This window comes from Nelumbo nucifera, chromosome 8 (assembly GCF_055504915.1).
Source record: "Nelumbo nucifera cultivar China Antique chromosome 8, China Antique-T2T, whole genome shotgun sequence".
Classification (NCBI taxonomy): domain Eukaryota; kingdom Viridiplantae; phylum Streptophyta; class Magnoliopsida; order Proteales; family Nelumbonaceae; genus Nelumbo; species Nelumbo nucifera.
In genome coordinates this window covers 42,264,103-42,336,191 of record NC_142656.1, presented here as the reverse complement: position 1 = coordinate 42,336,191, position 72,089 = coordinate 42,264,103, and the positions used below count along the sequence as shown (strand labels likewise).

At 40.8% G+C, this 72,089-nt stretch overlaps 2 protein-coding genes across 3 annotated transcripts; one reads left to right on the top strand and one right to left on the bottom strand.

Annotated features, from left to right (window-relative positions):
* The first annotated feature begins 33,633 nt into the window (after positions 1-33,633).
* Positions 33,634-37,514, top strand: LOC104590723 (uncharacterized). 2 transcript variants are annotated; one of them, XM_010249461.3, is made up of 2 exons: positions 33,634-33,966; positions 36,755-37,514. In XM_010249461.3, exons 1-2 carry the CDS (start codon positions 33,754-33,756, stop codon positions 37,178-37,180), a joined length of 639 nt encoding a protein of 212 aa, XP_010247763.2. In that variant the 5' UTR covers positions 33,634-33,753; the 3' UTR covers positions 37,181-37,514. The 2 variants fall into 2 exon arrangements, 1 of the variants encoding a protein (XP_010247763.2); XR_016079135.1 differs by lacking the exon at positions 33,634-33,966 and adding an exon at positions 34,822-35,844 and having other exon boundaries at positions 36,755-36,894.
* A 14,222-nt stretch (positions 37,515-51,736) lies between these two features.
* Positions 51,737-52,885, bottom strand: LOC104590724 (uncharacterized). The gene is made up of 3 exons (XM_088893821.1): positions 52,001-52,885; positions 51,889-51,903; positions 51,737-51,826 (listed from the first exon to the last, which is right to left on the bottom strand). Exons 1-3 carry the CDS (start codon positions 52,883-52,885, stop codon positions 51,737-51,739), a joined length of 990 nt encoding a protein of 329 aa, XP_088749947.1.
* Positions 52,886-72,089: the final 19,204 nt, after the last annotated feature.

Sequence of the window (72,089 nt, the reverse complement as noted above, 5' to 3'; positions counted from 1 at the left end):
GACAAAGGGGCTGATCCTGTCACTATGATCACCCACTCAGATGAATTCTCAGACTACCCCAACATACCCAGATTTTGACCCGCACTAAGGATCTCACTGATTGGTACATTAAAGACAGCCCAATCCGACACCTAGTGAAGTATCATAATCGAGTCTAGGGGTCAGGTGTAACTTTCCAGTTTTGCCCATTAATCTCCAAAGTCCAGGGCAATACTGGAAATCTGTACCGGTTCAAAGATTCAATTGATCCTACACTGCATGTGCCTTGGGTCTCACCCTGGTGGCTGAGACAGGCCACCCCAACCGACTTGGTGGCACATCAGTGTCAGCCTTATCAGGATAGGTCTCCCCAGACCGACCCACTGGCTGTGAACATTCTAAACTAACATGAGTCTCATTAAGTGTCCAGTTTAAGGGTATTAAACAGAAACACACCAAAGGAACATGAATCAAATATGTACTTTATTCATTTACAATAAACTCATAATGTACATCATTCTGATTGAAGCTAAGGGCAAACAAAAACTGTCTAACACAGTGAACCCTCTGAAGCCATCACATGGACTCCTAACGGGCCCAACACTTACACTAAGTGGTCTCTGGGCCAAGCCACCTTATAAAAACCCAGGGACTGTGGGTAGATGCAAGATTAGCCCATCAGGTATTACCCTCAATGGTCTTACACTTAACCTCTCAGCCCATAATGATCAAATACTGCCCGACAATAGAGGACCTCTCCCTCGGCTGCAAGGAATAGTGTTGCACTCTCTACTCACATGGATCCCAGGAATTAAAACATTTTGCAAACAATTTGAAACCATAATATATATATTTATATCCGTATATAAATCATATTTTGCAAAACAAATTTCAATGATTGAAATCGGCTGTCGGTAGTCTTCATTTCCATCAGAGAGAGTGCATCCCTGATCATTACCTTTGTCCGACAAAGGGGCTGATCCTGTCACAATGATCACCCACTCAGATGAATTCTTAGACTGTCCCAACATACCCAAGTTTTGACACCCTCTAAGAATCTCACAGATTGGCACATCAAAGACAGCCCAATCTGACACCTAGTGTAGTATCATAATCGAGTCTAGGGGTCAGGTGTAACATTCCAGTTTTGCCCATTTATCACCAAGGTCCAGGGCAACACTGGAATTCTGCTCCGGTTCAATGTCTCAAGTTAAACCAACACTACATGTACCTTGGGTCTCAGCCTGGCGGCTGAGACAGGCCACCCCAACCAACTTGGTGGCACATCAGTGTCAGCCTTAGCAGGATAAATCTCTTTACACTTATCCAACAATTGTGAACATTCTAAACTAACACAAGTCTCATAAGTGTCCAGTTTAAGGGTATTACAAAGAAACACACCACTATAACATGAATCAAATATGTAATTTATTCATTTACAATAAATGTCATAATGTACATCAATCTGATTGGAGCTAAGGGCATACATTGTCTCACAATTACATCAGAATCAAATTCCTATACATTCCATCTAGAAAAACAAAAAAAAATAATTATTTACAGACCCAGAATGAATAGAATAAAGAAGCAGATGCGCAGATTCACAGCGCCTAAAGAAATTTGATCTCCGTCGTACAAACAACCTAGATTTCAAGAAATATAAATAAAACAGTTCTAAATGTATTGCAGAAAATAAATAATTTAATTTCAGATCAATCGTCCATAGCTAAGAATCAAATTCTTGGAAAAAAAACTTAATCTACGCAAATCGAGTAGAAATGATTTTGCCTATTTGCATAGGTTCAGATTAGATCTGATTTTGGTTAAAGAATGTGAACCTGGCTCTGATACCACTGCTGGTATGAGAGATCAATCATATGGATGGCCGAACCCTGTAAGAAGGTTGGGAAAATTTTCAAAAGTTTCTCTCTCTCCCATCTGGAAATTGCATTCCCTATTTTAGAAAACTGCATTTTCAAGGATCATTCTTGAATCCAAAACAGGACCAGATCTAAAACCAAAAGGGAGGAAAGGGATATACCTGATACGAAGTAATAATAACTCGCAATGAAGGTATTAACACCCAAGGAGAAGTCCAAAACCCACCTCCACTGAACATGACATAGTCTGTGGAGAAGCAGGATCAACAGGACGGCTCTTCAGTAAGAATGAAACAAGGGCTGGTGAGCACGACTTCAGATTGTTTCTTCAACCAAGAAATAATATCAAGAACCTTTCTTGATCAGATCCACAAGTGGAGATCGAACTGGGGAGGGATGGCAAGAACAGGAGAGAACTCTACAGATTGTTGTGGGTAAAACTGAGGAATTCGCCCCCTATTTATAGTCTTCTTTGGATCAACCTCCTAATCTAATTAGGAGAGAGTTTTTTATTCAAAATCTGATATTTGGATCTGGAATCTTAAATGGATAAGACTTATCTTATCCTTCAGCTAATCCTAATTAGATTATAAGTTAGATCTTGCCCCTTTTAACTAACAAACTTAAGCCTAGTTCGAATTGGGCTTTAGGCTCATTAAGCTTATGTGATCACCTACTCTTTAACCTACTGCCCAATTGGCTCTCTTTGTATGTCGTGGGACCCTTAACATTGATCTACACATCAGCCACATGGGTTCAACTCTGCCTTTGTTACAAGGCCGAGCCAAATTCATTGTAAGAGACTGTGAACCCTTGAGTCCATCACCATGGGCTCTTAATGGGCCCAACATTTACACAAAATGGTTCGTGGATCCAACCACCTTATGAAAACCCAAGAACTGTGGGTAGATGCAAGATTAGCCCATTAGGGATTACCCTCAATGGTCTTACACTTAACCTCTCAGCCCATAATGATCAAGCACTGCCCGACAAGAAAGGACCTCTCCTTTGGCTGCAAGGTACAGTGCTGCACTCTCTACTCACATGGATCCCGGGAATTAAAATTCTTTTGCAAGCATTTTGTGAAAACATAATATATAAGTATATCTCTATATAAATATATTTTGCAAAACCAAATTTCAAACATATTTGAAATCCATTGTCGGCAGTTTAGGCTTCCATCCGAGAGAGTGCACTTCCCCAATCATTCACTTTGTCCGACAAAGGGGCTGATCCTGTCACTATGATCACCCACTCAGATGAATTCTCGAACTGTCCCAACAATCCCAGATTTTGACCCCCTCTAAGGATCTTACTGATTGGCACATCAAAGACAGCCCAATCCGACACCTAGTGTAGTATCATAATCGAGTCTAAAGGTCAGGTGTAACATTCCAGTTTTGCTCATCTATCTCCAAGGTCTAGGGCAATACTGGAATTTGGTCTGGTTCAGGGTTTCAAGAAAACTCACACTGCATGTACCTCAGGTCTTACCCTAGCAGCTAAGACAAGCCACCCCAACTAACTTGGTGGTACATCAGTGTCAGCCTTGGTAGGATAAATTTCCCTAGATCTATCCAACTGCTGTGAAGATTCTAAACTAACACTAGTCTCATATGTGTCCAGTTTAAGGGTATTATATAGAAACACACCACAATAACATGAATCAGTATAATGTACATCATGCTGATTTTTCCTTTTGATTCAAGAATCTTTGGAAAGTTATGGATTTTTTCAAAGAAAGGTTTAGATGAAAGGCTCAAATGGGCTAACTATCGTTCGAATGAATGATAAGGGACCAAAGGGACCGAGGGAAATGATCGATTGAAAATGGCCTTCAGTACTTTCTTTGATCATTGAGCAATTGACAATGGTTTTGATGCCTTGGTTTATGCTAACTCAGGAGTATTTACAGCAAAGTCGATTTAACACCCTATTGCCTTTAGTGCTTGTGATGCCTAGGGTTGCCCCCTTCTCCGAAAATTTCCTTTTATTTAATTTCCATTCAACAATCAACTTTTCTCAAGAATATATCGATGAGACTTGTTACAAGTTTTAAATCAGGACACTTGGGTACAATAAAAGGATAAGTTGGGCTCAATTCAATTCGTTGTTTTGTCAAGATTAAGCATTGGGACACAAACATAGTGAAGGGATGAGAGATCCATCCCATTGACGCCCAAAGATTGCGGAATAAGGGGCAAATTTCAAAAATTTTTCTCTCCCTTCAACTGGGAATCACATTCCCTATTTAGAAAATCATATTTTCAATGATCATTCTTGAACCATAAACTGAATCAGATCTGAACCAAAAGAAGTAGGAGGGAGGATATACCTGATACAGAGAATCAATATCTCCCAAAGGAGGTGTTCACGCCTAAGGAAGGATCCAAAATCTGCTCCCACTGAAGATGGCGTAGTGAAGGATGTAGCAGAATCAGCAACGTTCTTCAAAATAACTTGACCCTTCGCAAGAATCAACTGGATGGCTTGTGGGTACAGCTCCAACCAATCTTTTCCCAAAAGATTGGGATCAAGATCAAATCTTGATTTCTCCTAAGAACTGGAGATCGAACTGAAGGGAATGGCAATGACAGGAAGGAGGCGGCAGGAGAGAATTCGCAGTATGCAGGAAATCTCTCTTTCTCTCTTTTTTTGCTCTTAAGAGAAAATATGTTGTGTGTGTTCGTAAAGGCTGCTGCCCCCTTCTTCTTTTATAATCTTAAAGGGATCAGCTCCTAATCAGATTAGGAATTGCTAATCCAAATCATATTTGGGTTAGAAGTCCCTTTAAGTGATAAGGGATAATCCCTATCTTATCTGCAGATCAGATCAGCCATCACCTAATCTAATTAGGAGGTTTCCAAATCTAAATCACATTTAGATCTTGGACTCTCTAAGTGGATAGGGTCTAAGCCCAATCCTATTAGCTCATCCACTTCAGAATTCGCCCCCTTTAATTGACTGATCAAATCAGCCCAGTTCGAAATGGGCTTAAGGCCCATTTAAGGTTATGTACTCAAAAAGCCTTCCAAACTGCTGCCCAGTTGGGCTTCCTTGTATGGCGTGGGACCCAAGCATTGATCTACACATCAGCCACATGGGTTCAGCCCAGCCTTTGTTACAAGGCCTGGCCGAATACACTGTTAAAGACAGTGCACCCCCTGAAACCCATCAAATGGGCTCTATGGCCCAACACTTACCTTAAGTGGTCCCTGGGCCAAGCCACCTTGTAACACCCAGGGACTGTGGGCAGATGCAAGATTATCCCATCAGGTATTATCCTCAATGGTCTTACACTTAACCTCTCAGCCCTTAATGATCATACACTGCCCGACAAGAGAGGACCTCTCCCTTGGCTGCAAGGAACAGTGTTGCACTCTCCACTTATATGGATCCCGAGAATTAAAACCTTTTGCAAACATTTTAGAAACCATAATATATATACTTTTATATCTCATATAAAATATACTTTGCAAAACAAATCTCAACGGTTGAAATCGGCTGCTGGCAGTCTTGGTTTCCATCAGTGAGAGTGCATCCCCGATCATTACCTTTATCCGACAAAGGGGCTGATCCTTTCACTATGGTCACCCACTCAGATGAATTTTCGGATTGTCCCAACATACCCAGGTTTTGACCCTTGCTAAGGATCTCACTGATTGGTATATCAAAGACAACCCAATCCGACACCTAGTGCAGTATCATAATTGAGTCTAGGGGTCGGGTGTAACTTTCCAGTTTTGCCCATCAATCTCCAAGGTCCAGGGCAATACTGGAAATCTGGTCCAGTTCATAGATTCAATTAATCCTACACTGTATGTGCTAGGGTCTCACCCAGGCAGCTGAGACAGATCACCCCAACCGACTTGGTGGCACCACAGTGTTAGCCTTGTTAGGATAGGTCTCCCCAGACCGACCCACTGGCTGTGAACATTCTAAACTAACACGAGTCTCATTAAGTGTCCAGTTTAAGGGTATTACACAGAAACATACCAAGGGAACATGAATTAAATATGCACCTTTATTCATTTACAATAAACTCATAAAGTACATCATTCTGATTGAAGCTAAGGGCATACAAAACTGTCTAACAGCTCCCACTTGCACTTAGGTCCAATCAGGTACTAGCCGGAGTCCCATGCTTTCCACCTGTTTCTCAAACACTTTCTGTGATAGTGGTTTTGTCAATGGGTCTGCTACATTTTCCGCTAACGCTACCTTCTGAATCAGGACGTCCCCTCTACCAACAATCTCCCGCAGTACGTGGTACTTCCTCTCGATGTGCTTCGACTTCGAGTGGGCTCGTGGCTCCTTAGCCTGAGCAATGGCTCCATTGTTGTCACACAACAATGGGATGGGTGATGTGCTAGACGGAACTACTCCCAACTCGTGAACGAACTTCTTCATCCACACGGCTTCTTTGGCAGCCTCACTTGCGGCAATGTACTCGGCCTCGGTCGTGGAATCTGTAGTGGACCCCTGTTTGCTGCTTTTCCAGCAAACTGCACACGATCCTATCGTGAAAACATATCCAGATGTAGACTTTCTATCATCTGGGTCTGATTGGAAATCAGCATCTGTATACCCTTGGATCTGTAGTGAGCTACTGTCAAATACTAGACAAAACTCTTTTGTCCTTCGAAGGTACTTAAGTATGTTTTTCATAGCAGTCCAATGCTCTTGCCCTAGGTTGGCCTGAAATCTGCTTACTACACTCATTGCCTGAGCTATGTCAGGACGAGTGCACAGCATGGCATACATGATGCTCCCTACGGCTGAGGCATAAGGAACGTCTTTCATGTCATCAATCTCCTCAGAAGTCTTGGGAGATATCTTCTTGGAGAGAGTGACTCCGTGCCTGAAAAGGAACATTTCCTTTCTTGGAGTTTTCCATACTGTATCTCTTGACTATTTTATCAATGTAAGCAGATTGGGATAATCCTATTATCCGCTTCGATCTATCTCTATAGAGTCGAAGACCCAGTATATAGGAGGCTTCTACAAGATCTTTCATGGAGAATTGCTGTGAAAGCCATACTTTCACCGTAGTTAACATTCCTACATCATTCCCAATGAGTAGAATGTCATCTACATACAGAACCAAGAAGGTAACACTATCCCCACTGTACTTCCTGTAGACACAGGGTTCATTCGGATTCTGCTCGAAGTCAAATGATTTGACAGCAGAGTTAAAACGGATGTTTCAACTTCTAGAAGCTTGCTTAAGTCCATAAATGGATCTGTTAAGTTTACATACCATGTTTTTTTTATCTGTAGCAATGAAGCCTTGCGGCTGCTGCATATAGATATCTTCAGTAAGATCTCCATTTAGGAATGCAGTTTTGACATCTATCTGCCAAATCCCATAATCATGGTCTGCTGCTACAGCTAGCAGGATCCTAATGGATTTAAGCATGGCCACAGGCGAAAAGGTCTCCTCATAATCGATGCCCTCTTTCTAAGTGTACCCTTTCGCCACCAAACGAGCCTTGAAGGTCTCAACCTTACCATCGGGGCCCTTCTTCCTCTTGTAAATCCATTTGCAACCGATTGCTTTTACCCTGGAGGGCGGATCTACTAGAGTCCAGACTCCATTGGTCTCTATTGAGTCCATCTCTGCTCTCATGGCCTCCACCCACTTCTGGGAATCTATGTCCAACATAGCTTCCGTGTAAGTCACGGGATCTTCCTCACTAGTCAAGGTTTCCACCAGGTAACTATCCTGGTCATAACCATAACGGACTGGTGGCCTGGATACCCGAGTGGATCTTCTAGGTTGGTCACTACCTGGAACTTGTGGGACATCTCCCACTGCTCCTGAGCTCTCCTCATCAAGAACAACTTCCTGACGATGGGTGTCCAGGATATAATCGGTTTCAAAGAAATGTGCATTTCGATTGCAGAACACTTTGTGCTCACTTGGGTCATAGAATAGATAACCTACAGAGCCTTTTGGATAGCCTACAAATAGGCAACGACTGGTCTTGGATTGCAACTTGTCTACACTCGTTCTTTTAACGTGTGCTGGACAACCCCAAATCTTCAAGTGTCTGACACTTGGTTTCTTTCCGGTCCAAAGTTCATATGGAGTATTCGGAACCGATTTGGTCGGAACCCGATTCAGCACATAAATCGCAGTCTCTAATGCATAACCCCAAAAGGATGTGGGTAACTCTAAGTGTATGAGAAGCGACCGGACCATATCCAATAAGGTCCTATTCCTCCTCTCTGAAACATCGTTAAGTTGTGGTGTAGCAGGAGAAGCTAATTGTGATACTATCCCATTGTCCTTTAAGTAGTCCCTGAATTCGTTAGAGAGATACTCGCCACCTCGATCTGATCAAATGGCTTTAATTTCTCTCCCTAACTGTTTCTTGACCTCTTGTCTAAATTCTTTGAACTTTTCAAAAGATTCAGACTTGTGTCTCATTAGATACACATAACCATATCGTGAAAAATCATCTGTGAAGGTGATGAAATACACGTGTTGATTTCGTGTCCTAACACTCAGGGGACCACATACATCAGTATGTATTAGGTCAAGTGTGCATGTACATCTTTCAGGCATACCGTTAAATGGCCGTTTCGTCATCTTGCCTTGTAGGCAAGGCTCACAAGTGGGAAGATCTTCTACAGTTAGAAAATCCAAAGGACCATCCTTTACCAATCTTGTGATTCGATCAACACCGATGTGGCCAAGTCGGTAATGCCACAGACACGTGGGATTAACTGTATCACGGGCTCTCTTCTTGGGGATTTCAGCCGACGTAGTTTCGATTATGTTAGTTTCTAGAGAAGGATGTAGAACATAGAGACCGTTCTCCAGTTCCCCGTATGCGATGAATCTGTTGTTCCTTTTAATAGTAATCGTAATACTAAAGAAGACAGAATAACCATCTACACACAGTTTTGAGACAGAAATCAAATTTGTCCTTAAATTTTGTACATAAAGACAATCTTTTAGTACAATTATTCCTTCTCTAAAAATTAATTCCATGGTTCCTATGGCCGCGGCTGCAACAGTTGCAGTAGTCCCCAAGTAGAGTGTGACTTCTTCTTCACTCAGTCTTCTGCTTACCTTGAACCCCTGCAGTGAGTTACACGCATGAGTTGAAGCCCCGGAATCAATACACCAGGACGCAGAAGCTACAAACAAATTGGTTTCTATAACACAAGTTTCGAAGTTACCTTCCTTGGATTCTAGGTAGGCAGGACAATTCCTTTTCTAGTGGCCGGTCTTCTTGCAGAAGTGACAGGCATCCGATGCTTTGTCTTTCTTCTGCTTCTTGCTCTTAGTGGCTTTCTTCTGAGGCTTCTTTGCCTTCCTCTTTCTCTTGCCTGTCTTGCCAGCTTCAACAAGCATGGCTACAGGCTCATCCTTTCTAATCAGTTCTTCAGCTCTTTGCAACATATTGCTGAGCTCTTGCAAATTGACATTCAGCTTGTTCATGTTATAGTTCATGATGAACGGATTAAAGGAAGGAGGCAAAGAGTTAAGGATAGCATCTATCTGGGTTGCAAGGTCCAGCCCGGATCCAAGAGCCTCCAGTTCGTTGATGTATCCCATCATCCGAAGACAATGGTCGTGAACTTGTTGACCCTTGGACATTTGTGCGGTCATGAACTATTTCAAGACCTTTTGTCGAGTAGAACGATTCTGCTCTTCATACATTGTCCTGAGACTATCCAATATGTCTTTGGCAAGTTCGATCTGATCGAACTGCCTCTCTATCGGGTTGTCCAGGGAGCCAATGATGTAACACCGGGCAAGGGAGTTTTTCTCCTCCCATTCTTGATAGTCTCTCCTTCGGGCCTCAAAAGCCTTATCACCCGGACACTCCAGGGCAGGATTCTTTGCCACTTTGTCCAGCTTTTCAGAAGCTAGGACCAGCATAAGGTTCCTGTACCAGTCAGCACAGTTTGGGCCCTTCAACTTGTTGTCATCAAGCAGTTTTGCAAATGATTCGTTTGTCATTTTCTGATAAAAGAGCAAACATGAGTCCACAACCTAATTTGATTCATGTTCATTTCATAGATATGGATTTTAATCTACGATCCATTTCCATTTATTCGTCTCTGAGATTTCCCTCCTTTCTCAGTGACGGAGACTATGGGTTGTCTCTGGAAATGTGGGAAATCACATAGGGTGCATGGAACCAACTGTTTCAGCTGCATAACTCCACCACCTTTCTGTGAAGGATCATATCCACTCATCATATGAGTTTCCCTTTTGGCCTCTGTCAGACAAGGTTCAGAGCCATTTTCAGGTAAACCTTTCTGTCCAGTGAGTGTTTACCCATCATATTCGTGAACGCCAAGGTACCGTGAGAGAGTTCCCATTTTCTGGTGAAGCCCCTCCCACATCGGTCTATGACGCCCCTATCAACTTATGAAACACTCAAACAAGCCCTACAGCAAATGGATAGCCCATTTTCTGGTGCATTTCCTCATTACTGAAGGACCCATCCTCATGCTAATGATGGAAGGCCTTTAGAGAGTTCATCATATGAATCTCCCTATCACATGCATTCATATTAGCCGGAGGGAACAGACAATTACGCCCTAGTTCTTATTTTTGGTCAAACCAAAGTGGCTACCACTGACTTTCATAAAGCCAGATTTTGGTGGGCCTAAATCGGCTAGGGTTCCATACGTATCCTCTTGATGAGGTGTGGGGCCCACCACTGAGGGAGGTCATCCAATGACCAAAAGGGACACCATGGCAATGATGTGCATTCAGCCATGGTGTGCGCAAGAGCCACTGTCGATTGAGCATGGGCCAAGTACTTATGGCCCATGTACGTAGCACATTACACATCCACACATCACATGCAGGGATAAATTGATTCAATCAATTAATCATCTGTAAGGCCCATTTGAAGTCCTTCTTAAATCCATAATATTAACCATTAATATTATCTAGGTATATGGGTCGAATGGTTCAACCCATATTGCTTTAAATGTTAAGTTGGCTTTTAGCAGTTTTCACCTTTTAAAACTGAGCCTTTACAGGTTGGGCCGAATTAACCATTTAATTAAACACCAATCCTTAGGCCCATTAGTGGGAAAATTAGGGCTGACTTTCAGACTTGATTAAACCCTAGATTCGGTTCAAACTATTTGAACCAATCTTGGTTCGAGTGGGTCTAGGGTTTGATCTTTAATTAAATCTTTAATTCAAGAAAATAATCTAAAATTAAATACTGATAAAAGAAAAACAAGAATCAGTCAATCAGGGCTGTTCGCACAATCCATCCTGCAAAATAGAGGTTAGATCATAGAATGGAGTTTCATAAACTGCAAATCGCAGATAGCGATTCTCCCATTTGCGAAATCTTCTTCTCTGCACCGCCATCTCCGATCCAAAATTAAAAATAAATAGAAATCCTATTTCTATTAATAATTACATTAGATAGAATACCTATACATTGAGTCTAGAAAATAAAAAAAAAATTATTTACAAACCAAGAACAATTCAAGAACTGCAAAAACGCAGGTTCCCTGCGCAAATCAAGATTTCGATCTCCCTTTGTACGAACAACACATAAATCAAGAAAATCACAAAGAACAATTCTAAATAATAATCAGATTTATGTAAAATTAATTTCAGATTATTCACATTAATTTTGGGAACAAATTTCCCGAAACCCATATCTGCGCAAATAGGGTAGAACACCTTCTGCCTATTTGCAGAGGTTCAGATCTGAAACAAGATGGTTCAATATTTGAACCATGGCTTTGATACCACTGAAGGGATGAGAGATCCATCCCATGGATGCCCAAAGATTGCGGAATAAGGGGCGAATTTCAAAAATTTTTCTCTCCCTTCAACTGGGAATCACATTCCCTATTTAGAAAATCATATTTTCAATGATCATTCTTGAACCTTAAACTGAATCAGATCTGAACCAAAAGAAGTAGGAGGGAGGATATACCTGATACAGAGAATCAATATCTCCCAATGGAGGTGTTCACGCCCAAGGAAGGATCCAAAATCTGCTCCCACTGAAGAAGGCGCAGTGAAGGATGTAGCAGAATCAGCAACGTTCTTCAAAAGAACATGACCCTTCGCAAGAATCAACTGGATGGCTTGTGAGTACAGCTCCAACCAATCTTTTCCCAAAAGATTGAGATCAAGATCAAATCTTGATTTCTTCCAAGAACTGGAGATTGAACTGAAGGGAATGGCAATGACAGGAAGGAAGCAGCAGGAGAGAATTCGCAGTATGCAGGAAATCTCTCTTTCTCTCTTTTTTTCCTCTTAAGAGAAAATATGTTGTGTGTGTTCTTAAAGGCTGCCGCCCCCTTCTTCTTTTATAATCTTAAAGGGATCAGCTCCTAATCAGATTAGGAGTTGCTAATCCAAATCATATTTGGGTTAGAAGTCCCTTTAAGTGATAAGGGATAATCCTTATCTTATCTACAGATCAGATCAGCCATCTCCTAATCTAATTAGGAGGTTTCCAGATCTAAATTTCATTTAGATCTTGGACTCTCTAAGTGGATAGAGTCTAAGCCCAATCCTATTAGCTGATCCACTTCAGAATTCACCCCCTTTAATTGACTGATCAAATCAGCCCAGTTCAAAATGGGCTTAAGGCCCATTTAAGGTTATGTACTCAAAAAGCCTTCCAAACTGCTGCCCAGTTGGGCTTCCTTGTATGGCATGGGACCCAACCATTGATCTACACATCAGCCACATGGGTTCAGCCCAGCCTTTGTTACAAGGCCTGGCCGAATACATTGTTAAAGACAGTGCACCCCCTGAAACCCATCAAATGGGCTCTATGGGCCCAACACTTACCTTAAGTGGTCCCTGGGCCAAGCCACCTTGTAACACCCAGGGACTGTGGGCAGATGCAAGATTAGCCCATCAGGTATTATCCTCAATGGTCTTACACTTAACCTCTCAGCCCTTAATGATCATACACTGCCCGACAAGAGAGGACATCTCCCTCGGCTGCAAGGAACAGTGTTGCACTCTCCACTTATATGGATCCCGGGAATTAAAACCTTTTGCAGACATTTTAGAAACCATAATATATATACTTTTATATCTCATATAAAATATACCTTGCAAAACAAATCTCAACGGTTGAAATCGGCTGCCGGCAGTCTTGGTTTCCATCAGTGAGAGTGCATCCCCAATCATTACCTTTGTCCGACAAAGGGGCTGATCCTTTCACTATGATCACCCACTCAGATGAATTTTTGGATTGTCCCAACATACCCAGGTTTTGACCCTTGCTAAGGATCTCATTGATTGGTATATCAAAGACAGCCCAATCCGACACCTAGTGCAGTATCATAATCGAGTCTTGGGGTCGGGTGTAACTTTCCAGTTTTGCCCATCAATCTCCAAGGTCCAGGGCAATACTGAAAATCTGGTCCAGTTCATAGATTCAATTAATCCTACACAGTATGTGCCTAGGGTCTCACCCTGGCAGCTGAGACAGGCCACCCCAACCGACTTGGTGGCACCACAATGCCAGCCTTGTCAGGATAGGTCTCCCCAGACCGACCCACTGGCTGTGAACATTCTAAACTAACACGAGTCTCATTAAGTGTCCAGTTTAAGGGTATTACACAGAAACATACCAAGGGAACATGAATCAAATATGCACCTTTGTTCATTTACAATAAACTCATAAAGTACATCATTCTGATTGAAGCTAAGGGCATACAAAACTGTCTAACACATAGATTGATAAAAGACATAGAGCAAGATTTCATTAAGTAAAAAAAATGAGTACATTGTGCTTTAAGGCATAAAGAAAAACAACGTTTAATGCAAATGTGCTTTAGGTGGCAGCATGTCCATAAGCTTGAGCTCAGGGTTGTATTGGCCATCATCAATGAGGCGTTGGATAGCATACTTCAATTGCCAGCATTCATTGGTCCCATGTCCTGGTCCTTGATGGTAGGCATAGTAAGCCTTTTGGTTAAAATTCTTTGGATTTGTAGGAGGCTTCTAAGGCAATAAATGATGATATCCTTTCTTGACCAAGATGGGCAAAAGTTGGGAAGGTTGGAAAGGTAAGACTGAACTGCTTCACTTCTTTTTTGGATGGTTGAGGCAGTGGTATAGGATTTGAAACAAAAACTAGTGGTGTTGCCCCTGTGCGGAAGATTAGCCGATCAACTTTCAAAATTAACAGGTTCACTACTTTTCGAAGTTCTTTGATCTCTTGTTGGATATTAACTTGATCTCCTGTGGTGTGGTCATCTTTCCCATTGGAAGCATTAGACTTTAGATGAAATGCACCATGCATGGAATGAATGCAAAATATGTGTGCATGTGATACAGAGATGATGCAAGCAATGCCTAGACTATAAGGGTTAGTACCTAGAGGGTGTCTGTGTAGAAATCCTAGGGTTTTATGAGAAAAAGTTGTTTATTAGAGAATCATAAGGTTTTATTTTTATTTGATTATCCGAGTCGCACCCAAGCGCCACTACCCAGGTTGCCTATGTACTCCTTGTGAGAGATCAAACTAGTCATAGTTTTTGAAAATGTTACAAATTTGATTACACGTTTTAGTTAGGTTTTAAGGGATATTGTTTGGCACTGATTAGATCTTGGATGTTGACTTTGAGAACTATGTGATTATTTGTGGATTACCTTGGTCCTAGGTGATAAGCACAATACTTGGCCAACTTGAAGCTCTTAGGTAGGGGATTTGGGAATTGGTTTAGGTGACAAAGGTGTTAGATATCTGCTCTCGATCAGGTAAGGAAGCAGTTGAGACTATGGAGGGAGGGAAGTGAAGCATCTCTTGACTCTTCTTTTAAAATGATTAGTCAAAGTTTGATGTTTCTGTGTTGAAGAGGAGGGTTGATGTGTGGTGGCAACTACAGTAGGTTCTTTGATCTCAACTAGTGGATTTGTGGATGTAGGTGGATTTTCTTGTCCATGACTCCCCATTCGATGTGTGCATCAGCCTTGATAAAAATCTTGGAATACTTGTCCTATGTCTTCCTAAGGTGTTCTAGATCATCAAAACTCTTGATAAAATGTTCACCAATTTGCTCCATGTCCTCCAAGTGTCTAGGTTGTGCTGGGTATACCAATCCAAAGTCACTCCCTTTAGGCTCTTAGCAAATAGCTGGGCTAACAATCATTCATTAGACCCAAGCTGAAACATGTTCATACAATAAAGAGGGATGTGAACTCCGGGACAACTAGATCCATCGTACTTGTGGAATTTTGGGATTTTAACCTAGGAAGGTTTAGGTTAGGATGAGGGCACTTGATTATTTTTTTAGGCTTGGATGCTCATATGTCCTTCATGCCCTCCTTCATCTTGGCTAATTAACGAATCTTGCTCAGTGGAAGATCAATGATGATCCTAAAAGGGTTTGTTTTAGTTTAAGAGGGATTTGAACTTTTGTTTGATTTGTGTTGTGTCCTTTTGTTTTATTCTATTGGTGCTAAGCTAGGTAGATGTTTCAAAGTTGGTTGTCTAAAGGGCCTATGTTGTTGGTTTTATAAAGGTATCAATCTAGATTGTAAGCTTCCAACAAGTGGGAACAGACTAGTGTAAACTAAGGACTAGTTCTAGTGATAAGACATGATGACATGCGATATGCTCATGCAAATGATGTAGTGAGGAAAAAAACTATGGAAAACCATGACAAAGCCAACCTACCCCTAGTATGCAGCTAGAGCTACTGAGGTTTCTATGACTTGGCTAACTAGATCTGGGATCCTAAGCAAGAATGGGTCAAGGTTAAATCTGAATTACGAGGGTGTATAATGCTTTGGGTGAGGTTGAGGTAATAAACTTGGTGTGAAGTGCTAGAATTGATGTGATTCTAGGGGTGTCGATTCTACGGTGGGTGCGGCTACTAATTGGAAGAGTCCTAAGAAGGCTAGATGTGTATGTGATTAGGTAGGATAGCCTCTTTGGAGTGGGTCAAGGAAACTAGCAAAGATGACCAGGAATCTATGGTCAACTAGACTAGGTCATGCAAGGGGAATGTCTTAAATTAGTGGACCTTTGTCGAAAATTAGGCAAAACATTTAGAAGGTGAAAACCAAGGTCGAACTTGAAATTGGAAAACAAATTCAATGTTTAAAGAGGAATTTGATTAACTTTGTTGGTTTTGATAAGATTAAACGAGCAATCATGGACTTTGGCATTTTATGGAATGTTGATTTTTTTCAATTGCCAATTATGTGAGTTAGGATTTGATAAAGAGACTTTATTTGATAGAACCTGATGGTTTGGCAATTTTATTTCACCTCATTTCATGAGCCTTTCCTTTATCATGTTTTTATATATTGGATGATTTTGGAAATAGAATTTATTATGAGTTAGATATTGGGATTTGATACTATTTGGTACATTTGTTCTTTTCTCTAATTTTATTATTAATTTTGGAACTTGGGCAACTAGTGTTGTAATTAGGATCAAGTTCTAATTTAGAAAATACTCTTGAGTTTTGGAAAATGTTAAGATTTGAAGGAAATGCCGAGAGCAATTAGTCCTTGTGCCATGTTTATGAAACAACCTTCTTGATGTTGCTCCAAAAGAGCAAACTCATTAGGTTAGACATCTACTTACTTTGGAGAAAATCAAGAAAGATATTTGAGCTTGAAAGTTTATGAAGGATTGTGAGAATGTCTTTTCGATACTGGCTAAGGGAATGCCAATCGCTACACCATATGTATACCTACTTGACATTCCAAAGTTTTGAAGGTATAAAAGTCCAAACGGCCTTTTGATGTTATTTCTCAAGAGTAACTCATAGAGTCAAACATCTACTTGGCCTTAGTTCAGTTGAGGGAATGAAGCATCCTTTGGTACTGGTAAAGGGGGGGTTAGACCCTTCACCATATATATCTACTAGATCATCCTGGAGTTTGAATACTTAGATTGGGTCAAGGTGGAGTTTTGATGCTACTTCTCAAGAGTTGAATTCATAGAGTCATGCATCTACTTAGCCAAGAGATGGACACAAGACAAGGAAGAAAAGGGGTCAAAATGGCCTTTTGATTCTACTTCTCAAGAGTTGAGTTCATAGAGTCATGCATATACTTAGCCAGGATAGGGAACCAAAACCTGGAGTCGGCAAATGGTCACCCTAGATGAGAGTTTCATATTATGATAATTATAGTTTTGATTTTGATCTTAATTCCTAGATTTCTTATCCTTCATTTTTTTATTATTGAATCTTTCATGAAACTTGTAGATTTTATTTTCGTTTTGATTTTTTATTATCTTACATTATTGTTATTTGGCTTTTGATTTTAGATTTTGATGTGTTGAAGCTTACTTGGGATTTAGCTTAGACTTGGATAACATTTGGAAATTTGGTTCTAGGTGTTGCCTTTGGTGACTTTTATGGTGTTTTAGTGTCTTTTAATGAAAGATCAAATTTTATTTGTTTGCTTTTGTTGTTTGTTTGTTTGTTTGTTTTTTCTGTTTTAGTTTGAATCTTAAATGAAATTTGTAGATTTGATTTTGATTTGTTTAACTGGTTTGGATTTTTTATCTTACATTATTATTTTATTATTATTATTATTATTATTATTATTATTATTATTATTATTATTATTATTTTGTTTTTTAATGGGTTGAAAGAGTTCAAGCTTCATTTTTTTTCTACTTCTAGAGATGGCAACCACATAGTGCAACACTCATAGTGTCCTAGTCCTAATTACACTATAGTTCCTTTATCCTACTTTCATCTAAAGCTTCTATGTATGGGTATTCTAGCTGTGATGCATGGGGTTGTTAGGTGGGTTCTAGACTCCGAGATTCCAACAAGGTTACTAGCTTTCAAACCTCCACCCATGGACAAATGGGCTTCTTTGGTTGGTGGATAGTTTGAAGGTTTTGGTGGAACATTTAAGGACCAAAGTCCAGAGGCAAGCACCTACTATCCTTCCCTTAATATGTAAAATGGGATTCTAATTCTATTTTCATGAGAGTGTGTGAATTGTGAGTGTTCAAAAATGCAAGAAAAATGAATAGGAAATCAACAAAGAACAAAGGGAGAATGCAACCACATGTTCAAGTTTACAATCAATCCAACAAGTCTCTAGGTGGCCACATTTGGGGATCTAATAGAAGCTAAGTTCTCTTAATGCATTTTTAACTAAACAAAGCTAAGGAAAGAGCAGAACAAGAAGCAAATGAAGGGATGGGAGATCCATCATATGCATGGCCGAACCCTACAGGAAGGTCGGGCAAAATTTCAAAAATTTCTGCAGGTTGCTGAGTGTGTATAGATTGAGGAATTCGCCCCCTATTTATAGCCTTCTTTAGATCAGCCTCCTAATCCAATTAGGAGAGAGTTTCTTAATCCAAATCTGATATTTGGATCTAGACTCTTAAATGGATAATACTTATCTTATCCTTCAGCTAATCCTGATCAGGTTATAAATCAGATTTTGCCCCCTTTTAATTAACTGACTTAAGTCCAGTTCGAAATGGGATTTAGGCCCATTAAGTCACATAGCTCACTTACCATTTAATATGCTTGCTAACTTGGCTCTCTTTGTATGGCGTGGGACCCTATCATTGATCTACACATCAGCCACACGGGTTCAGCCCAGCCTCTGTTACAAGGCCTGGCCGAATTCACTATAGGACACAGTGAACCCCTGAGTCCATCACCATGGGCTCTTAATGGACCCAACATTTATACTAAATGGTCCTTAGATCCAGCCACCTTATGAAGGCCCAAGGACTATGGACAAATGTAAGATTAGCCTATCATGTATTACCCTCAATGGTCTTACACTTAACATCTCAGCCCTTAACGATCATACACTGCCCGACAAGAGAGGACCTCTCCTTCAGCTACAAGGTATAGTGATGCACTCTCTACTTACATGGATTCTGGGAATTAAAACCTTTTGCAAACAATTTGTAACCATAACATCTAAGTATATCTCTATATAAATATTTTTTTCAAAACAAATTTCAAATACATATAAAATCAACTACCGGCAGTTTAGGTTTCCATCAGAGAGAGTGCATTCCCTGATCATTCACTTTGTCCAACAAAGGGGCTGATCCTGTCACTATGATCACCCACTCAGGTGAATTCTCGGACTGTCCCAACATACCCAGGTTTTGACCCCCTCTAAGAATCTCACTAATTGGCATATCGAAAATAACCCAATCCGACACCTAGTGCAATACCATAATCAAGTCTAGGGGTCTGGTGTAACATTCTAGTTTTGCCCATCTATCTCCAAGGTCCAGGGAAATACTGGAATTTGGTCCGGTTCAAGGTTTGAAGAAAACCTACACTGCATGTACCTCAGGTCTCACTTTGGCAGCTGAAACAAGCCACCCCAACTAACTTGGCAGCACATCAATGTCAGCCTTGGCAGGATAAATCTCCCTAGATCTATTCAACGGTTGTGAAGATTCTAAATTAACACGAGTCTCATAAGTGTCTAGCTTAAGGGTATTATATAGAAATACACCATAATAACATGAATCAATTATGCACTTTATTCATTTACAAAAATGACAATAAGTACATCAATCTGATTGGAGCTAAGGGCATACACTGTCTAACAACAAATACAATTTATTCCTACCCAAAAATAAGGCTAATCATATTCAGTTATAGAGAAAGAGAAAACCATAAATTTTGAGAGATTCTGAAAAGAAAATAAAGGGAGGGGAAGAAAAAAACAAAAAAAGGAAAAAAACAAGGTAGGGCTTGCCATGCGAAAACTATAATTTTTTTCTACTATATTGAAGACTAGTCGCGGTAGACGTTTAGTGCAGTACAACAAAGGGTGCGATGTGATGACAGGGCATAGGAAGGATAGATGGGTGCGATTTAGGTGTGATAAGACTGAAATACGATGCAATAGGTGGGTTCCAAGGTGCGATGAGAAAGTTCTAAGGTGCGATGAGCAGGTTCTAATTTGCAATGAGATTGAACTGATTTGCAATTTTAGGCTCCTGGGTTGCGATAAGATTGGGTTGAGTTGCGATGAAATTCTAGGTTGTGATGCGATTGGGTTTTGTGATGAGCTTCTGGGATGCGATAAACTTCTATGTTGTGATGAGCTTCTAGATTGCGATGAACTTCAATGTTGCGATGGGCTTCTGGGGTTGCGATGAACTTCTAGGTTGTGATGAGCTTCTAGGTTGCAATGATCTTTTGGATTGTAATGAACTTCTAGGTTGCGATAAGCTTCTGGGTTGCGATGAACTTCTGGGTTGTGATGAGCTTCTGGGTTGTGATGAACTTTTGGGTTGCAAAAAGCTTCTGGGTTGCGATGAGCTTATGGGTTGCGATGAGCTTCTGGGTTGCGATGAACTTTTGGGTTGCGATGAGCTTCTGGGTTGCGATGAACTTCTAGGTTGCGATGAACTTCAAGGTTGCAATGAACTTTTGAGAAGATGCTTTTTGGATTTCTGAACTACAATGAAACTAAGGAAAGGTGTGGTTTTGGACATTTAGGCTACAACAGAGATGAAATGAGGCATGAATTTGAAGAAGTGTTTTGGGTGGTGTAGAGAACTGGGCCGAATGGGCCTAGCCCATTAGTGTTTTCTTATTAGTTCTTTCATGTTATGTTTTCTTATTAGGCCTTTTCTTTATAGGCTTTTAGCTCTTATAAGTTTAGTGCTGATGTGGATGCCTACTTAAGGGCCTCCATGTAATTTATGTAACTTAAGTAAGTTTAATAAAAGATTAGTGTAGGGGAAAGAGGAGATATTCGAACTCCTCCTTTCTTTCTCCTTTCTTCTCCAATCTTCCTCCTCCTTTTTGATGTCTCCTTCTTCTTCTCTGATTTCTTTTGCTTTATTATGAAATATTCTACTGATTTTATTGCTTTGAATCACATCTTGGTATTAGAGTAGGTCTCTCTTCCGTTTTTCCTTTTTTTCCTTTTTTCTTTCCATACACCTTTTTTCTTATTGAAAGGTGTATGGAGAGATAAATTGCTGATTATTCAGAGATCTTGTTTGCCTAGTTGGTAAAAGGGTTTGGAGAGTTAGAAGCTAGTCGAAGATTGCCAAGAAAGTGGGACTGCAATTTTTTTCCCAAAACCCTAGCCGACTAGAGAATTTCCAGTCATGGGTGGAAGAGACTGTTTGGGTGTGGTGCTTAAGGCTATTTGGGTGTAACGCTGCAATTGGAAGTGGTTTGGATAGCTTTGGTTTGAACAGCTACCTCTTCTCTCTTTCTCCCCAGAGGTCAGGTACGGTGAAACCCTAGTTTTGGGGCTTTTGAGTGCTTGCTCAAGAGGACTGCTCAAGAGGACACCTACTGGTGTTGGTGTTGCTGTTGCTGTTGTTGTTGTGGTTGTTGCTGTCCTGCTACAGAGGTGAATTTGTTTTCCCAAGATTTGAGTTGCTCACTCATTCCCTACACACATGCCAGATCATAGAACTGGTGCACGTCTACTGCTACAAGAGCCACTGTGGGCTCGACTGCAGGAGGAGGTGCATTAATATTCTTTGGTATGGTAACAGAGTGTAGAAGAACGTCAATCTGTCCAATAGTAACAGTGGGGATTCGGCCATTATAACTGTTGTTGTTGTTGCTGTTACTGGCAAGCTGGTTGCTTAAGGAGGCCATTTCTTAATTTTCAAAAAACAGTAATAGAGAACTTAACTTTTATAGTGTGATCCCACATACGGTGCCAATTGATGTCACGCAATATGGATGCTCCCTCATGTACTATGATGCGAATTCTGATTGGATGTCATCTTGGCTGGCCGAGCTAATGTTTGAGTGTCCGAGCTGATGTGAGCTGCAAGTAATGGAAGATGAGAGTGCCCGGGTGTATTTTACCCGGGAGGGCACTCCGATGCTTAAGTTAGTAGGTATTCAAGAAGATCACTGAAAGAGTGAGAGAGCTCTAGAAGTTTAGTGCGCGTACCTTTCTGGGTGAATCTGGGTGCCTTATATAGGTCCCTGAACTCAGGTGACCAGGGTAACGGTCTTGAGCTCTTTGGGGAGTCGTTTCCTTCTTTTTTGGCATGTTAATGTGTCAGTTGCGAGATCCTCGCAGGGGTTACGATCTGTCTAAGTAAAGTCGAGGCGCGCGACATGGTGAGCCGTTCTAACAGTCGCGCTATCGGTGCCTTTGGTAGTGAACTTCTTGGGACGGTTAGCAAGCTCTTCCTCACAGGTCACCTTAGGTCCTCTCAGCTCGGAAAACTCCTAGAACAGGTTGTTGTAATCTTATAGGTCTGCAAGCTTGGCCTTGCCGAGGTGGAACTGTAGGAGGTGGTTAGAGAGCTCTCCTTAGCAGGTCGCCTTAAGTCCTTATAGTTCGACCGACTCCTAGGACAACTCGCCGTAATCTTACGGGGTTAGCTAGTTCGGTCTCACCAAGGTAGAGGTTGGCCTAGGTGAGATGCTCCGAGCTAATTTTACTAAACTAGTTCACTGACTTGGTGCTAAGGTGTCATCCAGGAGCCATGTGTTATACGATTGGGAGGACCAAATTACCCCTTATCGGGTATTTATTTGCACTTTGGTGGAAGCGTGCCAGTGTTGTAGTTGTCTTGTAAATGTGATGCTTTGATTTGGGCATTACCTTTGAAAGTGAGGCCTTGATTTATTCACCCTTAATGGGGGCAATGTCGTAGTGGTCCTTGTCAATATGGATTAGTACTTCCAAGTCCTAAGTGTAGAAAGGACAAAGAAGAATCCCAAATCAAAAACCATTTTACAGAGAAGTTGATATGAGCCAAACTCAACCACAGAAAAGTAGAATGAAAACTTTTGGCCATTGGACATTGGCTGTGAAAGCATTGAGAAGTGAGAGTTGAGACCATCGACCGGTGATCGCCGTATGTATCTCCGTTAAAAATTGAGAGTAAGCACTCAAGGCTTGAAACTTTGAGAGTGAGAGGCTGAGGTTGGGAGCCTGAGACGGTGAGACAAAAACTCTTTAAGTGAAAGGATTGAGGTTTTAATCGAAGAGGTTCTTTTTTTCTTGATTTTCCCTCTCTAATCTATTTTGCAAAAGAACAAGTACAACTGTATCCCTACCAATAAAATTTTCTCAAAAGGTATAACACATGTATAAAATCATATACACATAACGATGAGGTGCATTTTGGTCACCCCACACAACTACCAACACATGGACGCTACTGGCATCACAGCGTCTAGCACAGCAAGATAGCTCGACAAACCAACACGTGGCAATCAACACTAGGTACGCTGCCGAGTTGGGGCAAGCTCGGCAGTCGACAACACTAGCTCGTTCAAAACCGCCCCACACGTCATGCCCGCACGAGCACTGTTACCGCAACTATGGGAACAACTTTCCGAACTGTAACCCATAAGACTCACGGGTGACCTATAACCATCGTGCGGATCTAGCAACTGACTGACCAGCATACCCCAATCTTCGGAAACAACTCCATAGAAGACTCAGAGATGTTGCCTGATGGAAACTAAACCTCAAATAGCTATAAAAGGACCCCAAGATCATTCTAAAAGGTATGCACACTAAAGCTCTTGAACTCACTAAAAGATTCTCGCTAAATCTCCTTACTAACTTAAGCATCAGAGTGTCTCCCTGGGTAAAACTTACCCAGGCACTCTAACTCTTCTCTCTTTATAGCCTTTCTTAGCTCGGACTTACAGTTTCTAGCTCAACAATACTGCTCGGCATTGCTAGATTAGAACTTGGTTTGGGCCCAGTTATTGACACAAGGGAGCGAGTAGATAGTGCATCATCAATTGGCACCATATATGGGAAACATAGCGAAAAGCTAGTGTTCCCTTCATTCATTTCTTTACTTCTCTTATTCTTCTCAAAGAATTCCTTCAATGGCATCTTCCGACAACCCTTCTGCCAACAATGTCAATGGCCAGGTTCCAACTGTTACGATTGGCCAAATAGATATCCCCATTACCACCAACAGAAGCACAAGGAAACATTAATGTGCCTCAGTTGACCCTACCGCACCTCCTGCAGTAGTCGATGTACAACAGTTCAATGATTTAGTGTAGTGTGCACACCATAATTGAGCAAATGCGATCATGGGAGAACAGGTTCATCTTCATTGTTGGGCATCAACAATAGCAATTCTATCCGCAGTAGCAACAACAATTTCAGCAACAGCAGCAGCAATTCCAACCCTAGCAGCAATAGTATCAACAACAACAACACCCTATAGCACCAGATCAGCCGATGTCATGCGATGGTCAGCAGATACCATGCAACAACTGACCTCACAACAGTCAACAGCCAACGAATTCCATTCAATGGTCAGTAGGTCCCAAACAATAACCAGGAGGTTCCGAGGAGCAGCCAGCAGCTCCCACCTTAGAACAATAATTTGAATCATGAAGACCCACCTCGCCTACGGGTGTGCAGTCAGATACAAGTCCCAGATAGAGCAGACATAGCAGCCCAGAATGAGCAGGCCCCCACAGAGAACTGAGTTGAGGCTTCTGCCAAGACCGACGTTGCCAACTCCACCGAATGCACCAGGAAGAAGAGCAAGAAGAGCACACACTATGTAGGAAGGAAAGTACAGCTCACCCGTGCGAGCAGCGAGGTCCAATAATGGAGAGAGCAGTGCAGCGACTAGCAAAATGGTCTCCCTCTTAGAACCACCTAGTTTGACACGGGAAACTCCGCTTGCACCAGAGATCCTTAAAGCGTCACGTCTGAAGAACTTCCGAGCCCCAACTTTGGAATACTACAAGGGAAAGACAAACTTGGTGGAGCATGTGAACAACTTTCAAGCCCTCATGCTCCTCCACGGAGCAAATGAAAATAGCATGTGCATAGCGTTTCCTACCACCCTGAAAGAAGAAGCCTGGCTTTAGTATTCCACGTTGATAGGGAAGTAGAGTGTGGTTGTCTATTATTCGATGTTGAAGTCACTATGGCAGGAGTTGGATGTTATGGAAGCATTTGTATGGGAAAGCACCAAAGATGCCAAAACTTTCAAGAAATTTGTGAAAAAGAAATAGGGTGTTTGAGTTCCTTATAGGACTCAATCTTAAATTTGATATTACAAAGCAGAATATCTTGGCCAAGGATGATGTGTCACTTGTATAGGCATACTCTATGGTGAGCAGTGAAGAAAGCAGGCGATAGGTACAACAAAATGAAGTCTCAAGATGAAGTACCAAATATTGTACAAAAGTTTCATGAACTTATACTTACCCAGTTTAACACTCGGATCAAAATATTCCGATCTGATAATGCAAAGGAATATTTTGAGAAGAGTCTCTCCTCCTACTTTGATACCTTTGGAGTTATTCATCAGAGTTCTTGTTCCTACACTCCTCAACAAAATGGAATAGCGGAAAGGAAAACAAACATGTGGTTGAGGTTGCGAGGAGCCTTCTTTTTTCTTCCCATGTTCCTTTTAAATTTTGGGGTGATGCTGTTCTTACAGCTATATACTTGATAAACTGATTGCTTTCTCGAGTTCTAGGGTTTAAAACTCCCTTTAGCTTGTTTTTTTTTTCAAATGAGGATCTGTTTTCTCTTCCTCTCAGGGTGCACTTGCTATGTCCATGTTCATAGTCATCAAAAACATAAGTTTGAGCCTAAAGCACACAAGTGTGTCTTTTTGGGATATGCCTCCACACAGAAGGGGTACTGCTGTTTTGACCTAGTTCGTGGGACTTGCTTTGTTTGTAGAGATATCACATTTGTAGAGTCAGTCCCTTTCTTTGGTACTTCTCTTGAGGGGGAGCATTCAGATGAATTGTTTGCATTTTCACCATCTGTTCCTCTTCCAATTCCCATTGAATCTTCTATAGAGTCTCCTCCAGTTGAGTCATCTATCCCTGCTCCTCCTCCTCCTCCTACTCATCCCCCTTCTTTTCTTTCCCATCCTATTACCTAGAGGTGGTACCAAAGACAAAGACTTAGAGACATGTAAGTTGTTTCCATGCCTTCAGATGTGCCTCTTGCTCCTCCCATCACTACTAAGATAACAGGTTAGCCCTCTTCTACCACTTCGAATACCTTCCCTGACCTTGATCTCCCTATTGCCCTTCACAAAGGCAAATGAAAATGCACAGCTCATTGTATTTCCAAACACCTGTCCTATAGCCTCCTTTTCCCTTCCTACTATTCCTTCCTTGCCTCTGTTTCCACACATGTAACTCCCTGGTCTGTCTCAGATGCCTTGTCTAAACCAGAATGGAGAGATGCTATGATGACTGAACTAGATGCTTTGCATAAGAACAATACTTGAGAAATTGTGGATTTGCCTGAGGGAAAGGAACTGGTTGGCTGTAAGTGGGTGTTCACTATTAAGTATCATTCTGATGGTACTGTTGAGAGATATAAGGCCCATTTGGTTGCTAAATGATATACTCGGATGTATGGTATTGACTACTTAGAAATTTTTGCCCCAGTAGCCAAGATCACTTTAGTTCGAATTTTTCTATCTTTAGCTACTGCTTTTGATTGGCCTCTTCATCAGTTTGATGTAAAGAATGCCTTTTTGAATGGGGACCTAAATGAAGAGGTCTATATGTCTTTACCTCCAAGGGTGTATGAGAAGGAAATGCAAGGAAATGTCTATAAATTGAAGAAGTCTCTTTATGGCCTTAAGAAGTCTCCTAGAGCCTGGTTTAACAGATTTTCAGGCTGCTCTTGTTGCTTTTGGGTACAAACAGACTCAGTCGGATCATACTTTGTTTGTCAAGAGGAGAGATTCCTTAGTGACCCTCCTGATTGTCTATGTTGATGATATTGTGGTTATAGGAAATGATACTCAGGAAGTTGTTCATCTCAATAGTTTTCTTAACACTGAGTTTGAAATTAAAGACTTAGGAGAACTCAAATATTTCTTGGGAATTGAAGTTGCTAGATCTAAGGATGGTATCTTCATTTCTCAATGGAAGTATGTTCTTGATCTCCTTGCAGAGATTGGGAAACTGGGGGCTCGACCTGCTTCTACTCCTATTAACCTAAATCATAAGTTGTCAACGACTGAAGGTCAACTGTTGCCTGATAAGGGGGTGTTCTAGAGACTGGTTGGAAAGTTACTTTACCTTTGCATGACTCAGCTAGATATTTCCTATATAATTAGTGTAATCAACTAGTTTATGCATTCTCCCAGAGATACACATTTAGCAGCTGCTAAGAGAGTTCTATGCTATCTAAAAGGGACTCTAGGAAACGGTATCTTGTTTACTAAGCATGGGCACATGAAGTTGGAAGCATACACTAATGTTGACTAGGCCAAATGTATTGATGATAGGAGGTGCCTTAGGAGAAGTCTATTTACCATTTGTTGTTTCTAAAGAATAGTTGGCTGATGTTTTGACAAAAGGTGTTCCTAAAGGAAAGTTAGTTCATTATATAAGCAAGCTGGGCATGATGGATATCTATGCTCAACTTGAGGGGGAGTGTAGAGAGATTGAGCCCAATGGGCCCTAGCCCATTAGTGTCTTTCTTATTAGTTCTTTAATGTTATGTTTTCTTATTGGGCCTTTTCTTTATGGGCTTTTAGCTCTTATTTATGTTTTATAAGTTTAGTGCTGATGTGGACGCCTACTTAAGGGCCTCCTTGTAATTTATATAACTTAAGCAAGTTTAATAAAAGATTAGAGTAGGGGAAAGAGGAGATATTTGAACTCCTCCTTTCTTTCTCCTTTCTTCTCCAATCTTCCTCCTCTTTCTTATTGTCTCCTTCTTATTCTCTGATTTCTTTTGCTTTATTCTGAAACATTCTACTGATTTTATTGGTTTGAATCACATCTGGTGGGACTCTAGTTGTGATTTCGACAAAGGTATAATTCTGGGTCAAGTTTTAGGCTTTGATCTTGGCATGGGAATGGCTTCGGGTGATTGTGCTAGAAAAGTTTATCGCGCCCAACCTTCTTGAAGTGCAATTTTCAATCGCCAACCAACAAATTTCAGTCTAGGCCTTACAACACACAACAACTGAATGTGAATTAAGCCAAAATGTCTCCCAAAAAAGGTCCTTAAAAAAGTTCCCAATGGAGTCACCAGCTGTGAGTTTCGGGAAGGTCATGTCTGGCTCAAAGAGATGGAGTCGCCATCCATTTTTTAGAGGAAATGGGCCCTCATTTTCAAATTAAAAACTCGATTTAAGTCTTTGATAATGACTCCGTACTCCATGGGAAAGGCACTGAACCGAGAGATTTTGGGTCCAAAAGATTGGGAGAGGAAAGGTGTTAGGCACCCCTCTCTCCAATCTGCTATAGCAGCCCAATACGGGAGTTGTTCAGGCTTAGTTTCTTTTAGAGAAAGACAAAAATGGTTGCAGGAATTTTTTAAATCTGGAAGAACATGCTTTCAACTTCTCCTAAGACCAATTTTGAGGTGATGTTATTGGGTCTTAGGTACTGTTTTCCCTAAGGCCTCCGCCTCTTTGCCTCTATTCTCAGTCAAGAAGAAATTGAAAACAATGGCTCTCCAACATTTCAAAACCTCAAGCGACCTAGAAAAACTAAAACTAAAATGACTCACCTTTTGTATGTACCTTGACGGGAGTTTTCCAACAGCTCAAAGGACTTCAAATGAAACTTGAGCAAGGCAGCTGGGCTGAGTGATTCTGTTGTTAAGTTAGAAAATAAGGGATGAGGCTTGAGCTTGTTTTTAGAGATTTCGGGATTTCATGCAAGATGGGTGTCTCACAGAAGTTGGGAAAGAATGCCTTCTCTCACTTTTTCTTTCTCTAGGGACCTCTCTTAGGTTTCCTCCCTTTAGTCCCCCCTTTTGAGTTCAAATTATGTTAGTATTTATAGAGAATGGGAGGGGGGTCAAGTCTAAAACTTGTCCATCTACATTGCCTGGGATTCAATAGAGGTTTTTCACAAAAATAGGTAAAGATTCTTCAAAGAAATAGGTGTCCACTCAAGCTTTCCTGTTTGGTGAAATATTTTCTCCACTTTGGGGGTGGTTTCTCATGGATTTCGTGCATCCAATGAAGGCTTGGGGCGTGCCAGACATTGCAGCCCCGTATTTGGGGCTGACAGTAGCAAAAAACATAAATTTGTGAACTTTAAAATGTTATTTTGTCTTTTCTTGGTTTCAATTAGGGGTTTGTTTGGTATTTTGAGATTTTTAAGCCTATTAGAATCAAGTCCACTGGTCCAAGTGTTCTAATGGGTCAAGAATGGGTTTGACATCAGCCATCACCCTTTTGAGGCTTCAGGTTGGGATAGATGATGTGGCAATTTAATCTAGTGCGTCGAAATAACATCTTTATAATTTAATGGTCAAATGGGTGAATTAGGATGTAAAATTTGACATGCTAGAGTTTTTTGGGTATCTAAACAAAGTGGTGATGTCTGATTGATCAAATAGGCTCGAGATGATTGAGATCTAAGGCTGACAAGTTCAGATCAATGAGATTTGTTGAAATAGAATCTTTATTTGATGAATGGTCAAACAGAAGAATTTTGGTATGAGATTTGGTGGGTTGGCACTTCTGGACGTCCTGAATCTAATGGAAACTATGGATCTTTGATTAGAAGTCTGGATTAATAGATTTAATTTAGATCATGGTCTTAGCTTATGGTTTTCCAATCAAGGAGAGGGCCTGAAATGGAATCTTACTTTTTTGATGATCAAATGTGGGTATTTGGTTATAAAATTTGACGATGTGGGTTTTTTGGGTCTTTGAATACTGTGGTAAGGTTTGATTGGTCAAATAAGGCTTGGATGAAGGAGATTTGTGACAGGTGAATTTTTTATCAATAAGATTCACCAATACAGAATCAAGGCTTGATTTTAGGTCAAACAAGTGAATTTTGAGCTACAATTTGGTAGGTAGTCATGGATTAGGGTGAGGAGTTAAGTGGATGGTTCCAATATGATAAAGATATGGTCAACCTTGGTAATCATTCAGGGCCATCAGAATGTGATCTTGATGTTTTTGTAGTTGGTTGTCATAAATTTGTGTTGGGATTCACTTAGTTGATTGTTTCATAAATTGAGGTGATGGATATGTTGGATTTGATTTTGAGGAGTTGGAGTTTGAATATCGCATAGATCGGGGCATGACGAACAGTGGATCTTTGGAGTTTAGTCATGAAAATTGATGTGTAACTTAGTTGTAGTTTTCCAAGTCTAGGGATGATGTCTGATCAAGGTTCTTGCTTGTCCTATGGGTTGTGTCAAAGGAGGGTATTTTCGGGTTTTGGAAAGTTTCAAATTGATCTGGTTGTGTTTCTAAGTTTTTGGTGTCTAAGAGGGGGGTACAAAGAGGTAGGGTGAAGGGACCGAGCAAAAATTGGGTGCTAACATTTGGACAAGTCATAAATCTAGAAAATATACAATAAAGGAGGGACACCAAAAGAAACAATTAACTCCCCTTCCAAATATTTTCTCTGATCTTATGTTTTGTTTATCTAAAATCTAGAAACTTACTATTCCCTTGCGTTATCAATTATTTTTTTGGAGAGTGATTAATGAGTTTATTCTAGTAAAGGATATACTCTATGGAAATTTCAGATAAGTTCTGTGTTCTTTGTAATGGGGAAGAGGAATCTCTAACTCATCTCTTTGTCCATTATTAATTTTCTTAGATGATTCTGCTTGGAAATCCTTGGAACTTACGTTTGCATAACATTTTTCAAGGATCCTGGATTTCATGAATAAACAATTTATATAATCAAATTTCTGATAATCAACTATTTATGAGAATCTTAGGGTGGATAGCTATTGCTTGTTATTATATATGGCATGCTCGAAATGAGAAATGCTTCAGAAATAGGTAACTTTTACCACAAAAAATTACTGTTATTATCAATCAAACGTTTCAACAATCTATGGATATATGGCATGGACCTACATCAGCTTGTTAGACAGTTTTGTATGCCCTTAGCTCCAATAAGTTTTGATGTACTTTTGACATTTAGTGTAAATAAATAAAGTACATGTTTGATTCATGTTGTGTGGTATACTTTTGTGTAAGACCCTTAAACTGGACACTTAATGAGACTCGTGTTAGTTTAGAACATTCACAGCCATTGGATAAGTCTGGGGAGATTTATCCTGCCAAGGCTAACACTGGTGTGCTGCCAAGTGTTGGGTGGCTTGTCTCAGTCGCCAGGGTGAGACCCAAGGCACATGTAGTGTAGGATTACTTGAATCCTTGAACCGGATCAAATTTCTAGTATTGCCCGGGACCTTGGAGATTGATGGGCAAAATTAGAAAATTACACCTGACCCCTAGACTCGATTATGATACTGCACTAGATGTCAGATTGGGCTATCTTTGATATGCCAATCAGTGAGATCCTTAGCGAGGGTCAAAACTTGGGTATATTGGGACAGCCTGAGAATTCATCTAAGTAGATGATCATAGTGACAGGATCAGCCCCTTTGTCGGACAAAGGTAATGATCGAGGATGCATCTCTCTGATGTAAACCAAACTGCCGGCAGTTGATTTCAATCGTTGGAATTTTGTTTTGCAAAATTTATATCTATGATATATAGATATGTATGGTTTCAAAGTGTTTGCAAATGGTTTTAAATCCTGGGATCCATGTGAGCAGAATGCAGCACTGTTCCTTCAGCCGAGGGAGAGGTCCTCTCTTGTCAGGCAGTGCTTGATCATTATGGGCTGAGAGGTTAAGTGTAAGGTCATTTAGGATAATACCTGATGGGCTAATCTTGCATCTGCCCACAGTCCTTGGGTTTTTATAAGATGGCTTGGCCCAGGGGTTCACTAGACTTTCTAGTGAATTCGATTAGGCCTTGTAACAAAGGCTGGGCCGAACCCATGTGGCTGATGTGGAGATCAATGCTTGGGTCCCACGCCATACAAAGAAGCCCAACTGGGCAGTAGTTTGGAAACTTATTGAGCACTAATTACTTATTGGGCCTAAAAGCTCATTTCGAACTGAGCTGATATGATCACCCACTTAAGGGGGCGAATCTGCAGATAGGATTAACCTCCTGATGAGATCAGGAATGGGCTGATCTAATCTGCAGATTGGATTAAGATTATCCCCTATCCAAATACAGATTTGGATTGGGATAACTCTTAATGGGATTAGGAGGTTTCTTAATCACTAAGAAAAGAGGAAACCCTAACAGAGAATTACAAGAATTCGACCTAGGGTTTTGCAGTTACACTCTCTGCAATCTGAGATAGGATCTCACCTCCCTAAGCTGAAAACTGCATTCACGCCTCTTTCAGCCTTAGGGATCTCCTCTAGCCACCGCCACCTTGATGCATAGTTCGAACTCCATTGAAGGGAAAATCAAGAAATCTGTTCTTGATATCAGTCTTTGTTGAAAGGCTGATTTGGTTTGGTGCTCTAAGCCTCCAACGAGTTCTTGGGAAGAGTTCGGTACGTGAGACGTACACTGTTGTTTCTGCCCCACCATCGTTGTGTCATCTTCAGCGGGAGCAGATCTTGGATCTTTCTTTGGGCGTGAATATCGACGTTGGGAGATTTTGATTCTCCATATCAGGTATAACCCTTCCCCTAATCTTTGGTTCAGATCTGGTCTGGTTTGGTTCGAGTAGATCCTTGAATATTTGATTCTAAAATAAGGGAATGCGATTCCCAGTTGGAAGAAAGGAAATTTTTTAAAATTCGCCCACCCATTCCGCAACCTTTTTGGCATCCATACAATGGATCCTACCATTCTTTCACAGCTAATATTTTCTTTGAGGGTCGTAGAATGCAACTATCCATGTCTAATGCTACTGAACTGATTATATTCACTGATGCAGGGAAAATTTCTGACTCCTTATTCAGTTTTGGTATTATTATGCTATCTAGAAATTTAACCTGCTTAAAGATTATTGGAGACCGAACTTCTCAACCCACCTTTATTGGCCAAGCTGAATTGTTTGTGATTATGCAGGCTATAATGGAGCTCCAAAATTGGAATTATGAAGAAATTTGCATATGTTCCGATGCTCAAAAAATAGTGCTAGCTTTAAAGAAGATTTGCTTTGAGATTGGGATCATTGCTCCCATCTCTACTGATTTACTAACAAAATATTTTGGGAAGTAGTTTTGGTTTTACACATGGGAGTTATTTGTTTTGATTTCCCCTTTTCTTATAAAAATGTCTCTGTATTTAGATTTCACCGTTGCTTCGACTTCTTGGTGTATATAATACTCAACTCTAGTTTCCTACTTCACTTAACTTGGTTTACATCTCTTCATTTTCTTGCCTTTAAATTTTAATCATCTTTTCATTTTGCTGTTGCGTTGTGTGGTGGATAAAGGTATCAAAGACGTCAAAGGAGACAGTGGCAACAATAAGCTAACTATGGTAGGGAAAATAGACCCATCGAAAATTCGAGAGCGAATAGAGTGGAAGACGAAGAAGAAGGTGGAACTCGTCTCCCCCATACCCAAGAAGGAAGACAAGAAACCAGAAGAAAGGCAATAAAGAAGAGAAGAAGGAAGACTACAAGAAGAAAAATACTAGAGCAATTGCAGAAGGGTAAAGGGTTGAAGGTCATGAACGACAATGGTGCCACATACAAAGACTTAAACACATAGAGGATCCTATTGGACAAATAGGGGCGATTCTGGTATTTTGAAATATTTTAATGACGCTTTGACGATCTAATCAATGACAATTTTGTAATTTTAATAGTTTTATGTCTGTGTCAATGATGGAAGGGAGACTTTTATCGAATTTCTTAAAAGTTCAGGGGTGGTTTATGTTAAAGTGAAATTACAGAGGAGAGGCTTTTATGATTGTCAAAAACTTCAGGGAGGCTTTTGTATTTTACCCAAAAAAAAATACATCACGTTCTAAACCTTGACAAGCTGGTTTAAGGTTGTTATACTAACTTCCCCGGCCCGAGCGGCCAACCCAAAATAATTAGAATTTTAGATGGGCTGAAATTGGGCTGGTTTTTCCAAGCCCGAGTTCCTCATGTGGATAAGATATAGGAGCTCTCTGTAAATTTCAAAACCCTAGAAACTCCTATTCAAAAACCCTATAGGACGATGAATCCATCAACTGATGCCGACGGCGACGATTACTCACCATCTGCCACTGTAATCACCTTTGATCATCCCATTCCTTTACTGAGAGGACCTATACCTGCTGGTGTATCAGATGATCCCTCTATTGGTCCTTTCGTTCTAGCTTTCAGAGACGCAAGGATCTGGAAATCGGCGCTTCAGGCCTGCGAGGCCAAAGTTATAGAGCAATGCGAGGTATTCTTACATCACTTGAATTTATGTCATCTTCTGTTGCAACGTGCAATGACCATGAACTTAAGGTTTAAAAGTTACGGTTCTGGGTAGCTCTGTTTGTTTAGGTATCGAAAGGCGTGACTAAGTGTACTTGTTTCTGGATAGTTGCTATATCTACAGCTCCGCGAAAATAAAGAGATGGGTTTAGATGTATTTTTGTTAGTGTTTTATAGCTTATTTATTAAGTCTTATCATTTATAATCGAAGCAGGGAGGACATTCATCCTGATTATACATATTCTGATTATATCCTGATTATAATTGTTTCCACAAGGAGAAGATGAGCAGATGAGTTAAGCTTGGAATATCCAGGGGAATTGGAGAATGAATAAGCAAACTTGAAAAAAAGTTGAAGTTTTCTGTGTAACAAATAAACTAAGGAACCTCCTTATATCATCTTTTTGGTGGCCTTGTTGAATGTTTCTCTCTTCTTCTCTGATAAATTCTTTTACCATCTCTCATGTTTTCATGTTATGCATTGAGAAAGGAACTAGTGTGGTAACTGCTGTACATTCACTAACACTGCTTTGATTCTTAAACTCCTAGAAGAAGTGAAAAATGGATGCCTTAGTTGATAGGAGGATGCATTTTGCATTCTTACAGTCAAATGTACTTGTAGCCGTATAAGATATGCTTATTAATTTTGTTATTGAGAGAGGCTTTGAAGAATTTTTTTTTTGCAGCTGGCCGAGCTGGTTGGCTTTAGAATTGCCAAGCAGTAACTTACTCAGCTGCACAAACTAACATATGGCACAAAACCAGCTCTTGGCTGCAGGTGTTTTAGCAATTGGGATTGATGCTGCTGTACATTTTTTTTGATAGATTGCTGCTGTACATTTTCCCAAACCAATTTCATTATTAAAGCTAATATGCCTAAAACAGGCAGACAAATGGAAACCTTGATTTGGGAACTCAGAAGAGTTCGGTTAGAGCTCTTGTAAGTTGTATCTCATGTGGTATCTTCACGGCAAGAATGTAAATTAAGAGAAGACTTTATATTCTTGCATGGAATTTTTCAGACTTGTTATGCTCCTAATATTCTAAAAGAAAGAAGTGCAAGGGGCTCCTAGAGCCTAGGGGTGAGCATAATTCGGTTAAAACCGAAAAACCAAACCGAAACTTCGGTTTCGGTTCAATTAGTTCGGTTTAATTGGTTTTTGGTTTGGTTTTGGTTGTGAAAATTGGTTTCAATATATTTCAGCTTTAAAAACCGATTTATTTTTAAAGCTATATAATTTTTTTAATATTTTTGGTTGTTTCTAGTTTGATACCTTGATGCATGGAACACAAAATAATTACAGTCCTATCTGTTCGAACTCGGTTGCATGTAATACTTATTACTTTATTAGTGGAAAGTGGAAACTATAAAGCCAAATACTAGGAAACTTAAATTTCAATTCTCAAGAAGTTTAACTAAAGAGGGAGAACTAAAATAAAGTAAAAAAACCCTCTTCAGTCCTTCCTTTGTGAGCACATCTAACCCCCTTCATCTTCTTCTCTTCATCCAACTCCAACTCTTCAAGTCTCCAATGCTGTTGTCTATTTTAGAGTGCAGAGAGCCAGAGACTGGGACTGCAATCTTCCCAACCTACGTCTCATACTCTCATCTCATGATCTCACTCTCACCTTTCAAACTGGAGTGAGAACTCAGAAGAGAGTGAGAGACCAGCATGACAGCAGCTGCAACCAGATGATAGAGATTGCAAGATTGCTACCTGCAACCATCAATTCGGATTTCAGAGATTGGAAGGCTTCCAGAGTTCATATTCCATGATCCAGATTCCAGAGTGCATTGTACCATCATCCGATTCAGGCATTCACGTTCGGTTACAAGCTGCAGGTAATTTTGAAATCTTTCTCTTCTTCTTCTTCTTGGGGCTCTTGTTATTGAGCTGTGCCAAAGGTCCAATGCTTTTGGTTGGGTGTGGATTCCTATTTCGGTTTTTAACCAATACAACCAAATAAAAATTTGGTTTGGTTTGATCAGTTTTAACAAAAAACAGCTTTGGTTCGGTTTTTTGCATATGGTAGATCAGTTATTAAAATTTTAGTTTTTCGGTTCGGTTTTGAACTGAACAAACCGAATGCTCACCCCTACTAGAGCCTAAGCTGCAAAGTACAAAGCAAAAGAATGCTCCTGAGCAAAGTGGGTTGCCACTTTGGAAAAAATGAAAAGAAGAATTAGCCTAAGTGGTAGTTTCCTATCACATAGGACTTTAGACATACCACTCCATTTAGCCCACCTGGCTCTAATTTCATGGGAAACATTCTCTTCAGTCTCTCCCCTGTCATGGGTTATTGTAACAAAGTAGTGAAAAAGGTCAGATTGAGATCTCTTTGTCTCCAATCCTAATTGTTTCCTGATCATTTCTCCTTTTAATAAATTGACATTGTATATGCATTCTATTTTAGTCCTAATTATTTTAAAACTTTTTAGTTTGAGGCATATCTCCACAAATCTAATTTCTCAATAAATGAGCTCATTAGCAAGGTGCCAATTGGTTGGTTGGTAAGGTCTCCTGCTGGTTGTAACGGAGACATGGGATTGAATCCCACCTGCACTTGGGTTGGGGGGATGGACTACCCCCTGTTGTGTAGCCCCTTGGAGCAAAAAAAAAAAAAGAAACCCAGGATAGTCCAATTATTACCAAAAAAATAAATGAACGCGTTTTATATTTTAAAAGCATGGCAGCAGTCTTATTATCTTTTGACTTTGTCACATTCTGAGAAATCTTGTTCATACTTGGAAGGCTGGCATAAGGATCGGGTGTTCAATCAGTGCTTCTAGCAAGTGCAAACCACCATGGTGGCGAACCCTGTTTGGTGGAGCTCCTGTGGATTTTGCAGCAAGAGAGAAATGCGAAGAGTGTGAGATGGCAGCTTGTCTTGCCGCTTCCAAAGGATCCTGTCTTAAATTGGCAAAAGATAAGTGCTTACCTCCATTTCGAGATGCACGTATTGCCTTGAGTGATAAGGAGATTTCAAAATTTATTTTCTGGGCATCTCCTTCATCAGAAGCAAGAAGCATGATTTCCAAGCCAGTTGGGTCAAGCCAGATGCCCTCCTACCTTTCATCTAAATGTGATCTCCAAGTGACAAATTACAGGGGAACTGTTCTGTTAGAGTCTAGTTGCGGTACTGAAAATTTTCCAGGTGATGAAGTTTCACCAAGCTAATAAAGGTTCAAGAAAACACTTGGTCCAAAGCTCATTCCAATTGGGAGGAGCCCCTTAAGATGTCACCTTTGGTAGATGTGATCATTCTTTCAGGGCATGTAGTAAATGATCTTGCAGAAGTGCCAAGAGACTAAGAGAACAGACAAGTTTCTTGGCACTTCTGCAACTGCAAGATCCTTCTTTCTGGGCATGGTGTAAATGATCTTGTAAACTACTGCACCAATTGTTGATGAAAGGAAAAGAGAATACAATGACAGGCTAACTAAATGCATCATTTTGTTGAAACTGTTTTGGGTGCAATAATGCAATGGACTTAGCTCAGTTTCCTGTTTAATTTTGTCAGTATTTTTTTTCTAACCTCTCTGAGTTGGTAAACATAGGGTGTCAATGGATTGGATTTTTATCGAATCTAATCTGATAATGTTGGATTTGCATGCTCGTTAAATCTAATTGGATTGAATTTGATTGCGAATTATAGTCCATTTTTGTTATTGGATTAAGTTGGATATTGCTCGTTCAATCTGTAGTAATCTGATCTGGAATCATTAACTCATCATTTGAATAATATGCAAATTTGACTTTGTGGTTAGTGTTTTCCATCACAGCTAGATGGTGAAAGATCTCCGTCTTGAGCTTGACTGCTTGATCAACGGTAATCAGTTGCAGAACCTCCAATTATAAAGAAAAGGAAAAAAAAAAAAATCAGTTGCTCTATCCTTTGACATGATGATGGCTAGAGTCAGAGCTGTGCCAACTGGTACAGCCCTTCTCTGTTCTCTTCTCAGAAAATCCCTTCTCAGCCCTGATTAACATTGAGTTTCAGCACACTCAAAGTCTAAGGAGTGTTGTGCTGATGACTTAAATAGTTAAATGGATTATCAATTAAGGTGTGTGTGTGTGTGCGGAATCCCCACTAATCGTGTCTATTTTTACCTTTCAGAGCTTCCCCTTTTTGAGTATAATTCAAAAGATCAAATTTCTCTCTCAAAGGTATCATGGAAACTTATGTTAATAATCTTAGATTTAGAGGGACCCACAAAGAGGGCAGGGCTCTATGAGGTCAAAAATAATATAGAGCCCAAGGCAAAAATGGATTTGATTGCCATTTCTAGAAAGTTGGATAGGGTAGACCTTCTAGCCCTAAAACTCGACCAGTTTTTCACTCTTAACCAACAATTGGGCCCATCTACCTCTTATCCCGAAGTATGTTTCACTTATGCCAGCCCGGTTCACCAGGTCGATGACTGTCCTACTACGACCCAGTTTCCACCTTTTATCCAAGAATAAGTTCAGGCAGCCCAAAGTTTCTCAAGGCTCACTAATGATCCATATTCTAATACTTATAACCCTGGGTTGAGAAACTATCATAACTTTTCTTAGAGGACACATCAACCCAATGTACAGTCCTATCAGCTTTCGTCCAACTCTATGGCCCAACAGTTTCAAAGGCCAGTAGTACAAAACCAGTTCCAGTAGGTGTACCATAGGAATCAATCGGCCTAACCATATCAGGGCTACCCGCAACCCCTTCAATCCCGATCAATAGATGATCAATTTATGGAGTTGCAGCAGTTGATCCTAAATCAACAACAGTCCATTGCTAGGTTAGAAAGCCAAATAGGGCAGCTAGCTGAAGCTAATGCAATGAGAGTAGTGGGGCAACTATCGAGTTGATCGGTTGCAAACCTTAGGAATTAGCCATCGGGTTTTTCTCAACAATTTAAACCACCTCTTCAGAATCCCCAATTCGAAAATACTAAAGCTATAACAATTTTAAAGAGTGGGAGAATTTTGGAAGACTCGCATGAGAAAGAAAGTAAAGAAGAAGAAAATGAGTCAAAAAAACCCTTAGTTGGGGGTGGGGGTGGGGGGGGGGGGGAAGAAGAAGAAAGGAAAAACTTAGAAAAAGAGCCTAAAGTAAACCAATCTGTAGTCCCTTTTCCTAGCGCACTCACAGCCGGGCCGTTGCGGAAAAAGAAAATGATTCGCAATGAGGAGATCAGGGAACTTTTCAAACAAGTATACATTAACATCCTGCTCCTCGATGCGATTCAACATGTCCCGACTTATGCAAAGTTTCTGAAAGAGCTATGCACCCAAAAGAGGAAGCCACGATCAGCCCCACAAAAAGTGATGTTCTCAACAAATGTGAGTGCGGTCCTCCTGAACCAACTTTCCTGGAAAATGAAAGACCCGGGTGCTCCTCTTATTAGTGTATAATTTCTGGAATCACCTTTGATAGGGCCTTATTGGATCTAGGGGCTAGTGTGAACCTACTTCCATTTATTATTTATGAAAGGTTCAGGGTCGGCGAGTTGAAACCTACCCCAGTAATTCTGCAATTCGCTGATCGGTCAGTCAAGACTCCTCGAGTTGTCATCGAGGATGTCATCGTTAGGATAGAAAACTATTATTTCCCTATAGATTTTGTTGTCCTAGACATGACCCCAACCGAAGAACTGAACCACAACCCGATAATCTTAGGACGATCGTTTTTAGTAACGACTAATGCAAATATCAACTGTAAGTCGGGGGAAATGGACATCTCATTTGGGGAACAAAAGGTCCAATTAAATTTTTTAATGCCTCTAAGTATCCAAACCTAGGGGAAGATGAAGGCAGTGTGGACATAGTGGACAATCTAGTGAATGACCTATCTACCCCTTTGTTAGCCCAATCTGGTCCTGGTTGGTATGAAAACGAAAGTGAGTATGAGAGTTTGGATGAGAGAGATGAATAGTTGTGTCTAGCTGAAGACATTAAACTTAGCGCTGGTTGGGAGGCAACCCAACGTAATTTTGGCCCAAATCTTCTTTGCATCATTCTAGTCATACCATTAGGGATAATGGCATTTAAGTTGGGGGGTGAGGAAAGAGAAAGAAAAAGCTAAGGAAACTGATAAAATAAAAATTTGTGAAGCTAAGCCTTTAAAGATGGAGAATTAAAATTTCACTGAAAATTTTAAAATTTTCCATTGAAAGTGATTCCCAAATAGAAAAAGTTAAGGAAACTGATAAAAGAATATTGAATTCTATAGAAATTGGTAGCAAGTGATAGGAGTCAAAATTGGTATTGTTTGAATATTGTCAAAACTGTTTGGAAATTGAAAAATACTCCTAAGTTTGTCCCTATCAAGATAGGAAGAGAAAGATTGAGAAATTAGACAAAATTTTTTAAATTGTTAAGAGACAATGGACTACCCTGAACAGTGTTGCAAAAAGAAAAAAAAATTAAAAAAAAGGGGATAAAAGGTCAATGGATACCCTAGACTTAGTAACCAGGTCTCTTCACCTAAGTCAAGTGTCGAGATTCGCGTCAAACGGAAAAGGAAATGCCAAAAACACTTACCTAACACTTAGTAACCAGGTCTCTTCACCTAAGGAAAGTGTTGGGATTCACGTAAAACGGTGAAAGGTAATAATAAAAATAAGTTCAGGAGTAGAAATCCGCTTTCAGAAATAATAAGAAGAATACCTGTCCGATTTTAAAATCAATCTCATCTTAACAAGACAGTTTGCAAATGAAAGGATAAATAAGATTTTTCAAGCCAAGTTTTTGTAATATTCAAAACAAGATAGTTTTATCCCTAATGCCCAATACCGATCTATACAGAGTTTGAGAATGCTGGAATCAGGATGGTTGATTAATTCTGTTAGGGATGATCTTGAGATGGGAAGGATTTATGTTAAGTGTAATTTTAAGTCTGGATTACAAAGGGAATAGCAATGGTTAAGTTGGGGGGTGTGATAACCCTGCATTTTGATGCCTTAAGTGCATCAATTTAGGGTTTTCCAGTTAAAATTAATTATGTGACCTCTAAGGGTCTCTATGCAAATTATGTAGAAAACTGAGATGTTTTCATGGCTGAAGTGCAGTTTTTGGGAAGCTGGTGTGAAGACCAGCTGAGAGAAGGGGTGTTTTTGTGAAAAACTGAGAACAAGAGGGCATTTCCTATCTGCTAAACCCAGTTGGCGCCCATCTTACTGTATTACCATGCTCCCCTCTCCTTAGCAAACCCTAGGGAGCCTTTTTAACCTATTCTTTTCCTCCTTAGATAACCCTAGCTGCCCCAACTATGTAATTTCCACCATCCACTCCTAATCTACACCATCCATTTTTGGGCTTTCCTTTATAGCTTTTAAACCCTAGGGCGCCACCTATTATGCTAATCCTCACCATTCAGCTCCCCTACCATTAAATCTCAGCCACTTTCTCCATCTTATATCCCAACCATTCAATCTAGGGCGCCACTTATTCTTTTAATTTTAACCGTTCAACCCTATATGTTCTAATCTACACCCTCCATTTTCGGGTGCCTAAATCTCAACCCTACATAATATCGAGCGCCCTTTCCTTTCATTCTCAGCCATAGGATCACCCCAAAACCATCTTAGCCATCCATTAGAAACCCTAGGGCATCCCTAACTTTGCTAAATCCTAGCTGCCACTCCCCATCTTTCTTCCTATTTCCAGTTGTGTCCACCATTCTCTATAAAAAGGGTCCTAGGGGCCTTGTAGAAGGGGTTGGATTCTGCCCCCAAGTAAGACGGAAGGCTGATTTTGAGAAGTTCAAGGGTAGAGGAAGAGGAGAACGCCCAAGCAAGAGGAGGGGTTCCTACTTGCAGTTCGCCAACACCACTACTGCCACGTCTGGAATCGGATCCCAAGCACTTTTACTTTATTTTAGTTTTAGTTTTTGCTCTTTCAATTCCAGTTTCGTTATTTCCTTTCTGCCATTTATTTCATTCTGTTTGATCTTCATTTTCTTTTCTACAAATCTGTAATTCGGTCAGATAAGACGGAAGGTCTAGCTCGAGAAGTTCGAGGGTCAAAGGGGAAATCCGGAGACTGCTACCTCTAATCGGATTACATATTTTTATTTCGTTTCTTTCTGTGTTTGAGGGTCAAAGGAGAGATCCTGTGGATACGACCCGTTTTCATCCCTTTACTATGTTAGTAGTTGTTTGAGAGTTGGAAAAATTATAAATGTTTAAGCTGGTGTTCCGAAGTGTTTAACGACGCGCTTTTAGACACACCAATTCCCTTTCTTAAAATATTGAAAACACATGTTTGAAGTTTAAAGCACATGACAACATCACAAATGTTGAATTCCAACGAGTAGGATAATCAATAACCAACTTCTTTCTACCAAGTTATAGTTGCTGTAAAATTTTAAAAAATGTTTGTTTCTCAACTTCAGACTGGTTAATGTATTTAACACTTTCATGCACATTTTCAATGATGTGACTAAACTCCCCAAAACTCTCTTGAACCAACAAGTTCAAAATATGTGCACTACATTACACATGGAACAATTTCCCATCACAAAGGAACTTCTTATTTTTAGAAAACATCTCTCTCAAAAACCTTAAACATGTATTATTATATGATGTATTATCCATAGAAACCGTAAATACCTTATTCTCAAGGCCCCACTCCTTTAAACACTTATAAATAGCATTTGCGATATCAAATCCATGACAAGGTGGAGGAACATGGCGAAATTGAGAACATGTTTCTGTAACCTCCAATTAGCTTCTACAAAGTGACCAATTATCACCATATACTTTATCCTTTGGTTTTGTGACTTCTAAAGGTCAATGGTTGTGAGCTCCGGAAAGCTCGTAATCGTTCAAAGAGATGGAGTCGCCACCAATTTTTTAGAGTAAATAGACCCTCATTTTTGGATTTGAAAACTCGATTTAAGTCTTTGATAGTGACTCTGTTTTCCATGGGAAAGGCACACAACCAAGAGATTTCGAGTTCTAAGGATTGGGAGAGGGAAGGTGTTAGGCACCCCTCTCTCCAAGCTACTATAATAGCCCAATACAGGAGTTGTTCAAACTCAATTTCTTTCAGAGAGAAACATAAATGATTGTAAGAATTTCTCAAATCTAGAGGAACATACTTTCAATTTCTCCTAAGACTGGTTTTGAGGTGATGTTATCGAGTCTTAGGTATTGATTTCCCTAAGACACTCGCCTGTTTGCCTCTATTCTCAATCAAGAAGAAATTGCAAACGATGGTTCTCCAACATTTCATAATCTCAAGCAACCCAGGATAACTAAAAAAAGACTTACCTTTCGTATGTACCTTGTCAAAAGTTTTCTAGCAACTAAGAGGACTTTAAACGGAACTTGAGTAAGGTCGGAGCTAGGCTGAGCATTTCTAGTGTTAAGTTTGGAGGACAAGGGATGATGCTTAAGTTTGGCTTCAGGGATTTTGGGATTACAAGCAGAATGGGTATTCCACAAAAGTTGGAAAACTCTCCCTTCCTTCTCTCTCTTTCTTTCTCGAGGGACCTCTCTCAGGTTTCCTCTCTTCAGTCCTCCTTTTTGAGCTTGAATTAGGTTAATATTTATAGAGAATGAAGGGAGATGGGTCTAAAACTCATCCAGCTATAGTGTTTGGGATTCAATAGAGTTTTTTCACAAAAAAAGGTAAAAATTCTTCAAAGAAATGGATGCTCAGCTATACTTTCCTGTTTGGTGAAACATTTTCTTTGATTTGGGGATGGTTTTCACGGGTTTTGTGCATTCAATGGGAGCTTAGGGCGTGGCAGACGTTGCAGCCCCGTATTTGGGATTGCTAGTGGCAAAAAATATAAATTTGATGGACTTTTAAATGCTATTTTGTCTTTTCTTGGTTTTAAGTAGGGGTATATTTGGGTTTTTGGGCTTTTTAAGCCTATTAGGCCATATTTCATTGGTCCAAGTGTTCTAATGGGTCAAGAATGGGTCTGAAATCAGCCATCATCCTTTTGGGACTTCAGGTTGGGACAAATGACGTGGCAATTTAATCTAGTGTGTCAAAATGATATCTTTTTAGTTTAAAGATCAAACGAATGAATCTAGTCATGAAATTTGATGTGATGAGTTTTTTTTTTGGATCTCTGAACTCAGTGGTGATGTCTGATTGGTCAAATGAGCTCAGGATGATGGAGATCTATGGTTGACAAGTTCGGAATAACGAGATTTGTTGAAATAGAATCTTTGTTTGATAAAGGGTTAAACGAGGGGATTTTGGGATGAAATTCGGTGGGTTGGCACTTTTGAACATCCTGAATCTAATGGAAGTGATGGATATTTGATCAGAGGTGTGGATTGAGTGTTTTAGTTCATATCATGGTCTTAGCTTATTGCTTTTCAATAAACGAAAGAGACTGAAATGGAATCTTACTTTTTCAATGGTTAAACAGAGGTGTTTGGTCGTAAAATTTGACGTATTGGGGTTTTCTCGGTCTCCGAATACAGTGGTAAGGTCTGATTGGTCATATGAAGTTGGGATAATGGATGGTAAACTCTAATTAATGAGATTTGCTGAACTAGAATCTAAGCTTGATGATGGGTCAAATGGGGGAATTTTGAGCTACAATTTAGTAGGTTGGCATGGATTAGTGTGAGGATTCAAGTGGACGGTTTTGATTTGAGAAAGATATGGTCAATCTGGGTAATCGTTTAGGGCCATCGGAATGGGATCATGATGTTTTTGTGATTGGTCATCGTAGATTTGTAATGAGATTTGTTAGTTGATTGTTTTCTAGTGATCTTGGGGTAATGGATATGTTGGATTTGGTTTCGGAGGAGTTGGAATTTGAATATCACATAGATCGGGGTCGTTAGAAAGGAAGTTGGCATGATGAACAATGGGTCTTTGCAGTTTAGTCATGAAAATTGATGTATAACTAAGTTGTAGTTTCTCAAGTCTGGGGGTGATGTCTGATCAAGGTTCTTGTTTGTCATGTGGATTGTGTTTCTCAGGTTTTGGAAAGTCTCAGGTTGATCTTGTTGTGTTTCAAGTTTTTGGAGTGCAAGAGGGGAGTACAAAGAGGTAGGGTGAAGGGACCGAGCAAAAATTGGGTGCTAACAATGGTTATGCTAATCTTTGAAATACCCTTTTAAAAAATTCTTCAATTTCTTCTTTTGATTATCATACACAGCTATACAATCATTCTTCTCAAAATCTGGATTACACATCTTCATTATGAAATTAAAGCTTTCCTCTTTTACTACGGTAAATGGATGCTCATGCATAAGCACCTAGTGAGCAATTTCTTCCCTCATTTTAGAACGATCATACTTTGCAACGATAGTAGGATTTAAAAGAGGGGGGCATACAATGTCTACATCAACATTGGAGTCCACAGGTGGAAAATTGAAGGTCATGATGCGTATTGCTTACACTAGCAAGTGCACTAGCCGATCAAGTAAGAAAGTGATGAATAGAGTATCATTCCCACGACGATTTATACAGCAACTACTAGTAATACATCTGCCATTTATTATCTGATAAATTGAATTCTTATCCTAATCAAAATTTGAATTTCTAACCAGCAAACTATCTCTATCAATTCGGATCAAACACCTTTTATGCAATCAAGAAAACAAGTTGTATGAAAACACTACAGATTTGGTCCAGCAATCAATTCTCAAGGTTATTAAATTGAATTGGGATTCAGTCATGGTTTGGTGAAACCCTAAGTGCATGAACAGCCTCTCTCGAGCACATGCTCATTCTATCAATGAGTGGTGATTCTTATATCTCTATCAAAAATCTAATCCCCATGCATGCATTAAGCTCAAAAATTCGAAGGGCATCATTTCAGATTTGAATGAACACCAACTGAATCATACAAGTTATCTCTAAATTGTATTAAATTCGGTTCTTGATTAGTAGATCAGATTATCTAAACTCTTTCTCAAGTAATTTAGACATTCCAAGATTCAAGAACAATTCGGCTACAACTATAGCAGATTATCTAAATTATTTCTTAAGCAATTCAGACAGTCCAATATTCAAGATCAATTCGGCCAAGCTATTCTAACATTTAAAATCCTAATCAAGAAACATCAAGACTGCATTCAATCAATCGAATAACCCTAGAGAACTAATTACAGATCTGAAATTTCATGAAACATTGTTCAATTACTAACAAGAAAGAGAAATTAATGGACAAGATTGCATAAACCCTAGCTGAATTCGGTTACCACTTGCGCAAAACCAAAGAAGAAGACAACCTAGAGTCTTGGGTGATCTTCGATCTCCTCGAATGGCTTCTTCTCCAATTTCAAATTCAGAAATCTTCGATCTCTTCAGAATTTCTTCTAGCTTCTAAAAGGTTGCCGTCTTTAGGATCTCCTTGGGCTGCAATTGGGCCTCCCCCTTGCTGGGCCGAAAAGTCTCCCTTGGAGAGCTTCGGCTAGGCTCTCTCCTTGGGTTCCCCCATAGAGTGCTTTGCTTCTTTATGGGCCGCATTGCCCTCCTTAGGATTCTCGGTTGGGCCTTTCTTCTAGCTGGGCCGAATTGCCTCCACTTTTGCCCCTTTTACATGTTTTTATGCTATCTTCCCTCTAAGCTGGTCCACATTCTTAATTTCCTGAAATCAACATAAATTAGGGTAAGAACTATACAAATCAGCATCAAAACCATGCATAAAACATTAGAAGTTATGTGTAGCTTGCGCACACATTAGGTCATTTGTTGCTTACACTATTTCTTAGCTTTTTGAGCTACTTTTCTTGATATACATGTTTTTAAATGTCGGCCCATATGACTTGTTGCCCCAATAGATTGTATAGATAATTTACTCTTGCAATGGACACATTGTGCCTTCTTCATTCCATTATTAAGTTCAACCTCTTTGAATTCCTTTCATACATCTAAAGTTTTGTTTTTGTATTTTTGACTTTGGTATTGGACCATCTTCTTCAATAGGGCTCCAAGATCTAGTTTGAGTACCATATGTGATAGGAGAGGTAATGGGATTGCTTGCATTATTTGTCGTTTGACTTGTCTCATGTGGAGAGGAGTCATAAAAAATGTCAACCATGATTATAGGGGATGGACTAGACACAAAATGAGAGGGTGAGGGTCCTATAGAGGCTAAGGGAACATTTGTTGATTAAACATTGTGATCATGGATGGGAGGTGATGGCATTCTTGCATAAATGTGAACCTTACGATCTATTAAATTGTTAAATGAGAGATATATTATACTATATATTGGTTTGCTACCCCAATGGTCAAATTACATTCTAAGCAGACAAAGAGGGCAAGAAGGAAGAATTAATGCAAAGTCCAAAATAACTACTCTAATAATAAATTGCATATCTATTTTGAGCACAAAAATATGACTATACGTCTATACCTCAATAAGTTAATAAATTTCAGGCATTGAACCGAGCCCTATAATCAAATCAATGCTTCTTATTACAATCCTTTAGCTACATATGTTCAACTGATAATAGGTATTGATGTCACACAATCTGGATGCTCCCTCGTGTACTGTGATGTGGATTCTGACTGGATGTCAAATTGGTTGGCTGAGTTGTGAAGGTTGAGCTAATGTTTGAGTGTCCGAGCTAATGTGTGTTGCAAGGAATGGAAGATGAGAGTGCCCGGGTGTCTTTTACCCGGGAAGGGCACTCCGATGCTTAAGTTAGTAGATGTTTAAGAAGATATCTGAAAGAGTGAGAGAGCTCTAGAAGTTTAGTTGGCATACCTTTCTAGGTGAATCTGGGTGCCTTATATAGGTCCTTGGACTCAGGTGGCCAAGGTAACGGTCTTGAGCTCTTTGGGGAGCCATTTCCTTCTTTTCTGGCACGTTAATGTGTCAGTTGCGAGATCCTCGCGGGGGTTACAATCTGTCTAAGTAAAGTCGAGGCACGCGACATGGTGAGCCGTTCTAATGGTCGCGCTATTGGCGCCTTTGTAGTGAACTGTTGAGGACGGTTAGCGAGCTCTTCCTCGTAGGTCGCCTTAGGTCCTCTCATCTCGATCAACTAGTAGAACAGTTCATCGTAATCTTATGGGTCTACCAGCTCGGCCTTACCGAGGTGGAACTATACGGGGTGGTTAGCTAGATCTCCTTAGCAGGCCGCCTTAAGTCCTTACATCTCGATCGACTCCTAGGACAACTCACCATAATCCTACGGGGTCAGCTAGTTCGGTCTTGCCGAGGTAGAGGTCAGCCTGGGTGAGATGCTCTGAGTTAATTTTACTGAGCTAGCTCACTGACTTGGCGCTGAGGTGTCATTTGAGAGTCACGTGTCACTGTATAATTGGGAGGACCAAATTACCCCTCATCAATTTCCCCCCACTCTCGAGCCAACGTTAACTCGGTGAAGAGAGTAACTCTGAGTAAGGGTAATTATTCTGGATGGTTCATAAGTCGCTTGTTTTATTAGCTCGGTCTCAGGCTGGGCAGACCACGGTTTCTTCTCGAACATCAAATTTGGGGAAAGAAGGGAGCGCATACTAGCTAGTGTAGGATGTTGGCGTGTCACTGGCATTTATTACATCTCAGGACCGGCTCGACCGCATTACTTTCATGGTGGGCTAGTAGTACATTTGTTGTAAGGCTTTTCGAGCTAGGGCTCGGCCTCCCAAGTGTCCCCCACAAAGCCCTTCGTGGATCTCGTGTAACACCCGATCTGCCTCAGTTTAGCGTAGGCATTGTAGATATGGTAGAATGAAGGATCTTATATAGAGTTGCTCACCTACTATCACATAGCAAGTTGCTTTCCATTCTATAAGCCAAACTGCATTTCGTTATTTTGGCAATATGCCTTGCTTTAGGTAGTCGAAGATTAGATCTATCCAGCTCGGCTTTGTAGTTGTTATATTGGCGACCTCTTCTGCCCCTTTTTTAATCGATGGGCGAGGTAGCTCTTTTATGTGGACTGTTCTTTTTGTCAAGTCAATCGTGCTCGCCAGCTTGGAGAGGGCATCGACTTCTATGTTTTTCGTTCTCAAAATTTGTTGGAGATATCGAGAATGGAAGCTAGGTAGTTCTCTTACCTTGTCGAAGTAGGTCAACATCGCAGGTTCTCAAGCCTCATACTCACCATTCACTCGGTTTACCACGAAGGAGTCACTACAAACCACAAGATGCTTGGCCTCGAACTCCTTCGCTAGTGCCAACCTGGCTATGTGTTTCTCGTACTCGACCTCATTGTTTGAAGCTCAGAATAAAAACTAGAGCGCGTATTCTAGGTTCACCTTGCTAGGTCCGTAGAGCATTAACCCAATTCCGCTTCCACTCTGATTGGATGAGCCGGCCACAAGGAGTATCAAGAGATCCTCATCCCAACTCACAATTTCATGAGATGGAGCTGGCGTTGCACTGGTTGATGCCTCCGACGTGGTTGCGAGCTTAGTCACTTTAGGGGTCGGCGAGTCGATGGTACACTCGACAAGGAAGTCTACCAGAACCTATGCTTTGATCGCTGGTCGCAACTCATAACGGATGTCGTATTCATTGAGCTCTATTGCCCAATTCGCTAGTCTCCTTGAGACCTTAAGCTTTTGAAGGATTTGCCTCAGCGGTCAATCGGTCAGGACTACGATGGTATGGGCCTGGAAGTAGGGCCTTAGTTTTTGAGCTGCTAACACTAGCGCAAAGGCGAGCTTCTCTATGTCTAGGTACCGGGTCTCAGAAGCATGTAGGACTTTGCTCATGTAGTAGACAGGTCGTTGTGTCTTATGCACTTCTCATACTAGGACCGAGCTAACCACCTCATCACTTGCGGAGAGGTAAAGTTTGAGCTCGTCCCCGGTCTCGGGTTTGGTCAATAGGGGGCGAACTAAGGTATCTTTTCAGCTCGTCAAAGGCGAGCTGTTGTACAGAGGCGGAGTGGTTTGTCATTGAGTCAAGCTCCAAGGTGGTGACCTACTTTTTCTTCATGGCAAGCTGCTATGCCAGCTTCGAGGCGACCTACTTCTTCTAGGAGATTTACTTATCTTGTTTTTCTTGCTACTTGGTGGGTGTTGAATCCAACCAAAGATAAAAAGTCTTGCTCGAAGTGAATAATTTGTATATAGTGATGAGCAAGGTCGTCTCCATAGGGATTGGGTGGATTTATTTCCAAGTATACGAAGTAGGGGGTTGTTGAATTAAGGAAAATAAGATGAAATAAAAGAAAATAACAGAAAGCAAGGATCAAATCGATGGGAGATAGCTTTCGGTTGAAGGGACAAGTTCATCTTTGAATCTTATCATTGATCCTCGATGCAAGGATAAATTCATATGTTTACGAATAAATTGGTTATAGCCATTAACAAGCTCTAACAGCCAACCTCTACTCGTATAATTCGACACCAAAACAAGCTCTTTGATTGCTTCTCTTATTAATAGACAGTCCTAAACAAGCTCTTAGGATTTAATCTATTAATAGCATTAAGAGGGGAGAGACCCAATTCTGGTCAGCGATCTCACAAGCTCGGACCGTTTAAACCAGATCATACATTTTCCTAACATAGATCGAAAACTTTTTTGCAATCAATTTCTATTAGTTGCCACCATGATCAAACTTACCAATCATATATGAAACTGGAGGTTCAATCGGCCATAGATCATTCTCATTGAATGAGCAAGGGCGCCTTCTTGCTTAATCAATAAAAATAATCTTCACAGTTAATCGCAGAAAACATATGAATACCCATAAATAATGAATTGAAATAAAAATCAATTAGATCTCACAATGTTTATAGAATCAAAACTTCCCTAACCCTTCAACCAGGAATTAAAACCTCACAGACACTTCATGATGAAATCGCAGCTTCCAGATGAGAGGGGGCAAACTCTACTTCTTCCTCCTTGGTTGCTGATTGCTCTTCTTGAAGGCTGAAGCTCTCTTGGAGGATTTGATGATGCCTTGGGTGCTAGTCCACCCCCTTTATATAGACTTAGGAGGGAGCTGTCTCCTACTCCTCTAAGGAGTTCTTTCTTCATTGGGAGTTTAGTTCTCTAATAGATAATGCCTAGATTAGATCTAATCTACTCCTATCTCTTAACTGGTAATCTTAATCTCTTTTATCTTTCTAGAAATATAATATAAAATTGAATCTAATAGGACTCTTTGATGTTTCTTATTTTTGCATTCGTATTGAGCTTCCTCAACGAATTGGGCCACTGCAAGGCTTCTCTGTGAACTGGGCTTCTCTGCGAATTGGGCTTTTGCTGCGAACTGGGCTTCTCTGCGAATTGGCTTAGACTTCGGGCTCGATTTTGACCTTGATGCAGTCCGAATCTATCAAAACTCAAAACATGAAAACTGTAGAGTTTTTCCTACCATCGGATTACTTGACCTGTAGGTGCATTTTATGCTCCATCTTACCATCGGATTACTTGACCGGTAGGTGCATTTTATGCTCCATCCTACCATCGGATTACTTGACTGGTAGGTGCATTTTATGCTCCATCCTACAAATTGTAGCAATGGTAAAGTATTTTCCATGTTTACTTAAACCTGAATTTAGGACTAGCTTAAAAGGGAATGGCTTTAGATAGGTCGTGCACTTCTTGATCATATTTATTTACTCAGTTCAGAAGAATCTTCCCAGAACACTGTTTCAATTGATTCCAAAAGAGTTGATTTTTTTTAATAAAATGCAGAAAAACACGACCTAAATCAAATTTTAAAACACAGCCTAAATCCCCTCCCCCACACTTGAAACTTACATTGTCCCCAATGAAAAGAAAAAGTGGAAATAACTAAACTATAAATGCAAACACAAGAAGAAAAAGAAAAAAAAAAAAAACAAACTTCCCTATTTTTAATCATAAACCGGATCCTCCAGGTCTTGTAATTGTAACTTCCGGTGCTTTCCCCTTTCATCTATCATGGGTGGGTTCAAATCTGGAACCTGCAAAATAGAGGGTAAAAGTTTACTGTCAAAAGTCAACAACATAATATAAGGAGCATTACCTGACTGTTGTAACTCTGGAGAACCATTCAATGCTGCAACAGTTTATTGCAATTTAGAACTCCAGGTTTACTCGTCTTTCTCAGGATGCTTACTAATGGTGATTTCCAATACATCCTTCCCATCAAGTTTAAAAACCTCTTGTGCTGAAGAATCAATCACATCAACGAAATAAACAGGATTATCATCAGTAGGATATTTCATGTCATCATAAATATTAAACTTAACAATCTTACCATCAAATTCCATGGTAAGTGTCCCCTTATGCACATCGATTTTAGTCTTGGAGGTGTTAAGAAATGGCCTTTCCAACAAAATTGGAGTTGGATTGGAAGAATCATCTTCTTCCATATCAATCACATAGAAATCGGCAGGAAAGACCAGATTATTAACTTGGACCAAGACGTCATCCAAAACCCCCTTTGGGTGTGTAGTAGATCGATCAGCGAGTTGTAAGATCACACCCGTCTCTTTCAGTGGTCCGAGATTCATGGTCATGTAAATAGAATGGGGCATGACATTTATCGAAGCTCCTAGATCTAACATTTCTTTTTTGATCTGGACATTTCCTATTTTACAGGGGATAGTGAACATACCTGGATCCTTGCATTTAGGGGGTAATCTCTTTTGGAGAATTACTGAAACATTTTCTCCTATATGGACTTTCTCATCGCCTTTCAGCCTTCTCTTAGTGGTGCACAACTTCTTAAGGAATTTATCATAGCGGGGTACCTGCTTGATTGCATCAAGGAGGGGGGTATTTACCTCAACTTTGCGGAATGTCTCGATAATATCCTTGTCTTGCTCCTCCTTCTTGGATTTTGCAAATCGGCTAGGAAAAGGTGGAGCGATGACTATGGCTTGGGGTTGCTTTCCGCTTGAATTTTTTTGGGGTAATGGTGTCTCCTTTTCTTTCTCTTCTTTAGTTGTATCTTTAGATGCTTCTTCACTAGGTTCATTCAGCTCCTTCCTACTTCTCTGAAGGGATGAGAGATCCATCATATGGATGGCCGAACCCTACAAGACGGTAGGGCGAAATTTCAAAAATTTCTCTCTCCCATGTGGTAATCACATTCCCTGTTTTAGAAAAACTGCATTTTTCAAGGATCAATCTTGAACCAAGAACCGAACCAGATTTGAACCAAAACAGTAGGAGAGGGATATACCTGATACGAAGATGCAATATCTCCTAAAGAAGGTGTTCATGCCCAAAGAAAAACTCCAAAGACTACTCCCACTGAAGATGACACAGTGAATGGTGGAGCAGAATCAGCAGGGCCCGTCCAACGAACCGAATTCTTCAACAAGAACTTGAGGAAGGCAGTGAGCACGACTTCTGATCAGCCTTTCCCCAAAGATTGATATCAAGGCACCTCTTGATCGCTCCTACAAAGGATGGAGATCGAACTGGCAGTGTGGCGGCAACTGGAGGAAATCGCAGGGAGAAGATGTTGCTGTCACACTGTTGCTGTCTTCTCTCTGGGTGCTCTGAGATCTGATCTCTGAGATTTCTAGGATGCTTGGGATGGGCTGAATGGTTCACCCCCTCCTCCTTTTATAGGCTTAAAGAGAGCTCCTAATCTCATTAGGAGTTTCCTAATCCAAATCTGTATTTGGATAAGGAGTTCTCTTTAAGAGATAAGGATAAGCCTTTATCTTATCTGCAGTTTAGATCAGCTCTCTTCTAATCTCATTAGGAGGTTTCCAGATCTGAATTGAGATCTGGACTCTTTGAGTGGATAGAGTAAGACCCTATCCTATCTGCTAATTTAATCCCAGATCCGCCCCCTTATTTAACTAGTCAAACTAGGCCAGTTTGAAATGGGCTTTATGCCCAATAAGTCTAAGTGCTCAAGCTGCTTCCAACCTGCTGCTCAGTTGGGCTTCTTTGTATGGCGTGGGACCCAAACATTGATCTACACATCAACCACATGGGTTCAGCCCAACCTCTGTTACAAGGCCTGGCCGAATTCACTGAAAAGACAGTGAACCCCCTGAAGCCCATCATAAAAACTCCTTATGGGCCCAACACTTACACTAAGTGGTCCCTAGGCCAAGCCACCTTATAAAAACCCAATGACTGTGGGCAGATGCAAGATTATCCCATCAGGTATTACCCTCAATGGTCTTACACTTAACCTCTCAGCCCATAATGATCATACAATGCCCGACAAGAGAGGACCTCTCCCTCGGCTGCAAGGAACAGTGCTGCACTCTCTATTCACATGGATCCCGGGAATTAAAACATTTTGCAAACAATTTGTAACCATAATATATATATATATATATATATATATATATATATATCCGTATATAAAACATATTTTGCAAAACAAATTTCAACGATCATTACCTTTGTCCAACAAAGGGAATGATTCTGTCACTATGATCACCCACACAGGTGAATTCTCGGAATGTCCCAACATATCCAGGTTTTGACCCCCGCTAAGGATCTCACTAATTGGCATATCAAAGATAACCCAATCCGACACCTAGTGCAGTATCATAATCGAGTCTAGGGGTCAGGTGTAACTTTCCAGTTTTGCCCATCAATCTCCAAGGTCCAAGGCAATACTGGAAATCTGGTCCGGTTCAAGGTTTCAAGTAAATCTACACAGATGTACCTCGGGTCTCACCCTGGCAGCTGAGACAGGCTACCCCAACACTTGGTGGCACATCAGTGTCAGCCTTTGCAGGATAATGAAGGGATGAGAGATCCATCCCATGGACGCCCAAAGATTGCGGAATAAGGGGCGAATTTCAAAAATTTCTCTCTCTCTTCAACTGGGAATCACATTCCCTATATAGAAAATCATATTCTCAAGAATCATTCTTGAACCTTAAACTGAACCAAATCTGAACCAAAAGGAATAAGAGAGATTTATACCTGATATGGAGAAGTAATATCTCCCAATGGAGGTGTTCACGCCCAAGGAAGAATCCAAAATCTGCTCCCACTGAAGATGGCGCAGTGAAGGGTGGAGCAGAATCAGCAACGTTCTTCAAAAGAACTTGACCCTTCGCAAGGATCAACTGGATGGCTTGTGGGTACAGCTCCAACTGACCTTTTCCCAAAAGATTGGAATCAAGATCAAATCTTGATTTCTCCCAAGAACTGGACATCGAACTGAAGGGAATGGCAATGACAGGAAGGAGGCGGCAGGAGAGAATTCGTAGTATGCAGGAAATCTCTCTCTCTCTCTTTCTTTGCTCTAAAGAGAAAATATTTTTTGTGTTCTTAAAGGCTGCCGCCCCCTTCTTCTTTTATAATCTTAAAGGGATCAGCTCCTAATCAGATTAGGAGTTGCTAATCCAAATCATATTTGGGTTAAAAGTTCCTTTAAGTGATAAGGGATAATCCTTATCTTATCTGCAGATCAGATCAGCCATCTCCTAATCTAATTAGGAGGTTTCTAGATCTAAATCTCATTTAGATCTTGGACTCTCTAAGTGGATAGGGTCTAAGCCCAATCCTATTAGCTGATCCACTTCAGAATTCGCCCCCTTTAATTGACTGATCAAATCAGCCTAGTTCGAAATGGGCTTAAGGCCCATTTAAGGTTATGTACTCAAAAAGCCTTCCAAACTGCTGCCCAGTTGGGCTTCCTTGTATGGCGTGTGACTCAAGCATTGATCTACACATCAACCACATGGGTTTAGCCCAGCCTTTGTTACAAGGCCTTGCCGAATACACTGTTAAAGACAGTGCACCCCCTGAAACCCATCAAATGGGCTCTATGGGCCCAACACTTACCTTAAGTGGTCCCTGGGCCAAGCCACCTTGTAACACCCAGGGACTGTGGCCAGATGCAAGATTAGCCCATCAGGTATTATCCTCAATGGTCTTACACTTAACCTCTCTGCCCATAATGATCATACACTGCCCGACAAGAGAGGACCTCTCCCTCGGCTGCAAGGAACAGTGTTGCACTCTCCACTTATATGGATCCCGGGAATTAAAACCTTTTGCAAACATTTCAGAAACCATAATATATACTTTTATATCTCATATAAAATATACTTTGCAAAACAAATCTCAACGGTTGAAATCGACTGCCGGCAGTCTTGGTTTTCATCAGTGAGAGTGCATCCCCGATCATTACCTTTGTCCGACAAAGGGGCTGATCCTTTCACTATGATCACCCACTCAGATGAATTTTCGGATTGTCCCAACATACCCAGGTTTTGACCCTTGCTAAGGATCTCACTGATTGGTATATTAAAGATAGCCCAATCCGACACCTAGTGCAGTATCATAATCGAGTCTAGGGGTCGGGTGTAACTTTCCAGTTTTGCCCATCAATCTCCAAGGTCCAGGGCAATACTGAAAATCTGGTCCAGTTCATAGATTCAATTAATCCTACACTGTATGTGCCTAGGGTCTCACCCTGGCAGCTGAGACAGGCCACCCTAACCGACTTGGTGGCACCACAGTGTCAGCCTTGTCAGGATAGGTCTCCCCAGACCGACCCACTGGCTGTGAACATTCTAAACTAACACGAGTCTCATTAAGTGTCCAGTTTAAGAGTAGTACACAGAAACATACCAAGGGAACATGAATCAAATATGCACCTTTATTCATTTACAATAAATTCATAAAGTACATCATTCTGATTGAAGCTAAGGGCATACAAAACTGTCTAACAGATAAATCTCCCTAGGCTTATCCAATGGCTGTGAACATTTTAAACTAACACGAGTCTTATAAGTGTCTAGTTTAAGCGTATTACACAGAAACACACCACTATAACATGAATCAAATATATACTTTATTCATTTACAATAAATGTCATAAGTACATCAATCTGATTGGAGCTAAGGGCATACACTGTATAACAACTCCCACTTGCACTTAGGTCTAATCTTGTACAGACCGGAGTCCTAGTCTTTCCACGTGTTTCTCAAACACTTTCTATGTGAGTGGCTTACTCAATGGGTCTGCTACATTTTCCGCTAACGCTACCTTCTGAATCAGGACGTCCCCTCTACCAACAATCTCCCGCAGTACGTGGTACTTCCTCTCGATGTGCTTCGACTTCGAGTGGGCTCGTGGCTCCTTAGCCTGAGCGATAGCTCCATTGTTGTCACACAACAACGGGATGGGTGATGTGCTGGATGGAACTACTCCCAATTCGTGAATGAACTTTTTCATGCACACGACTTCCTTGGCAGCTGAAGGGATGAGAGATCCATCGTATGGACACCCAAATCTTGCGGAATAAAGGGGCGAATTTCAAAATTTTTTCTCTCCCTTTCAACTGGGAATCGCATTCCCTATTTAGAAAATCAAATTTTTAAGGATCAATATTGAACCATAAACTGAACCAGATCTGAACCAAAAGGAGTAGGAGAAGATTATACCTGATACAGAGAAAATGTATCTCCCAACGAAGGTGTTCACGCCCAAGGAATGATCCAAAGACTGCTCCCATTGAAATTGGTGCAGTGTAGGATGGAGCAGAATCAACAGTATTCTTCTCCAAGAATTTTGTCCGTTGCAAGAAACAGTAGGATGGCATGTGAGCACAACTTCCTATCAATTCTTTCTCAAAGAACTGATGTCAAGATCGAATCTTGACTTCTCCCACAACTGGAGATCGAATTGGATGTCTGGCGGCTGCAGGAAGGAGGCGGCAAGAAAGATCTTTGCAGGGATTGCAGAAATCTTTCTTCTGTGATTTCAACACTAAAGAGGATCTAATTATCTCATGCTTCTAAAGGCTACCGCCCCCTCCTTCATTTTGTAAACCCAAAAGATCAGTTCCTAATCCAATTAGGAGCTGCTTATCCAAATTATATTTGGATCAGACCTCTCTTTAGGTGATAAGGATAAACCCTTATCTTATTTGTAGATCAGATAAGCCATCTCCTAATCTAATTAGGAGGTTTCTAGATCTGAATATGATTCAGATCTGGACTCTTTGAGTGGATAGGGTCTAAGCCCAATCCTATTAGCTGATCCACTTCAGAATTCGCCCCTTTTAATTGACTGATCAAATCAGCCCAGTTCGAAATGGGCTTAAGGCTCATTTAAGGTTATGTACTCAAAAAACTTTCCAAACTGCTGCTCAGTTGGGTTTCCTTGTATGGCGTGGGACCCAAGCATTGATCTACACATTAGCCACATGGGTTCAGCCCAGCCTTTGTTACAAGGCCTGGCAGAATACACTGTTAAAGACAGTGCACCCCCTGAAACCCATCAAATGGGCTCTATGGGCCCAACACTTACCTTAAGTGGTCCCTGGGCCAAGCCACCTTGTAACACCCAGGGACTGTGGGCAGATGCAAGATTAGCCCATCAGGTATTATCCTCAATGGTCTTACACTTAACCTCTCAGCCCTTAATGATCATACACTGCCTGACAATAGATGACCTCTCCCTCGGCTGCAAGGAACAGTGTTGCACTCTCTACTTATATGGATCCCGGGAATTAAAATCTTTTGCAAACATTTTAGAAACCATAATGTATATATACTTTTATATCTCATATAAAATATACTTTGCAAAACAAATCTCAACGATTAAAATCGGTTGTCGGCAGTCTTGGTTTCCATCAGTGAGAGTGCATCCCCGATCATTACCTTTGTTCGACGAAGGGGCTGGTCCTTTCACTATGATCACCCACTCAGATGAAATCTCAGACTGTCCCAACATACCTAAGTTTTGACCCCGGTTAAGGATCTCACTGATTGGTACATCAAAGACCGCCCAATCCGACACGTAGTGCAGTATCTTAATCGGGTCTAGGGGTCGGGTGTAATTTTCCAGTTTTGCCCATTAATCTCTAAGGTCTAGGGCAATGCTGGAAATCTGGTCCAGTTCAAAGATTCAATTTATCCTATACTGTATGTGCCTAGGGTCTCACCTTGGCACCTGAGACAGGCTACCCCAACCGACTTGGTGGCACAACAGTGTCAACCTTATCAGGATAGGTCTCCCCAGACCGACCCACTAGCTGTGAATATTCTAAACCAACACGAGTCTCATTAAGTGTCCAGTTTAAGGGTATTACACAAAAACATACCAAGGGAACATGAATCAAATATGCACTTTTATTCATTTACAATAAATTCATAAAGTACATCATTCTGATTGAAGCTAAGGGCATACAAAACTGTCCAACAACAGCTTCACTTGCGGCTATTGATGTAAAGCTAAGGGCATACAAAACTGTCCAACAAAGTCAATAGATCAGGACGCAGAAGCCACCAATAGATTGGTTTCTATGACACAAGTTTCGAAATTACCTTTCTTGGATTCCAGGTAGGCAGGACAGTTCCTTTTCCAATGGCCGGTCTTCTTGCAAAAATGACAGGCATCTGATGCCTTGTCCTTCCTCTGTTTATTGGGTTTGGCAGCTTTCTTCTGGGGCTTTCTCTTTGCCTTCCTTTTCTTGCCCGATTTGCCAGTTTCAACAAGCATGGCAATGGGCTCATCCTTTTTAATCAAATTTTCGGCCCTCTACAACATATTGTTGAGTTCCTACAAGCTGACGTTCAGCTTGTTCATGTTGTAGTTCATGATGAATGGATTAAAGGATGGAGGCAGAGAGTTGAGAATAGCATCGATCTGTGTTACTAGATCCAGCCCGGATCCAAGAGCCTCCAGTTCGTTGATATAACCCATCATCTGGAGACAATGGTCGTGAACTTGTTGGCCGTTGGACATCTGCGCAGTCATGAACTGTTTTAAGACCTTCTGCCGAGTAGAACGATTATGCTCTTCGTACATTGTCTTGAGACTATCAAATACGTCCTTGGCAAGTTCGATATGATTGAACTGCCTCTGAATTGGATTGTCCAAGGAGGCAATGATATAGCGGCGGGCAAGGGAGTTTTTCTCCTCCCATTCTTGGTATTCTCTTCTCCAGGCCTCAGAAGCCCTATCTCCCGGACGATCCGGGGCAGGATTCTTGGCTACCTTATCCAACTTTTCAGAGATTAAGACCAACGTAAGGTTCCTGTACTAGTCGGCATAGTTTGGGCCCTTCAGCTTGTTATCATCAAGCAGCTTTGCAAATTGTCCGTTTGCCTTTTTCTGATAAAAGAGCAAACATCAGTCCACAACCTAATTTGATTCACGTTCATTACATAGATATGGATTTTAATCTACGTTCCATTTCCATTTGTTCATCTCTGAGATTTCCCTCCTTTCTCAGTGACGGAGACTGCGAATTGTCTTTGGAAATGTGGGAAATCACATAGGGTGCATGGAGCCAACTGTTTCAACTGCAAAACCCCACCACCTTTCTGTGAAGGATCATATCCACTCATCATATGAGTTTTCCCTTTGGCCTCTGTCAGACAAGGTTCAGAGCCGTTTTCAAGTAAACATTTCTATCCAGTGAGTGCTTATCCATCATGTTCGTGAACGCCAAGGTACCATGAGAGAGTTCCCATTTTCTGGTGAAGCCCCTCCCACATCGGTCTATGATACCCCTATCATCTTATGAAACATTCAGACAATCCTAACAGCAAATGGATAGCCCATTTTCTGGTGCGTTTCCTCATTACTAAAGGACCCATCCTCATGCTAATGATGGAAGGCCTTTAGAGAGTTCATCATTTGAATCTCCCTATCACACACACTCATATTAGTCGGAGGGAACAATCAATTACGCCCTAGTTTGATCTAGGTCAAACCCAAGTAGCTCCCACTGACTTTCATTTCGTCAGATTTTTGGTGGGCCCAAATTGGCTAGGGTCCCGCACGTAACCTCTCCATGAGGTGTGGGGCCCACCACTGAGGGAGGTCATCCAATGACGAAAAGGGGCACCATGGCAATGATGTGCATTCATCCATGGTGTGCGCAAGAGCCACTGTCGTTTGAGCATGGCCAAGCACTTATGGCCCATGTACGCAGCACATCACACATCCATACATCACATGCAAGGATAAATTGATCCAATCAATTAATTATCTGTAAGGCCCATTTGAAGCCCATTTTAAATCCATAATATTAACTATTAATATTATCTAGGTATATGGGCCGAATTAGCGTTGATGGGTTCGACCGATATAGCTTTATCCGCAGAGTGGGCTTTTAGCAGTTTTAACCATTTAAAACTGGGCCTTTACAGGTTGGGCTGAATTAACCATTTAATTAAATATCAATCCTCAGGCCCATTAGTGGAAAAATTAGGGCTGACTTTCAGCCTTGATCAAACCCTAGATCGTCCAAACAATTTGAACCAATCTTGGTTCGAATGGGCCTAGGGTTTGATAATTAATTAAATCTTTAATTCAAGAAAATAATATGAAATTAAATACTGATAAAAGAAAATAAATAATCAGTCTCATAGGGCTGTTCGCACATTCCTTCCTGCAAAACAGAGGTTAGATAACAGGTTGCAGTTTCATAAACTGCAAATCGCAGATTGCAATTCTCCCATCTACGAAATCTCCTTCTCTATGAGTTCTCCTTTTCTTCGCCGCCATCTTCGATCCAAAAATAGAAATCCTAATTTCTATTAAGAATTACATTAGATCGAATACCTATACATTCAGTCTAAAAAAATAAAAAAAATTATTTTACAAACCAAATGTAATAAAGCAATCCAAAACTGCAAAATCGCAGGTTTCCTGTGCAAATCAAGATTTCGATCTCCTCTTGTACGAACAACCCATAAATCAAAAAAATTATAAAGAACAATTCTAGATAATAATCAGATTTATGTAAAATTTAATTTCAGATTATTCGCCCATAATTTTGGGAACAAATTTCCCAAAACCCATATTTGCGCAAATTGGGTAAAACGCTTTCTGCCCATTTGCGCAAGTTCAGATCTGAAACAAATTGGTCCAAGATTTGAACCATAGCTCTGAGACCATTGAAGGGATGAGAGATCCATCGTATTGACGCCCAAATCTTGCGGAATAAAGGGGAGAATTTCAAAATTTTTTCTCTCCCTTTCATCTGCGAATCGCATTCCCTATTTAGAAAATCATATTTTCAAGGATCAATCTTGAACCATAAACTGAACCAGATCTGAACCAAAAGGAGTAGGAGAAGATTATACCTGATACAGAGAAAAAGTATCTCCCAACGAAGGTGTTCATGCCCAAGGAAGGATCCAAAGACTACTCCCACTAAAGATGGCAACGTGTAGGATGGAGCAGAATCAACAGTATTCTTCTCCAAGAATTCTGTCCTTCGAAAGAAACAACAGGATGGCACGTGAGCACAACTTTCTATCAATTTTTTCTCAAAGAACTAATGTCAAGATCGAATCTTGAATTCTCCCACAACTGGAGATCGAACTGGATGTTTGGCGGCTGCAGGAAGGAGGCGACAAGAAAGATCTTTGCAGGGATTGCAGAAATCTTTCTTCTGTGATTTCAGCACTAAAGAGGATCTGATTATCTCATGCTTCTAAAGGCTGCCGCCCCCTCATTCTTTTTGTAAACCCAAAGGATCAGTTCCTAATCCAATTAGGAGCTGCTTATCCAAATTATATTTGGATCAGATCTCTCTTTAGGTGATAAGGATAAACCCTTATCTTATCTGTAAATTAGATCAACCTTCTCTTAATCTCATTAGGAGGTTTCTAGTCTGAATCATATTCAGATCTGGACTCTCTGAGTGGATAGGGTTAAGACCCTATCATATCTGCTAATCCATCTCAGAATACGCCCATATTTAACTTATTAAATAAGACCAGTTCAAAATGGGCTTTAGGCCCATTAAGCTTATGTGCTCACTTAACCTTCCTAACTGCTGCCCAGTTGGGCTTCCTTGTATGGCGTGGGACCCAAGCATTGATCTACACATCAGCCACATGGGTTCGGCCCAGCCTTTGTTACAAGGCCTGGCCGAATACACTGTCATGGACAGTGCACCCCCTAAAACCCATCAAATGGGCTCTATGGGCCCAACACTTACCCTAAATGGTCCCTGGGCCAAGCCACATTGTAACACTTAGGGACCATGGGCAGATGCAAGATTAGCCCATCAGGTTTTATCCTCAATGGTCTTACACTTAACCTCTCAGCCCTTAATGATCATACACTGCCCGACAAGAGAGGACCTCTCCCTCGGCTACAAGGAACAGTGTTGCACTCTCTACTTATATGGATCCCAGGAATTAAAACCTTTTGCAAACATTTTAGAAACCATAATGTATATATACTTTTATATCTCATATAAAATATACTTTGCAAATCAAATCTCAACGATCGAAATCAGCTGACGACAGTCTTTGTTTCCATCAGTGAGAGTGTATCCCCGATCATTACCTTTGTCCGACAAAGGGGTTGATCCTGTCACTATGATCACCCTCTCAGATGAATTCTCAGACTGTCCCAACATACCCAGGTTTTGACCCCGGTTAAGGATCTCACTGATTGGTACATCAAAGACAGCCTAATCCGACACCTAGTGCAGTTTTATAATCGAGTCTAGGGGTCGAGTGTAACTTTCTAGTTTTGCCCATTAATCTCCAAGGTCCAGGGCAATACTGAAAATCTGGTCCAGTTAAAAGATTCAATTTATCCTACACTGTATGTGCCTAGGGTCTCACCTTGGCAGCTGAGACAGGCTGCCCCAACCGACTTGGTGGCACAATAGTGTCAGCCTTATCAGGATAGGTCTCCCTAGACCGACCCACTGGCTATGAACATTCTAAACTAACACGAGTCTCATTAAGTGTCCAGTTTAAGGGTATTACATAGAAACATACCAAAGAAACATGTGTCAAATATGCAATTTTATTCATTTACAATAAACTCATACAGTACATCATTCTGATTGAAGCTAAGAGCATACAAAACTGTCCAACAACAGCTTCACTTGCGGCTATTGATGTAAAGCGTTACTTCTCCTTCACTCTGCCTTCTGGTTACTTTGAACCCCTATAGTGAGTTACACGCATGAGTTGAAGCCCCGGAGTCAATACACCTGGACGCAGAAGTTACCAATAGATTGGTTTCTATGTCACAGGATTCGAAATTACCTTTCTTGGATTCCAGGTATTGAGGACAGTTCATCTTCCAGTGGCCGGTCTGTTTGCAGAAGTGACATGCATCAGATGCCCTGTCCTTCTTCTACTTCTTGGACTTGGTGGCTTTCTTATAGGGTTTCTTCTTTGCCTTCCTCTTTTTCTTGCCTGACTTGTTAGTTTCAACAAGCATAGCAATAGGCTCATCCTTCTTAATCAGTTCCTTGGCCCACTACCACATATTGCTGAGTTCCTGAATGCTGACATTCAGCTTATTCATGTTGTAATTCATGATGAACAGATTAAAGGAAGGAGGCAAAGAATTCTGGATGGCATCTATCTGTGCTGCGTGATCCAGCCCGGATCCAAGAGCCTCAAGCTCATTGATGTAGCCCATCATCTGAAGACAATGGTGATGAACATGCTGCCCCTTGGACATCTGTGCGGTCATGAACTGCTTCTAGACCTTTTGCCAAGTAGAACGATTTTGCTCTTCATACATTGTCTTTAGACTGTCCAATATGTCCCTGGCAAGTTCGATTTGATCAAACTGCCTCTATATCGAATTGTCCAGGGAGGCAATGATATAGCACCGGGCCAAGGAGTTTTTCTCCTCCCAATCCTGATAGTCCCTCCTACGGGCCTCAGAAGCCCTATCTCCCGAACGCTCTGGGGTAGGGTTTTTAGCCACCTTGTCCAACTTCTTAGAAGTCGGGACCAGCATTAGGTTACGGTACCAGTCAGCATAGTTTGGGCCCTTAAGCTTGTTGTCGTCAAGAAGCTTTGCAAATTGTCCGTTTGCCATTTTCTGATAAAAGAGCAAACATCAGTCCACAACCTAATTTGATTCATGTTATCTACATAGATATGGATTTTAATCTATGTTCTGTTCTCATTTATTCATCTTTGAGATTTCCCTCCCATCTCAGTGACGGAGGCTGCGAATTATCTCTGGAAATGTGGGAAACCATATAGGGTGCATGGAGCCAACTATTTCAGCTGCATAACCCACCACCTTTCTGTGAAGGATCATATCCACTCATCATATGAGCTTTCGCTTTGGCCTCTGTCAGACAAGGTTCAGAGCCCTTTTAGGTTAAACCTTTCTGTTCAGTGAGTGTTCACCCATCATATTCGTTAAGGCCAAGGTACCGTGAGAATCTCCCATTTTCTGGTGAGGTCCTCCCACATCGGTGTATGACGCCCCTATCATCTTATGAAACACTTCGACAAATCCAACAGCAAATGGGTAGCCCAATTTTATGGTGCATTTTCTCATTACTAAAAGACCCATCTTCATGCTAATGATGGAAGGCCTTTAGAGAGTTCATCATATGAATCTCCCTATCACATGCACTCATATTTCAGGAGGGAACAAAAGTTACGCCCTAGTTTAATTTAGGTCAAACCAAAGTGGCTCCCACTATCTTTCATAAAGCCACATTTCTGGTGGGCCCTAAATGGCTAGGGTTCCGCACGTATCCTTTTCAGGGGTGTGGGGCCCACCACTGAGGGAGATCATCCAATGATCTTTAGGGACACCATGGCAATGATGTGCATTCAGCCATGGTGTGCGTAAGAGCCACTGTCGTATCTGCATGAGCCAAGTACTTATGGCCCATGAACGTAACACATCACACATCCATACATCACATGGAATGATAGAATTGATTCGATCAATTAATATTTGTAAAGCCCATTAATAAAGCTCATTTTCATCCATAATATTACTGATTAATATTATATAGGTATATGGGCTGAATAGCAGTTAGTAGTTCGGCCCATATAGCTTTCCTGCAATTAGTGTGCTTTTGCAGTTTTAACACCTTAAAACTGGGCCTTACAAGTGTGGGCTGAATTAAATCTCTTAATTAAATATCAATCTCTTGGCCCAAAAGTGGGAAATTAGGGCTGACATCAGCCTCCATCGAACCACAGATTCAGTCCATCCAGTTTGGACCAATCTGGTTCGAATGGGTCTAGGGTTTGATTTTTAATTAAAGATTTAATTCAAGAGAACGATCTGAAATTAATTACTGATTAAAGTGAAGGAATGGAAAGATCCATCGTATGGACGCCCAGATAAAGCGGAATAGAATGGGCGAATTTCAAAAATTTCTTTCCTTCCTACAATTGGGAATCGCATTCCCTATTTTAGAAAACTAATTTTCAAGGATCAATCTTGAATCAAGAACCGAACCAGATTTGAACAAAACAGTAGGAGAGGGAAATACCTGATATGGAGAATTAGTATCTCCCAACGAAGGTGTTCACGCCCAGAAAAGTCACCAAAGACTTCTCCCATTGAAGATGGCGCAGTGTAGGACGGAGCAGAATCAACAACGTTCTTCACAAGAACTAGATCCTTCGCAAGAACCCACTGGATGGCAGGTGAGCACAACTTCTTTTCAAATCTTCACAAAGAACTGAAATCAAGAACGCTTCTTGATGACTCCCACGTGAGTGGAGATGAACTGCTAATGGTGGCGGCGACAGGGAGAAATTGGCACAGTCTCATTGTATGCTGATTTCTCTCTTTTGTGTTTATCTGTATCTCAGATGAGTGTGTTGAGGCTGCCGCCCCCTCCTCCTTTTATAACCCTAAAGGGATCAGCTCCTAATCCCATCAGGAGATGTTGATCCCCTTAACTGATTAGGTAGAATCCTTATCTAATATGCAGATCATGATCAACCCTCCTAATTTAATTAGGAGTTTGCAGTTTTGAATCATATTCAAATCTGGACTCTTACTGAGTGGATAGGGACTTTCCCTTATCCTTTAAGGCTGGTCCACATCTCAGATTTGCTCCACTCAAGCCAATCTAATTAGCCCAGCTCGTATTGGGCTTTTGGCCCATTAAATGTATGTGCTCACTTAAGCCTTCCAAATTGCTGCCTAGTTGGGCTTTCTCTGTATGGCATGGGACCCAAACGTTGATCTACACATCAGCCACAAGGGTTTGGCCCAGCCTTTGTCACAAGGCCTAGTTGAATTCACTGGAAAGCCCAATGAACCCCTTATGCCCATCATATGGACTCTATAGGCCCAACACTTACACTAAGTGGTCATTGGGCCAAGCCACCTTGTAACACCCAAGGACTGTGTGCAGATGCAAGATTAGCCCATTAGGTTTAACCCTCAATGGCCTTACACTTAACCTCTCAGCCCATAATGATCAAACACAACCCGACAAGGGAGGACCTCTCCCCCGACTACAAGGTATAGTGCTGCACTCTCCTCTTACATGGACACCAGGGATTAAAACCTTTTGGAAACCAATAATATATTATATTATATAAATATATTTTGCAAAACAAAATTTCAACGATTGAAATCAACTGCCGACAGTTTTGGTTTTCATTAGAGAGAGTGCATTTCCCCGATCATTACCTTTGTCCGACAAAGGGGCCGATCCTATCACTATGATCACTCACTCAGATAGGTTCATGAACCATCTCAACATACCTAGGTTTTGACCCCCTCTAAGGGTCTCACTGATTAGCATATCAAAGATGGCCCAATCCGCCACCTAGTGCGGTGCCATAATCGAGTCTAGGGGTTAGGTGTAATATTTCAGTTTTGCCAACTAATTGCCAAGGTCCAGGGCAATACTGGAATTCTGGTCCGGTTCAAGATCTCAAGCTGATCCCACAGTGCATGTACCTCAGGTCTCACCCTAGTGGCAGAGACAGGCCATCCCAACTGACTTGGCGGTACATCAGTGTCAGCCTTATCAGGATAGGTCTCCCCAGACCGACCCACTGGTTGTGAACATTCTAAACCAACACAAGTCTCAAAAGTATCCAGTTTTAAGGGTATTACATAGAAACACACCACATGACATGAATCAAATATGCACTTTATTCATTTACAATAATTGTCATAAGTACATCAAACCGATTGGAGCTAAGGGCATACAAAACTGTCTAACCTAAAGAACAAGCAAGAATTAGTCATAGGGCTGTTTGCACACCTCCATCTTGCAAAACAAGTGTCAGATCACAGTTTGTAGTTTCATAAACTACAAATCGCAGATAACGATTTTGATATCTACGAAATCTTCTTTTGCACTGCCATCTTCGATCAAGAAAATAAAATAAATAGAAAACCTAATTTCTATTAATATTACATCTGATCGAATCTTATAAATTCAGTCTAGAAAAATAAAAAAAATATTTACAGACCAGAATGTAAAAACAAAAACTACAAATCGCAGGTTTATTGCGCCAATAAAGATTTCGATCTCCAGTTGTACGAACAGCCCATAAATCAAGAAAATGATAAAGAACAGTTTTAAATATAAATTCCAGATTTATAAAAAAAAATTTCAGATCATTCGCCCTATAACTGGGAATCGATTTCCCAGAAAAACCCTAATTCACGCAAATCGGGTAGAACGCCTTTTGCCCATTTGTGCAGGTTCAGATCTAGTCAGTTTCGGTTCAAGATTTGAACCTGGCTCTGATACCACTGAAGGGATGAGAGATCCATCGTATGGATGGCCGAACCCTGCAGGAAGGTAGAGCGAAATTTCAAAAATTTCTCTCTCATGTGGGAATCGCATTCCCTGTTTTAGAAAAACTGCATTTTTCACTGATCAATCTTAAACCAAGAACCGAACCAGATCTGAACCAAAACAGTAGGAGAGGGATATACCTGATACGAAGATGCAATATCTCCCAACGAAGGTGTTCACGCCCAAAGAAAGACTCCAAAGACTGCTCCCACTGAAGATGACACAATGAATGGTGGAGCAGAATCAGCAGGGTCTGTCCAACGAACCGAATTCTTCCGCAAGAACTCGATGGAGGCAGTGAGCACGACTTCTAATCAGCCTTTCTCCAAAGACTGATATCAAGACACCTCTTGATCGGTCCTACAAAGAATGGACATCGAACTGGCAGTGTGGCAGCAACTGGAGGAAATCGCAGGGAGAAGATGGTGCAGTCACACTGTTGCTGTCTTCTCTCTGGGTGCTCTAAGATCTAATCTCTGAGATTTCTATGATGTTTGGGATGGGCTGAATCATTTGCCCCGTCCTCTTTTTACAGGCTTAAAGAGAGCACCTAATCTCATTAGGAGTTTCCTATTCCAAATCTGTATTTGGATAAGGAGTTCTCTTTAAGAGATAAGGATAAGCCATTTTCTTATCTACAGATTAGATCAGCTCTCTCTTAATCTCATTAGGAGGTTTCCATATTTGAATTCAGATCTGGACTCTCTGAGTGGATAGGGTAAGACCCTTACCCTTATCCTATCTCATTAGGAGTTTCGTTACCCTTATCCTATCTGCTGATTTAATCCCAGATTCGCCCCCTTATTTAACTAGTCAAACTAGGCCAGTTCGAAATGGGCTTTAGGCCCAATAAGTCTAAGTGCTCAAGCTATTTCCAACCTACTGCCCAATTAGGCTTCTTTGTATGGTGTGGGACCCAAACATTGATCTACACATCAGCCACATGGGTTCAACCCAACCTCTGTTACAAGGCCTAGCCGAATTCACTGAAAAAACAGTGAACCCCCTGAAGCCCATCACAAGGACTCCTAATGAGCCCAACACTTACACTAAGTGGTCCCTGGGCCAAGCCACCTTATAAAAACCCAGGGACTGTGGGCGGATGCAAGATTAGCCCATCAGGTATTACCCTCAATGGTCTTACACTTAACATCTCAGCCCATAATGATCATACACTGCCCGACAAGAGAGGACCTCTCCCTCGGCTGCAAGGAACAGTGTTGCACTCTCTACTCACATGGATCCCGAGAATTAAAACCTTTTGCAAACAATTTGAAACCATAATATATATCCCAAGCACTTTAACTCTTCTCTCTTTACAGCCTTTCTTAGCTCGGACTTACAGTTTCTAGCTCGGCGATACAGCTCAGCATTGCTAGATTAGAACTTGGTTCGGGCCCAGTTATTAACACGAGGGAGTGAGTAGATAGCGCATCATCAATTGGCGCCGTATGTGGGAAACATAGCGAAAAGATAGTGTTCCCTTCATTCATTTCATTACTTCTCTTATTCCTCTCAAAGAATTCCTTCAATGGCATCTTCTGGCAACCCTTTTGCCAACAATGTCAACGGCCTGGTGACGGGTTGTCGAAGCCCTCAAAATTAGTACTAGTCCCACAATAAAATAATTGTAGTAAAAAGTGGTACTAGGTCGAATCCCACAGGGAGCAAATCAATAATCTCTTAGCCGAATGGATAAAGTAACTGAGTGGGAGAATTAAATGCTGAAATTAAAAGAACAAAAAGTAAATAGCAACTTAAACAAACAAGAGAAATCAGTCTTACCAAATTTTGGTTCAGGGGTTTGGTTCAGCCACTTGGCCATCGATAATAGGTATCTCTGGTTATCTTGAAATTCAAGCATTTAACCTTAGATTTATTAGGATAGCCATAATAAACCTTGTGTTTTCCTAATTCAGTTGATCAAACCCAGCATTCGATCAACGCTTATCACCACTCAACTGGGTACGATAGTGTTCCATGTTAAACAGTGATAGCATTAAGATTTGTGAAAACAGTTAAACCAAAATAACAATAATTGAGATAGCTACAATTACTGAATCTTGTTCCATCGATTCCTTTTAGGTTGAACCATGTTAAAACATTGGTCAAAGGTTGTCACAAACAATTGACCCAAAAAGATATTAACCTAATTGTTACTTGTACCATTATTCGTGACAATTATGGATCACCGAAATCATGGATAGCAGTAGGAAAATCAACATTAATTCAGTTTGTCAAACTAATTAACAACAATATCCAATAAAAATATGCACAAGAATCAATAAATATTTGAATTAGAAAGCAAGAAAATAAATTAACTACAGAACCTCACAATGACACAATCGAACCTCCCCCCTTGAACCAGAAAAAGAAGCTTAGCTGCTCATGATCTGCGCAATCTCCATGCTCTGCTTCTCCATGGCCGAACTGCTTTTTGAGTTTCTTGATTTTCTTGATGATCTCTTGGATCTTGGAGTGAGTGATGCTAGAGCTGGTCCGTCCCCCTCTTTATATAGCCAAAGGAAAGGGCTGTTTTCCAACTTCTTCTAGGAGATCTTCCTATCTTCAGGGAGTCTTGATCTTCTTTGAACTAATCCTATCCTATCTCTTATCTAATGATCTAATCTCAATCTTCTTATCTCTCTAGGATTACATTCAAAACTTTAGATCTGATTAGACTCTCTCCTTAGAGATTACATTCGAAATTGGGACTCTTGACTCTTGCATCCAAGTTGGGCTTCTCTGATAACTTGGGCTGTTTCTAGGTTCTTCTGCGAGTTGGGCTTCAGCTGTGAAATGGGCCTGGCTACGAACTTGCTCCAACTTCGGGCCTGGTTTTGTACTCGATGCGGACCGAATCTGCCAAAACCCAATACATAAAAGTTGTGGGCCCTCCTTTCATCGTTCTAATGCTTCTTGAATTGTCCAATTCGGAGTCTGGAATTGAGAGTTATGCCCAGATTATTGACTGTCACCGAAATTGTGCAAAATCACCCGATTTGCCTTGTTTTCTTCCAATTGCCTTGTTTATTGCCCTGAATCGAAATACAAGAGTAATGAGTCCATTTAAGTGCTAAAGTAATGTAATAAGATGAAAATTAGGGGAAAAAAAATAGGGTTCTTTTTAGTCTCATCACCAGGTTCCAACTGTTACAATTGGCCAAAGAGATGTCCCATTACCACCAACAGGAGCACAAGGAAACATGAATGTGCCTCCTCCAACAGCTGACCCTACCGCACCTTCTGTAGTAGTCGATGTACAACAGTTCAATGTTTTAGTGCGGAGTGTGCACACCATAATTGAGCAAATGCGATCCTGGGAGAACAGGTTCATCTTCATTGTTGGGCATCAACAACAACAATTCTAACTGTAGCAGCAACAACAATTTCGGCAACAACAACAACAATTCTATCCATAGCAGCAACAGTATCAACATCAGCAGCACCAGATCAGCCGATGTTGTGTGGTGGTCAGTAGATACCACGCAACAGTTGACCTCACAAGAGTCAACAACAACCCCTTAACAACCAACGAATTCCATTCAATGGTCAGCAGATCCCAAACAATAACCAGGAGGTTTTGAGGAGCAACCAGTGGCTCCCACCTTAAGGTTTGTGGGTGGAATCAAAGCTCAACTTTCTCGAGCTAATGGTTTGTGGGTGGATGAGCTACCCAGCGTGCTGTGTGCATATAGGACTACTGTCAAGACAGTGACAGGCGAGGCGCCGTTCAACCTAACTTATGG

Coding starts and splice junctions, on each gene's coding strand:
- LOC104590723 (XM_010249461.3), top strand. CDS start 33,754: ATGAATCCATCAACTGATGCCGACGGCGACGATTACTCACCATCTGCC. Junction 33,967..36,754: donor AAGTTATAGAGCAATGCGAG/GTATTCTTACAT, acceptor CATACTTGGAAG/GCTGGCATAAGGATCGGGTG.
- LOC104590724 (XM_088893821.1), bottom strand. CDS start 52,885: ATGGATCTCTCATCCCTTCAGAGAAGTAGGAAGGAGCTGAATGAACCT.